This window comes from Adiantum capillus-veneris, chromosome 24 (genome assembly GCF_014529385.1).
Source record: "Adiantum capillus-veneris isolate H3 chromosome 24, ASM1452938v2, whole genome shotgun sequence".
Lineage (NCBI taxonomy): Eukaryota > Viridiplantae > Streptophyta > Polypodiopsida > Polypodiales > Pteridaceae > Adiantum > Adiantum capillus-veneris.
The window spans coordinates 125,824,258-125,896,346 of record NC_140954.1 but is presented as its reverse complement, the minus strand read 5'-3'; the positions used below and the strand labels follow the sequence as shown (position 1 = coordinate 125,896,346).

Sequence of the window (72,089 nt, the reverse complement as noted above, 5' to 3'; positions counted from 1 at the left end):
GCGCACATGCTTGTCAAAAAACTCTTTTTGTCTCCTCTTTTTAGCATAAATTAAAGCTACAGCTCTCAAGCGGAGTTCATCTAGATTTTCAAGATCATCTATTCTTGAAGAGAGCTCATGCCCTGTCCATTCTAAGTGTTTCGCTACTCGTAGAGTTGGAATTAAAAACTCTATGGGTAGTATAGCATTTAGGCCAAACACCATGTTGTACAGAGTTGTTCCTATCGATGTTTTGTAAGCTACTTGTATGCCCATAATGTTGAGTGTAGATGCTGACCTTAATCTGTTCTTGACTCTGACACAATTTTAGTGAGAACCGTGCATAGTGTTTTATTGGTGGCCTCGGCTTGTCCATTTGCCTGTGGATGGTATGGACCAGATTTCCTATGTATGACCATGAATTCCTCTAGCAGATATTCAATGACTTGATTAAGAAAATGTGTTCCACGATCACTGACAATTTCTATTGGTAAATCGTATCGTACAAACACATTCTCATACAAAAATTGTGCGGTGGTCCATGCATCTGCTTTTTGCGTTGCCTTGGCTTCCGCCCATTTTGTGAGATAGTCCGTAGCCACAATAATATATTGGGTATGGGTGAGATATGCAGGGGGTGAGATAGGTCCCACAAAATCAATGCCCTATTTTGCAAATGCTCTTGCTCCCATCATTGGCCGTAGTGGCATCTCATCTCTCTTTATCGGCACCTTGGTGCGTTGACATGCGTCACAACGCTTTACAAACTCTTCAGCATTCATATGCAATGTAGGCCACCATATTCCTGCGGTTAAGATAATTTTTGTCGTCTTATCGCCCGAAAAATGGCCTCCACTTATTCGGCTATGTGCATGTTCCAGAATCAACAGGTATTCGCTTTCACTTGCACAGATTCTAAGTTGATTGTCCTTTCCTCGCTTATAGAGTTGGTTCCCAATTAACTGAAAGTCGCGAGCTTCCAGCTCTATAGCTTTTTTTCGTGCTCTTGTGATGTTCTCAAGAAACATCCTGGTGCAATGATATATTGACTCCATGCAGGTGCAATGTTTACCTGAAACAATGTCGCGTGATCCACTGGTCGTTTGGCACTACATATAGTACAATTGGTAACATAAGAATGTGTGTCCGCATACATAGTTAGCGAATAAACCCCTAACTATTTCAGTCTTTGGTGTGTTTTCACTGTTGAACAATGAAATGCACAATCCTGGACATGTGCTTCTTCAAGGTAGCACTCGAATTCTTCCGGATTTATACATAATCGTAGGATTTGGTCCAATCCTAGATGATACAGCCGTCCTGCTATCAACTGGAAGTTTTGTCGAATTGTTTGTTGCTTGGATCTGTATTCCGTATTATCAAACCTACTTCCAAAGGAAAGAATGCTAACAATTTTCTGAGACCATTTGGGTATCATTTCAATATTGAAAAGATAAGCATCTAGTATGTCATCATCTACTCCTTCAGGAGCTTCCCCGTTGTGTATCCTTGAAAGATGGTCCGCTCGTAGATGGGTTTTACCCTTTTTGACCACCACTGTGAAATCAAATTCTTGCAATATAATAAACCAGCGTACAATTCTCCCTGTATTGCATGGTTTATTTACTAGATACAAAAGAGCTTGATGATCTGTAAAGAACACAAATTTGTTTGCGAGCAAATAATGCCAAAATTTCTTTAGAGCATAAATCATTCCTAATCCTTCTCGTTCGGTGGTTGTGTAGTTCTTTGCCGCACTGTTTAACTGTCTGCTTGCATAACAAACTAGAAAATTCATTGTTTTGTCTCCAGGTTGAGCCAGAATACTCCCGATTGCATATGCAGAAGCATCAATGTGAACATGGAATATCTTTTCCTAATCTGGTGCTTTAAGTACAGGTGCTGATATAAGGTTTTCCTTCAGCTTTTGGAATGAAGTTTCACATTCCTCGGTCCAATCGAAATTGACTAGCAAACGATACAGAGGTTGTGCAATGACTGCATACATGTATATGAATCTTCGATAATATCCGCAGTGTCCCATGAAGAATTGCACTTGTTTAGCATTAGTAGGCCTGAGTAGGTCTACTATGACTTTGACTTTGTCTAGGTCAGTGGTTATGCTATTTCTTGAGACAATGTGTCCTAACATGCGGCCTTGCTTAACCATAAAGATACACTTTTCCGGGTTAAGAGAGATTCGATAGGTCCTGCATTTTTCAAATACCTTTTGCAAATGGTCAATATGTTCCTCTCGTAGAAGAGAGTTTACACAAAGATCATCCATGTATATTTCTAAGAATATTCTCAGGTATTCTTTGAACGCGTGCGTCATTAACCTTTGGAAGGTAGCTAGGGCATTAAATAGGCCAAACGGCATAACTCGATACGCATAAATTCCCCATTCTGTGGCAAACGCTATTTTGTGTTGATCCTCCCTTGCAATTGCCAGTTGGTTGTATCCTAAAAACCCATCCAGAAAGGAATAAGCCCGTTTCCCGGCCACCCGCTCAAGTACATGTTCTGTGATTGGCAAGGGATAATTATCCCTTATGGTGGCTGCATTTACCTTTTTGAGGTTTACACACACTCGTAATTTTCCGTTCTTTTTGGGAACTACCACAATGGGTGACACCCAATCTGTATGTTCAATTTCATAGATGAATTCAGCTTCCATCAGCTTGTCAATCTCCTCTTTGATTCGTTTAGCAAATGTGTCATTATATGTATAAGGACGTTGTTTGCTAGGTTTTGCATCCGATTTCAAAGGAATTGTATGTTGGCATATCGATGGATCAACTCCTTTGAGGTCTTTATAGGACCATGCAAACATATCTTTATATTTCTTGAGAAGTCGTGTTAGCCGTTCTTCTTCTTCAGGCTCTAAATCGTTTGTTATATAGACCGGCTGAGGCTTTTCACCCGATTCCGCGAGGTCTATCCTTTTTGCATTTTCAGGCTCATCGTAAGATCTTGGTTGGTTCTTTCCCTAACTGGTGGAGTCATGATTATTTTTCTATCCTGGATGGTAAATTTCCGATAGTGTGATGGTACATTCATGTTTCCCTTCTCTGACTCCCCTTTACCATCACTATCTTCTTCCGTAGTCCATATCTCACGTAAAGACCATTTCAGTTCTTGGTATTTCTGTTTACGCTCCACTTTGGTCCACTCTTGGTCTTTTGTTGTTTCTTTTTTTTATTTTTGAGATTTTTATTATTTTGTTTCTGTTTTAGCTTTTCATACGTGTTTTATTTCCTCTCGCGTTCTTTCCCTTCGATCTTTTGAGAATCTTCCTGATATTTGATCTTTTACGCAATCCTCTGCTTTTACAAGCATCAAATAGTGAGTTTTACCTTTTATCCTGGGCATCAGGTTCTCTCTCACTTTGTTTTCTGCTCGTTTCCTCCTATAGCGTTACTGGCGTCTAGGGTGCTGATTAGCAAAATCATAAAACCTGGTATTCTTGGTTTCCCTTCCACGCTCACTTGAGGTGTCTGAACACTCATTATCTGCATCATCATTTACTTCCAGATATTCAGAGGAGTTATAAAACTCTTCTTGTTCTGGTGGTTCTATCGTCTCATCTTCTCCTGGTATAATGCTTACCATGTAGTAGGGTAGCACATCATAGTCATCCTTATCGCAAAATGTTGTTGTTGGACTATCTGTAATGGTACAGACATCCAATGTTGCTAGTATGTGTTCCCATTCTAGAGGTTCCAAGGCATCTTAAGGGAAAGGTTCCGGAATATACTCCTTGTCCTCAATCGCCCTTTCTAAGACGCATTCCTCCCTTCTTAAGCTTCCACAATGTGAAGCTCCACACATCCATAGCTCTTTTTGTTGCCCTAACCATGCTGGGAGTTCCAATCCTGTTACTGTACCTGAATCAAACTCTTCCACAGGTGTTTGGTTCACATCTTTGTAACTATGGTCTTTCATGTGTATTTTAGTTTTTGTCTCACCATGTCTGAGGTCTATGTGGTCGTAACCCCAATCTTGGGCATCTTCAATTGTCGCATGAATGATCTTCCCAAGATGATCTCATAATTGTTCTTTTTGTCGAAATCGACTATTGCAAATATATGCTCATACTCGATTCCACACGAAGTGACAATCACTTTTTCTAAGAGTCCTAGAGGCTTCTCCATGAATCCATCTGCCAATTGCAATTTCATTCTGGTAGCTCTTAAAGCTGGTTTTTCCCATTTTTTCTAGATTTCCTTGGTGGCATTAGCAACTCCCGCTCCACTGTCATGAATAGCTTTGGAAACTACTCCTTGGAATTTTACTAGTAGCGTGGTGTTTCCATCTTCTCCCTCGCAATACTCTCCAACCTTGTTTAATGGTACTGGCCTAGTGTTTAGTTGAGGCATGTCCAACTCTCTTATCCCTTCCTGTAGCCTCAAGGTGGGGTCTTTCACTCCAAATTTTTCTAGGCATTTACGTACTGTGGTCCACATGTTTGGTTGTAACCTTAGGAGTTCGGCTAATGTGATTGTGCATGCCACCGGGGTGGACAATAACTCAATCAATCCTTGTGAATCCATCACTTTGTTAGAAGAAAGTCTTTGAGATGGGATTGCCCTCACTTCAGACTTGGCTTCATACTTTCCTAGGTAAGACGGTAAAGTTTTCAGCGAGTCTGGTTGGCTGTGCCCCGAACTAATTGATCCCTGGTCTCCCCCTTGTGAATGTATCTCAAAGTTCATTTGTGACCTTGCCTCAAATTCTTCAATAGGAGGTAAGATCACATTCTTCTCTTTTCTCGTGCTATTCATGCGGTTACTCATCATGTTAGTCTCGTTGGCCTCACAAATTTGCTTCCACAGATCGTCTAGACCGTTACAGTCTTTAACCATTTCTGTCAATGTTTTAGGCTGCAACCCGTCACTTGCCTCATCTGTTGTATTTGGCACCATGATAGGTTCTCCTCTGGACTCATAGGCATTAGTGAGTATTTCTTTTGTTTCTACTTGTTCCTCTAAAGTTGGTTGGATAGGGGTTGGAGCTGGTGCTTCATGCCAATTTGCAGGTTTACCCAGCAGGTCTTCCATCAATGATTGAGTTGTTTCAATCATCTTTTTATACATTTCCAACCTTTGTTTTTCTATTTCAGCATGTGGATAAGTCATCCACCTTTGCTCCTGGGTTTGGTTCTTTTTGAGTCTGGATTCCTAAGCTTTTAGAAGCGCATCCAACTGCTCATTCACCTTGTCTGCCACTACAGATCCTCCTGATCCTGCACTTTTGGGCTCTGCTATTTCCTTGGGTGCTATGGTTGCCGTGGTGTGTGAACTTAAGCTAGATAGATCCTCTAACCGCTCTAATCTATCCTTTGTATGTTTTAACTCCTCGGATAGAGTTGTTTGCTCTCGTTCTTTCCTGGCTTTCACACGCGCCTTTCTAGCTTTCCAAGTGCTTCTCTGATTTTTCATTTCTGAACTTTGGGCATCGGTTTTTGGCTCTTCCATTATGGGTTCGTTCGTCATTCTTTGAGCTTGGGCTCGTGTCACCGCCTGAATAGGTATGATTGTTTCATTTTCTGACCCTCCACTGGAAGGTACTGTTTCTAGCATGTTCAAGGTGGTTTTTGCTCCTTTGCTCGGGTTTTTAGGGTAATCGGGAATTAGATGAGTAACTCCACACTTGGTGCAATATGCGTTGACTCTAATGATTTCATCATGAGGACAGTCTCTTAGCCAATGGTCTCCACTACACTTGTAGCAGGGTCCCTTGGGTTATTGAGGTGCTCCTTGAGCTCCCCTTTGCTGGCATGCATGTCTCTGTCCGCCCATGCCTCCGTTGGCTATGAACAACAATGTTCGTTCATCTAAGCTATATCTTCCTTCTCCTGCTGCATGTACAGCTATTGGTGGCCCTGTACTTCCTATCATGCTCCATGCTTCTGGTGTCGAGGTTTCTTCCGGTGGATAATAGGCAGAGTTTGCCGCATATCCATTGGGATCTTCATAATATGCATGCAAAGGCACCAAAGCCTTATCCTCTGATTTGGTTACGGTTGGTGTGTATCTTATACCGACTGGTCGTAATCCTGGTAGGGGTGGTTGTTGCCCCAACACAGGTTGTGGTCTTTCTACACCTACAAGTCCTGGTAGGTTGCCTGCTTGATACCTAGGCATGGGTGGAACTTGAGGAGAAGCTACCTGAGCTTGGGGAGCGTAAGGTCTCTCTCTCACATATCCTTTGTCATAATAACATTCCTCTGTCCCATGGTTTGTCCATTTTTGTTCAATAGCACACCACTTGGGCTGTTTAGCCTGGTGTTTTGGCGTAGAATTTAATCTTTTTTAGCACTTCATCTACAAGCAACTCTTGGTTTACAGCTACTTCTCCTTTTGGTGCTGACTTAGAAAACTTGCTTCCACTTTGTTGTGAAGATGAATCATCATCAAGGTCCTTGAACTCCCCCTCTTTGTAGACCGCACAATTGTCCACAAGGTAAAGAGCCTCCTTGGTCAATTCATTCAACATCTTGATCCTCTTCATATGTAAGTCTTTCTGGAGATCCACATTCCTTAGTCCTTGGATGAATATAAGCATAAGTCTGGACTGAGTTGGTAATTCTTCCACAGACATAACTTAACATATCTTTTTAGTCTTAGGGCTGCCTTTCGTATAGATTCCCCATCATTCTATTTGAATTTATGGATTTGTGAGACGGTATTATGAGCTATCCCCCTTTGTGAGAATTCCTCGATAAACTCGTCAAACACTTCCTCCATAGACTCAAAGTCTCTAAGCTCTACAGAGTCAAACCAAGTAGCAACATCATCCTCTAGGGTTAGTCCAAACCCTGCAAATTGGGTAGGGAAGTCTAACACCTCTTCAGCTCTAATTACACGCACAAAGGCTGCTACATGATCTCTTGGGTCTCTGTTTCCTGTGTATTTCTTGTTTACCCATTTTTGCACTTGAGAAGGTCTAATTCTACGATGGTCTACAAACCTCATCATTGGATCTCCACGTCCTAATCGATATACCTCCTCAGGTCTTCTGTAGTAGGTTGGTTCCTCTCCCAATGGTGCTCCTAAGCCATAATTTCTAAGAGTTCTCGCCAGAGATGGTTCATCTCTTTGAACTCGTTCTATGGGTGGTCCTCCAGGCTCTGTTGACCCTTGAGTCTTTCGCTTACTCTCTCCTTGATACCTTGAATAGAGTGGTGGTTCTTGCAAATCCCTTAGCCCTCGTGCGGCTTGATAACCATCTCGGTTTCGGTCTTGTTCCAATGTTGCACTCTGTCGAAGCCATGCCCGCAATGATGGCTGAGTTGCTGGTTGGTTTTGATTGTTGAACGTCTGCGGTCTGGTAGAATGTGAGGTGGCGTCATAATCTTCTGAAAAGGGATTCGTCAACTTGCTAGGGGTGTAGGTTGCTCTTGGCACTTCGTTTGGGGCGTACGTTGATGCTCCTGGAACTGTCGCCTTTTCTACCTCCTCTGGGAGAATACGTTGGTATTCTTGCCCGTATCTATCAACAAAAACTATACCCTTCCCCATAGCAGTTTCATAAGAGAAAAAGTAAAGAACCTTGTCTTTGCTCAATTCGTTTACGTATGGTTCTTTGCTACGAAAGTAAGCGACTATACCCTCACTCTCATGCTTGTAGATTCCCACGTTCTCATTATAAGTTGGAACCCTGGTTGTTTTCTTATCATACATAAAATTTTCTCCAAGCCGATCAATGTTTGGTGGCGGTTCTTGAGCTTCTGAAACCATTTTCCCTTTCGCCACGTTATTTCCATATATGTTGTAATCTTCAGGGTTTTGACAGCCTGTTGCTGATCTTGATCAGTCTAATCAACTCCAATTAGGACCAAAATTGACTAGGAGGCTCGCCTCAGGCTATACAACATCTTGCTATGCCTACTGTCAGTATCTGGCTTCAATTTCTTGCTTTAGACATACTACGCGTAGGATGTCTATTTCATCAGAATGGCTTCAAATTCAAAACACAGGCTCCCCTTGAGTTTCTGATCACTTTGGTATACTCAAATCTGGATTTGGAGTGTAAAATCACACAGAAGACATCCTACGCGTAGGATGTCTTTTTGGCATGTTTGACCCCAGACTTGACCCACAGCTTCCCCTTGATGTCAGCAACCCAGTGGTATGCTTGGATTTTGGTTTGGATTTCAAAAGTCCCCAATTTTAGCTGTTCTTGCCTTTTTCAATCAAAAGTGTTGAAGTCTGCTTTGAACTCAATTTTCTCACCCAAATAAGGTGAAACCCCTCTCAGTCGCTCAATATATCATGCAAATCATGCTCATGCAGCCATCATATGGTTCTGGTCTTAAAATAATACTTTGGCACAATTTGGATAGGATGTCTGGCAATTTCAGTCTATCTGACCTTATCCTGTCAAGATATGGTCAAATTTCCACTTTCCATTTGAAAATAGGGTAAACCCCACCTTCTGGACACACTGGTCAACTCAAAATCCCAAAATTCCCACCAGATTAGCCTGTAGACATCCTACGCGTAGGATGTCTCCTGGCTTGAAATTAATTTTTTTCCCGACAGAAATGCTCCTGATGCTTTGCAGCTCTATCAGAAACACTCACAGTAACTTTTGGACTTCACTTCAGCTTTCAAACACACTTTTGCGTCTTTTAAAAACTTGTGATGAATTTACCAAGCAAGTATACATTCATGAAGTGCTCTAGATCCTGAATCATGATGTCCTACTTTCTCTACTTCCACTCAGCATATGAAATGGTGATAATGGTGTTTTGGTTGCTTTCTGGCCTCTCCAGACTCTCAAGCTCTCCTCTCACCGCTTCTACCACTCCAACTCCTACTGAAGAACTCAACTAATACCTAAAACTATCTTAGTCTACCTAAGTCGAAGGATCTAGGCTAGACACTCGCTTCCTAGACTCCCTCTAAGACCTAGAGAGTCCTCCACCCTCTGATCCTATCTAAATGCAAAACGAGACACTTGGCAAGCCAAAATCCCTATCCTCAAGGACTAGTCTCGGTCACCTACCTAAGGTTTTCGTCCCCGGCAGCGGCGCCAATGTTGGACGGATACGCCGCGACGGACGTCAGCACAGCGAGAACTCACCTAACAAGATTTGTCAGCTAAGGACGAAGCTCGATCCGCAGGCGCGTGGAAGCAAGTATAAGGTATCAACCTACACTCGACCGACTCCTAACTAATTCCTACAGAGGTCTCTACCCAATGTCTAAGTCACAGCCTTCAAGAGTGCATAAGAGGAAACTTCCTACAACGCTTTCTAGACTCGAACACCCATCAAACAATCTCGAAACACCACAGAACTTGAAGGAGACCCTACTATCACCAATAGGTCGCTCTCCCTAAGGTCTTTGAACCAAAACTCCCGGTACAAAATCACGTAGGATGTCTGGCAAAATTTGCAGGTCTCTGTTTCCGAAATCTAAAGTGCCTAGTGTGTATCTCTACTCAATGTGAACGCGTGGATATGCTGCAATGCAAAATCAGACAATGTATGCTCACCAAATCACCAGATGAAGCTCGTAGAAGGAGCTCGCAAAACCGGACCGTACACGTGCAATGTAGGTATCGGCGCGTAGCTCTCGTCGGGGGCAACACGGTGCACTTCTCCGCACTCAATTCTGACCACCAGTGCACACGTAGCATCAAGATGAAGCTCACACTCTCTCTCATACACAGTACGCTCACTCACAGACTTCAAAACTCTCTTTTTAAAAATGACAAAAGGTTTTTTCATTGAGGTCAAGAAGTGGTATATATACCTTACAATTCTCAAACCCTAAAGTTCCAAATTAACCAACTACTCGATCTAACTATCAAAACTGGGATACAATCTAGAAACTTCTGTAAGCCCCAATATTTACAAGGTGAAATGTCGAGTTTTCTCAATAAATGAATAATTACAAAAAAATGATAATCTGCCAAGAAGTCTGTTTCCGTAGGGTGTGTCCAGCTTCTAACAGCTCCCATGACAAGAAAATGAGCAAAGGAATGTTGATCAAGAGTATTTGAATCCTGCATGGTTATATCAGCAGTTATAATGGCTTGCTAACAAGCCAATAAAAAGTTGAAAGTGTGTCAGATGCGGCTCTAAGGGTCAGAAGATGTCTTGGTAATGCTAAACAGTGAGTATTCTTGAAGTGGTCATAGCTGGGATTTTATTAATCCAAGTTGAAGTACTCAAAAAGCTCTACTTGCTTGTCTTTAAGGCTCATCAATCGGAGCTACGGGTAAGAAGTTATGACAGTTTTAAGTTGATTCAATAGCAGATCTGTACCGGATTGAGCACCTATTGATAAAAGGTCAAAGGTGATAGGAATGCATGAGTCCGAAGTGCTCACTTTCAGGAGCATGTCAGTCTTTTCAGTTTGTCAATCGGGGTTTCAGTTGGCAAGATATGGCCAATTTAAGTATCACCGGGGGCCGGGTTCAAACCGCCCTGGTCGACTCGGTCGAAGTGCTATCTGGGAATTTTTGACATTGACTAAGTTTCGGGACGTCATGCGGCGATGGTTTGGTTGATATGTTGCGCCTGACAAGGATATTCTTTACTCGAGTTTGCTTTTAACAGGAAATTTCCAACGCAACTATGGCTTAAGCAGATACGAAGTCAAGGGTTTTTGTCAAAAGTAATCACCTATACGGCAAGGTCTGCAACACTAAAATGAGCAATAAAATTCACGATGATATTGTCATTAAAAACCAGATGTCGTGCTAGGCACTGCTTTGGCCGGGGGAGAAATGTTGTGCTTGACAATGCCTTTGCTGATATGTATGCCAAATGCGGTGCCCTACAAGGGCATAAAACCCTCCACCCAAAGCAAGGCCGGCCGTCCAAGGCCATAAGCCAAGGAGAAGCCAAGGGCCGCCCGTTTATAAAAAAAAGGAAGGTTTTTTTTTACTTAGTGTGAAGCCATGTAAAGAAAAAAGAGCCATGGCGTTCAACAGGGCGCAGAAGGCGCAGGAAGAAGGAAAAATCATCGCACTGGCCGTCGTGGCGCTCGGATGAAGACGCTGCAGAAGCAAAAGTTGATCACAACGCCAGCGCGAGCAATTTTGGCACCACTCCCGCGCGATTCCATGCTGGTCATCCGCCTGTCTGCCACGTCATCAAGCAGCCATTCCCATTAGCGATGTCGCTAATGGGATGGCTAAAAATAGAAATATCATGCGCACAAAAGGGAACGACCCTGGGGACTTAAGGATCATCTTCTCTGGCCATGAGTACTCTCTCAAGAAGGGTAAGCCAAGGCTCATAAGCGGGCAAGCTCCTTAAGCTCTAGGGGCCTTCTCCTCATCATAGGCAAATCTCGGAAGCTCTTATCATCATCGGCTTAACCTCACAAGTAAGCTCTCTCTATCTCTCTCCGGGAGAGGGAACCTAAGCTCTTATTATCATAAGCTCGATGCTAAACCTCTCTAATCCCCTTAAGTAATCCTAATCTAAAGCTCTCAACGCTAAGCTCTCTAATCGAAAGCTTAAGCAATTGAAGCCATCCTTATCTAAAGCTCTCGAATTTAAGCTCGCTAATCAAAGTTTTCTCAAGCTCTCACCTCAAGCCACAAGCCATCATAATCCTAATCTCGCTATCATAAGCCATCAAAACCTTAACCGGATAATCTTAAGATCTCTAGGCCATAAGCTTTGGATATCATTAAGCCTTGATTAGCCATTCGAACCAAACCAAACTTAAGGCGGATCACGATAAACCCATTCAAATCAGAGATTTAAGCCATAAACCTTAAGCCAAATCAGACGGGCAGTGGAAGACGAAAGTTCCGGAGCCTTATTGGGAAGAATCAGAAGGTGATACAAAGCAGGTCATTGATAATTTCTTGTTAGCACTTGATCTAAGCCAGGTTTTATCTTGTAAGGAGCATTAAGCCTCCATTAACGATTGATAAATGATGACTACTGTGGATTAACTGGAATTAATAGTACCTTTTGTTTTGAGCTTTGTCTTGTTAATTGTGCCTGCTACATCTCTTTTCCCTACACCTCTCACAACCAGGGGCCCGGTGCCTTCCCAGCTCACCTTTCACACAATTATCCCCCGACAGCGGCTTCAGGGGGTATAGCACTTATGATCCAGAGGGGAAGCTAGTATGCAAGAGAGCGTTCAAATTGGATGCTCATAGTAACAATGAGGCTGAATATAATACTTTGGAAGTCGGATTACACATTTGTTTGAAGCATGGGATTAGGAGGTTGAGTATAAAAGGTGATGCCTTGTTAATTATGAAGCAAGTGTTGGGTGTGTGGAAGAGCAAGAACACCTCATTGAAGGAAATGTGTTTCAAAATTAAAGGCCTATTAAAAAAGTTCGAAGCATGGAGCATCACAAACATTGAACCTGCTCTAAATGGAGAGGCACATGAAGTAGCTCAAAGCATGATTGGGGAGCTATTTGTGTTGAGGACCAATTTACCTCTTGATCATGGCCGGGAAAGTTTGGCTCAAGAAGAGGAGTTTTTGCTGACAGGAATCGTTCCGAAGGACATTCAGAAGTCTAAGAAGTATGGTTTTGTGCATAGAGCATCCAAGTACAAATTGATTGGTGATGTCTTATACATGAAAGGGACTGATCTTGTGTTGAGATGTGGACCTTGGCTGGAGGAGATTTATAGAGTGTCGGAAGAGAATCATGAAGGTGCATGTGGCAGACATTTTGCTCTAAAGATCACCTTGCATAAGAACTTGCAAGAGTGTTATGTATGGCCTAGTTTGCACAAGGATGTTAACCATTGGTGTAGGTCTTGCAATAGGTGTCAAGCATTTGGGAAGAGAGTGTTGAAGCCAGAGCTACGAAAAACCATTATGGCGTTTGATGTGTTTGAAAAGTGGGGGATTGATGCAAGAGGCCCGTTACCTATCACAAGCAGAGGTAAAAACTGTATTTTGACTGCAATGGACTATCTCTCTAGATGGGCAAAGGCTATAGGAGTAAAACAAATCATTGCAAAGGATGTGGCAAAGTTTGTGTATGATGAAATATGTTGCAAGTTTGGGATGCCACTAGAGCTACTTACGGACAAGGGGCCAGGATTTAGAGCTAAACTATTAGACTTTTTATGCGCGAAGATGAAGATTAGACACCAGCATACCACTCCTTATTACCCACAACGTAATGGCTTAAATGAAAGATTCAATGGTGAGTTGGTACAAATTCTTTCAAAAGTGACAGAGCACCAAGGAAAGAATTGGGATTTGGAATTGCCTAGTGCATTATGGGCTTACCATACTTCGGTACAGACAAGTACAGGGTTTACTCCATTTCATTTGGTATATGGGAAGGAAGCACTATTGCCTATGGAAGTAGAGTTGCCTGCGGTCAAGATGTTAGAAAAGTTGCTTGGGTAGTCCAGTGATGCATTCAAAGAGAGGCTCTTACAATTACAAGAGTGCATTGGAACATTATAGGCAGATGCAAGATAAGGCTTTAGAAAAGATAAATGAAAAGTTCAAAAGTAAGGGTGTCAAGAAACATGACTTGGTTTTGTGCTACAACAGTAAGCTGGACAAGACATTCCAAAAGAAGTTTCAAATTAAGTGGGAAGGCCCTTTCAAGGTAGTTGAGTGTTTTCCGAATGGTACATATCAGCTGGCTAACCTGGATGGGATTCTACATCAGTCAAGGGCAAATGGATTGCGTCATAAATTATATCATGTTAGATTAATGATGGTGGAGCAAGATGAGTTGTCTCCAGAACAAGTAATGTATGTGAGGGATGAGGAGACTTGTGATGTAGCGAGTCTCATATCTCTTTTTGCTGCTGCTGATCATGAATGATCTAGCAGGCTAGGGGATGGGCAAATTATGTTAGGAGTTTTTTGGAAGCAGTGATTGCACATATGTACATACACATGCATGGTGCATCAAATAAAGAATGCCCATTTTCCAGAGCTAGGTGGTTATGTGGGGCCCACATGTGTACAGGCAGGACAACGTGTACATAGTACATCGATTTTCAACGTCACCAATATCAGTGTGTTTTTCTATAATAATGAGGAGTTGGTAGAGTGTAAAACTTCTCACGAAATCTATCAACGGGCCGACGCCATAAGATAAGGAGGTGCGTCAAGTGGCATCCAGTGGCGTCAGGAGGTCCAATGGGGTCAATACTTACACGTGGTAAGCGAGGACACAATGGGGGTGTTTTCTTGCGATGAATTATGCAAAAATTTCATCATGAGAACTATATTTTGGGTCCACTTCACATGATTCCGGGATGCATTATTGGAAAAATTTGAGTGCCAGGTGTGCCGATAGATATAGAAGGGTAACAAAAACACATTGCGTGCCATTTTTTGGCCTGTTCGGGGTCCGTTTGAGGTCAATCAAAAGGCCAAAGGTGCCCAAGGGATAAAGAAAAGTGTGGACACTGAAAATCTTGAGAAAAGACCAGAAAAAAAACGTGGAGAGAAGAGGTGGAACAGCCGCAACTCAGTTTTTGTTGTTTTGGAGCCTGTTTTGGCCATAAACTGCTCATCCGAGGTCGGATTTGAGCACTTTGATATTGTAGACTGGGGTTTTGGGCCGTTCCGGATGCAATGGCACTGCCTATTTTTCCAAATTCCTCACTATTTTTTTGCTATTTTGGTTGTGTAAGTTTCTCCTGTGAGAGCGAAGCCTCTGCTCAAATTTGTAATTGTATCTAGCATATTTCATCCATATTGTGTGAGCTATTTGCCCCATTGGTGGTGGCCCAAGCTGAATTTTATCTGGCATATTTCACCCATATTGTGTGAGCTATTTGCCCCATTGGTGGTGGCCCAAGCTGAATTGTATCTAAACATCAAAAATCTTCCTCTTTTGAGCTGAGTTTTTTGGTGTGTGTGTGTGTGCGTGTGTTGAGTGGGCAAATGGATAGTCCCTCTCCTCTTACTCCATCGGTGTGTTCCCTATCTTGACGAGGTGGGTTGTGTAAGCCAAGTGGTTCCCCATAGAGCGTGTGTGTGTGTTGTGTCTCAAGTGATTATAGAGGCGTTGTGTGTGTTTCCATCCAGCTCACATCGACATTGACCTTCTTGAGATCCACGCACACTATGAGTTTCCCATTATTTTTTGGCACAATAACTATTGAAGACACTCATTCTGAATGCTCAATAGGGTATTTGAATCCGCATTTGACAAGCTTTTCAATATCTTCTCGAACAATTTTTGCATACTTAGGATTCATTGGGAGGGTCGTTGCTGAACTGGTTTAGCCTTCTATTCATGGGGATTGTGTGTTGCACCACCAAAGGTGGAACACCTTTCATATCATGATATGTCCAAGTAAATATATACTTGAATTCCTTGAGAAGATCCTTAAGTACATATTCCTCAGTCTCTGTCAGATCTTGGGCAATGAAAACAAGCTTGGACTCCTCACATGGGTCTGCTAACTCTATTTTCTTAACTATTGATGGACCACCATAGACTCCATTACTTCTATCGATAGGTGTTCTCTGGGCCTTTGTATACACAACCTTAGGCTACTCCATGGTGTAGGATTTGAAATGATCAGGTGCAGGGTGTGTCTATGGGGTCTTGTTGCTCTGTGGACTGTGATATCTCTTCTACTTCCTTTTGTTGTTGACCTAACTCTCGATTTTGTCGTCTCCTTACAATACAATTCAACTTTGACTTTTTTGTAGCCTCTGGCTGTGCGATGTCAATGGGTTGTGGACTACACCACATGACGCTTTGAAGGTATTTACCCCAATTATTTGAAGGTATTTACCCCAATGGGTTGTGGACTACACCACATGACGCTTTGAAGGTATTTACCCCAATTATCTACCAACTTCCAATGAGCATCACATGCCCCTATAAAATTAAGCCAGTCTCTGCGGTAGATTTCTTTTCATATATTCTACAACGTTGCACATTTGCTGGATATCGTCACCTCTTATATCTCTTACTCTTCTTGTCTAATTTTTTATTATGAGCTTCCTCCAGTGAAGAGTTACTAGATGAATCACTACTCGTGTCTTCTCCTCTCCCAGATAGATAGTCATCTAAGGTACCACTAGGATTTGCAATAGGGTATCAAGATTTAACTCAGATTCTTCGTCCTTAGAGTCAATTTCAATTGATGATTCTGACTCCGAATTGTGTGGGCTATAGTCTTTTGAGATGCTACTGGTTCCAATGTCAATCAAGCCTTCATCTGGTAGGTCATCAGAAGCTATATGCATTGCTCCTATATGCATTACGAGTGGTGGCATTGCGTCCCCCTTCAGGTGTTACCCAGGTCATCCCCCTATTTCCCCAAGTGTCTATGGTTGTTCCTAGGTGGACTTAATCCACATTGTCTAACTCAATAATCCCAGGTAGAACATCCATATAAGGGGAATCTTTCCCAACATTAGTGTCCATTTTACACATGTAACAATACTGCAATGGGGCCAAGTGAATTGTGGTGAGCTCTATGATCAATTATAAATATGTTTTCTGGAGTATATGCTCGACCGGTTACAAGATCAACTCGAATGGCAGAGTCTTGGAACTGCAAGTAGACCTGGTTTTTAGACCAGTCATGCACCATTTTTGCTTCCCTTGTGAAGTGTTCCTCCTCTATTGGCACCTCCCTAGCTCCATCTATATGTGCAATTGTGGTAGCCTGACTTTAAATCCTCCATTGAGGAAAGCTCAAAGAGCTAAGAATAGCTCGGGGTCTCCATATAGTTTGGACATGATGGTGGTTCTAACTTCTGAAGCCATGAAATCCATCAATTTGGCAATATTTAACGCCACTTTTTGGGCTTCAGCCCCTTGATGTGGGGAAGATGGGATCTCCATTTCTTTGATAGGGTCAAGTAATCCCTTTGTAAACATTCTCTCCAACAGGAAGGGAGTACACCCACTATCCCATGACTTAAAGTCACTTTTTTCTTGGATGACATTCGGTATGGCGAATGGTGTATGGTCTTTGTGAGGTTGATTTTGCATAGCGAACACTGTGTCTGTAATCAGGATCTACCTAGGTGCTGGCTCTAGATCCCTTTGGATCTCTTCTACCAAACCCATCAATTGCTTGACTCTTTCGATCTCCTATGTAGGGTTTGGGTAAGTTCCTATCTTCTTCTTGGGTCCTGGCCATTGTGACTCATGATGATCTTCCTTGTTTGTTTTAATTGTTGTTTTAATCTCCATGGTTTCACCTGAATCCAAATCCTCTTCAGCATTGTTCATATATACGGGGTCGTCACTAGTCCCTATGTTGGTCTTTGAACTGGGGTTTGACTTAGCTGGTTTTTGTGATCTCTTCGTTCGTGTTTTCTTCTTCTTCTAAGATTGGGCATGATGATGTGTCTCTTTCTTCAAGAATATAATTTTGGTTTTGGAGCATCGATTGTGTGAGTACATGTACTGGTACCACAGGTGTACTTTGTGATGGCTCCTCGGTAACCTCAATAAAACTCAATGGCGTGATTTTTGGCGCATTTGGATTATTAGGACATTGGGCAATCAAATGATCTATGCCACATCAATTACACATGAGTATTGGCATTGTAGATGTGCTCGCTTGATTGGTTTGCATTAGTGTGGCATTTTTGTAGCCTAATGGGACACTCGGCTACACGATGTGGACCCCCACACTCATAGCATTAAAGAGGTGGTCTCTTGGCAGTGAAGTTGATATTTTGGCCTCTTGCCACAAGAGCTACTTGATAGACAGGTTTGACTTGTCCCCAATAGTCCTTCATGTAGTATTGTGGACTTTCTCCAAGTGCATCAATCCCATAGGCAATATTAGGGTATATATCTTCCTCATAGCCTTCCAAACAAGTAGTAGATGACTCATAACCCACTTGATTCACAGAAGTGATTCTCGGTTGTGGTGGTTACGGTCCTAGCACTGGAGGTGGTAAGGGTGTTGTTTAAACAACATTTTGGGCCCTAGGGACCATGTGTTGTGACGGTTGTTCAAGAGGTAGGGACGGCATCAATGCAAGCATTCGAGGTGTGTCCGTCCATGCTAAGGTTGGTCTATTGGCCATCACGCGTTTAAATATTATGCAAACCTTAGCTTGATGACCATATCTCCCACATGCATTGCAATTCCCATTAAATTCTACTCTAAACAAAGGGCATTCACTGGTACTAAGTGGACCATAGCAAACTGAGCACCATTGCTGCTACCTTCTTGGATACATATGATTGTTCTGTGGAGCACGATTATCTCTAAGACTTTCTTGAATTGCCTTGGTGAGATCTGCTAAAGTCATCTCAGATATCTTTGGCTCTTTAGCAATAGGATTTATGGTCACTAGCTCATGCCTTGATGCTTGCGAGCTAGTAGATTTAGGCTCAACAGACACTCTTTCCCCTTGAATCATTAAATTATCCTCCTATTGGATCGCATTGGTGGTGACTGCTTCCCAAGTGGTGATACCTCTAATGACTAGGCCATTGTAGATACTCTCATTCATCATAATCCCCTAATGAATCTTTCAAGAAATTGGTTATTATTGAAGCGATCATTTGGATTACAATGAGAATTTAAATGCTTCAAGTGACTAATATAGTCTCTCACGGACTGTCCTTCCTCTCCTTGGGCTTTTTGGAGCTGAGATGCTACACCCCAAAGTACTCCCTTTCGTATGTACTCTTTTAAGAATAGTCTCCTAAGAGTAGGGTAAATCGTTTTTTCTTCCACCCTTACAGTTCTATACCAATCCCCAGCCTTTCCACTCAAGGTCATGCTTAAAGCATTACTCTTATGCAGGTCATTGTGTTCTCCTAGGGAATCGCATATTTGTTCAAATACTTTGATATGCTTTCTCACATCCCCGTCTCCCACTAAATTTTTGTGTGAGCTTGGCTATCTTCTAGGCTCTCTATCAAGCGTGTTGCGCATATTTTCAGCAATAAATCGGTCGATAGCTTGAGCAAATGTGGCCAAGTCACGCAAGTGAGCAGGTATAGTGGGGACATGCACTCTTGGGATTGCATGTGGAATGGGGGTTGGCATTGGGTTTGGCCTATATGCAGCCCTTGGGTTCCAAATTGGGTACGATGTTGTGCCATGTGGTGGCCCAAAGTTCATATGTGTGGCCCTGGGCATAGCAAACATGGGATGTGACATGCTAATGCTACCTGGTATGATCCCATTGAAATAAGATCTTGGATGTTGTGGTTGTGGAGCATAAGTTGTTGCAACAATGGGAGGGGTAGGAACTATATGAGTACGAGGACCTATAGGTGCATATGATTGATACACACTTCTGGTATTGTTGCAGGCATTGAGCCACCATGTAGCGGTGCCTTACTAATAAATGAGGTCCATGGCGTGTTTTATGTCATGCCCATCTCTGGGGTAGGCATGGTAGCCGTGGTGTCATCAAGATAAAGATGAGCTAAAGTTGGAAAGGTAAAGCTATCACTTGTGGGCTCAGATTGTACTGAGACCCCTGGCGAAACAACATATGGCGGATCCATCGGACTTGCAGAGGGAGTCTCCATTTGTGATAAAGCTTCAATTCCATTATCTTCCATAGACTGCTCATAAAGATTGCAAAATTTTGAAATATCTCGGCCTTCAAACCGCTGCAACTTATCTGTAATAGTTTGCCGAGCTTTACGAATCCTCTCTTGCAGATTATGTTGTTGTTGGGCAGCCTGTTGCTGCTGCATGTACACTACAAACTGCTACATCATTTGCTACACGATGGCTGCCTCTTGCGGTGTAGACATCTGCTTCAACTATTTTTCCACCCCGGATCGGTTTCGTGTCGGGTGCACCACATTGTCAGGGGATATGGGTTCAAAACGTGAGCCAGGTCAGCGCGGGCTGTTGGCTGTGGAAAAATTGAGAGCCAAGAATTGCCGCACTACACAATATGGTAGTTAAAATTTACTTAGTAATGCTAACGACGCAAAAAAACCGCTAGAAAATTGATAACACGGATGAAACTGATGCACAATTATTGAGGCAGTTGCGTTAACGACATCTATTACTTAATCAAATGATGGTTTAGGAGTTTAAACTCCCCTTACAGCTCTCGAAAAGTCGTTAACGGCTCCGTGATTCTCCAAAACGGCTTAATTAAATCTAAGTTGATGTTGATGATCAAGAGTTCTCCTATGTTGGGCTTCCAGATTCAGCCCGCTTCACTTCGTCCGATCTTCAGTAGCCTTGGCTTATCAAGCTCCCTTCAATTTGCTTCTTCACTGAGTGCCCTTCCAATTGCTTCTTTAACTCTCCTTGCTTAGATCCGAAAGCGAGATCGAGAGATAGAGTTTCTTGCTTGTATCCAAGATCAAGAGAGATAGATGTTCTTTGGTCCTCTTTGTCTTGCCGTTCCTCTCCTTTCTTGCTCAAAGCACGAGAGAGAGAGAGTTCCCTTCCTCCCTTGCGTCTTCTCCTCCTCAATCTCTTGCCGTTCCCCCCCTCCTTGCTCAAGCACGAGAGAGATAATCTCTTTCTTTCCTCCCTTGCTCGCCCGAGAACGAGAGAGAGAGCGTGGCTTCCTTCCTTGTTCAAGCACGAGGGCGAGAGACTAAGAGTGGCTTCCCCTCTTGCTCATGCAACACAAGTGATTGCCTCTTCTTCTTCCTCAAAAATCCCACAATACCCTTCGCCTCTTCCCCACGTTCATTGCCCTATATATAATCCCCCCTATTATTAGCTTTCTCCCCTCCCTTAGCAACGACGGCACTGTTGTTTCTAGGGAGCATAAGAACCAACCCTTGTTGATGTGGCAGTGGGTAACGCGAGTAGCATGAAACCAACCGGGACAGAGTCCAAAAGGGGGCACAATGGTGAGCTGGAGATTTCCCGTTTCTTGCTCAGTGTCAATCGACGCCTCCCCAAGCCTGTGCAAGCGATATTCTCTCTCTCTCTCTCTCTCTCTCTCTCTCTCTCTCTCTCTCTCTCTCTCTCTCTCTCTCTCTCTCTCTCTCTCTCTCTCTCTCTCTCTCTCTCTCTCTCTCTCTCTCTCTCCCCTGTGCCCATCGTTGCTTGCAAGCCATGGCTTTCCTTTTTTCTTCCCTTTGTCCACACCCCCTTTTAGTTTGGTGGCCATTGAGCCAATCACCTTGGGCGGCCTTATTTTCTTTTGGGCGGGCGGCCCTCAAAGGGCACCACATTTGGCATGCATTTCCACCAAGGCATGGCATCGCAAATGAAGGCATCACATTTGGCATAAACATGGCATCGGAAATGAAGGCATTGTGTCAAGCTCCAAAAAACACCATATGGCACACTAATCGAGGCGATCGACATGGCATAGAACTGGCCCCGGGGAATTTTAATCTGGCGATATCTTGGTAACCATAACTCTGATTGCTAATTTGAAAAGACCGACGTGCTCCACAAAGTGAGCACTTCAAGCCCATGCATGCACTTCATCTATGATCCTTCAGCTGCACTTGCCCAATCCCGTACAGATTTGCATCAACTTAAATTTCAGACTGCCACAACTTTCTCACTGTAGCTCAAATTGACGAGTCATAAAGACAAGCCAGTAGAGCACTTTAAGCATTGCATTTCAAGATCATAAAATCCCATCTATGCTTACGTCAAGCATACTCTTTTTAGCATCATTAAGGCATCTATTGGCCCGTTTAAGCCGCATCTGGCATACATTTCTCATAAAGATAGCTTCTTACCAAGCCTTGAACACTGATCATTCATCAAGTAAGCTTCAAATAAGCTCGGCGTGCATCTTTCTAGTATCTGAGTGGAGGTGCACAACAGTGTAGGCTCTCAATTTTCTTTTCTCTAGGTGCAAGGATATATCGCTTAACCTCTTGTAGTCGGCAAGGCTTCTACCATCAGGTAATATAACCTTGGAGGGGAATAGCTCTGAAGAGTCAGGCGGTGCAGTGAATGGAGTATTCACATGCACACTCTCGAGGAGCATAAAGTCTACATTGGTCATGAATGGTGAATTTACTTCCCCACCCTCTTCATTTACATCGCTAGCTCCATGTTCGAAGCGAGTGGCTCTACTCAAAGTTTCTTTCAAGCGGCTAAACACGCTCGGCTTGGACCGTGGGCCCATGGCATGCGTGTCTTGGCTTGAACTATCAAGATTGGGCATCGGCTAACTTTCCATGATGTCGTAGTCAAAGGAAGAGTCACTAGATGCAATATGTGGGTCCTGAGTGGTACTACCTTGGGTTCCCGCTGAGGGCCTAGAGCCTAATGTGGAGGAATAATGGGTGCCCCCATGAATGGAGATACTCTCTATGTGATCGTCCTCTAGCACATGACCAGAGCATAGGTGCATGTGACCTCAACGCTCTAGAAGTGTTGATGAGTGCACGTGAAGGCCGATCACCTAGTTTTTTGGGTGTTTGCAATCCAAGTTTACTCTCAAAAAAAAAATTTATGGTCCTTTTTTCTAACCAAGCCACGGAATATGGTGTGTGATAGCTCAAAACAAGAGTCTTGGTTAGAGGGACGTGCCGTGATTTATAGCCCCCAATTCGGTTACTTAAAGCCCTCGGAATCCTAACAACAGTCTTTTCCTAGTCGAGAAGAAGGCTAAAATCAGTAAGTCCAAAGGGTAAGTGTGAAGGAAATGGTGGAGAACTTGAAGGACTTGTCCTAAAATGCCCCTGGTGGGACTGCCTTGGAATGAGCCTCCCAACCTCCCTTTAAATAGCCCCATGGGCCTCATTCCCTATCCATTTCCTTGACCATTGGGCTTTGCCCTTGGCATGACATTACTCCCCCCTTGGAGAAGCGTTTTCGTCCTCAAAAAGAACACTGATGTTTTCCTTATTGGTATCCCTTACGCGTGCCACTGATGCTAGTATCTCGTAAGAACACTGATGTTTTCCTTATTGGTATCCCTTACGCGGGCCAATTGTCCTGATGCCTGATACTTGGTGCAGTGAGGAGGTTCAATGAAACAAAGAGCAACATCTTGATTTTCAACATTGTTAACCTTTTGCAACCACTTGTATCTAAATGGTAACTCAATTTATAACTCACCTTACTTTAAAGGAGTAACCACCACTAAAAGGTGTCAAAAGAAATAATTAGTTTTTAGATTTTTTGAAGATACTGAAAAATGCAAGAAAACCTTGGCGCAACTTGCCATGAAGTTGTGAGCCGGATTTTGAATTCACGTGAGTATCTTAAAAAGCTCATAGCTACTGAGGGACAGAATAGGGAATTTCCTCATGTCAGACTCTAAACATTTTGGAACACACAGAACTACCTGTTCACCCCTAATGAAGGCGACATGGTGCCAACATGCCTTGACAACATGCCTACTAAGTCCTTGACTTATGAAACTATTGAATCAGTATCCAACCCCACCACAATAGGTGTTCAAAGTTGAAAATCAAAGCAAAGTATAGAATAGGGAGAGAATCGTCCATTCAGAATGTGTTGTGCTAACGTATTCTCTTAGCAGATCCTTTAGCAAAAAATACTTGTAAGCTGCCCATCCAACACGGGATGAATAGCAGCAGTAAGAGTGAGGTGCTTTCCCCCAACCACTTACAGACAATCTTTCACGACTAACGATAAACAATGACTCAACCATTATCCAGCCATATAATTGATATGGAGTGGAGACAACCAACTAGGTTGAAAGCGGGTTGAACTGGAGTAAGCTCATAGAGTTTAGACCATCCAACCACAGATACCCATCATGAGCCAGTACCTTGTATGGTAGGGTGTAAACTCATAATAAATGTGCAGTAGAGATTGCACTTGCAGTGAAAAAAGGTGCAAAAATAATAAAGTATATGAATTTACATGCCGCTCCAATAAATTAGTGTTAAACACTAGGGCCCATAACACCGAGTGTGCATGCATTTAACACAAACTTATCCAAACCGCAATTCCATGATGAGACTTTCCAATAAATCAATGTTAAACACTAGGGCCCATAACACCGAGTGTGCATGCATTTAACACAAACTTATCCAAACCGCAATTCCATGACGAGACTTTCCACGGTACATACGAGAAAGCCTGGCAACAAAAGTTGGACCATAACAGAATGTGACAACCCAGTCACACCTAGGTACCAACCACGAGACATTCTCATGAACGTAGCATACTTGGCTATATGTAGAAACGACCCTCCGTTAAGGTGTTTCATAGCACTTGTAATCGGAACAAGTCTATACTTAGTACCCGACAATTTTTGGCCCCACTGAAATTGTTCCTGATACGGTGTGCTCCAAATGGTCTAATAAACGGATGCGACCAGCACGTAGGGACTTCATCGTGACACATCATTAGGAATTAGGTGCCAGTGTCAGTCCCAGAGACTCATATTCACCACATGTGGAATATGTCTCCAATAAGGATGGCAGAGAAAGCGACATTCATCAAGCACAAATTGTACTTGTGTGTGGAGGGAACTATGAACACTCCGCGATGTGAGTGAGAGGGACCCTCATTATCATTGCTACACACTGGCTAACCCAAAGTCCTTGAGTTCCTAGACCATGTTGTATCCCATGTGACAACATGTGCCAAATAAAACCCTACACGTGGATTCGTAACATCATAATGCAGAAAAATATTTGGGACACGACGGCCCAAAATGCTTTGTTTCAACATGCCCTTGGCATGTCTCTGAAACATTCAAGCGTACTTATACGACTTGAAAAACCCAAGCAAAACATACTAAAAAATGGAATAACACCAAATCACTAGATGCATACCTAGACAATTGAACTTAATGTTCACTTACCTGTATTCAAATGCAAAGGAGCACGTCGCCCACTTGTGAAAAAACCAAGAAATATTGCACTGGAAACCTTGGGTGTTGCCTTCACAATCCAAACCTGTTGGTTATAATTGTAGTCAAACCCCTTGGTAAGACCCTTTGTAGAAATTGCTCAACTAGCAGGTAATGATAACCAACATAGTCAACCATTACAGAATGAGAGAAATCAATCTTGAAAAGTTAAATTTTTCTGCTACCGCATGGTAGATTACAAAATTCTTTCCTTGAAAGTATAACGGTAATAGATCAAACTGTTAACCTCAATGCCTGTGGGATGATTGAGTAAACACCCGCTGGGTCTTACCTCTAAAATTGTGCTTCCATAGACACTCGGAGTGCTATAGAGAGAGCAGGATATCAACACATGAAATGCCTAGCTTTTATGGAGACGCCATGCTGTCACAACAGTTTGTTGCATCTAGACTCCGTGGGAGAGATCAACTGATGTGAGTTTATGGTGATTAAAAACTCAACAGGAGCATCGCTTTGAAAACATGTAGTGCAAAACTGACACCCTAAACATCCGTAATGAAAAGACTCTTGCTTGTCCATTAACATCGATGTATACTCCACTGGGTAGATCTATTCGATCTTAAGAACAATCACCCAAGGAATGCTAACAGTTGGGGTCTTACCCGAGATCTTACAATGACTCTTAGCCAGCATGTGTGGTTCATAGCCCTCATGGCAAGTAGTGGTCCATCGACGAACCGATGAAGACTAATTTCTAGCTGAGAGCTAGAGCACCTTGGCTCAGGCTGACTCACAATCAAAACATGTATCAAAAGATTCTTAAGAAGTTTTCTTTATTATTTGAGAGAAATAAGAAAGAGAGAAAGAGAGAGAGAGAGAGAGAATGCTGGCCTGAGGAACTTTCCTTAAGTGATTACTTTTTATATGTTGTACCCATGCTCGTGTGCATCTTATGCGTAGCGTACAGCTATATAAGCGTGCCACAGTTTTTTGCTATGACTCTCTCATCAAGAGAGATAACAAAAAAATACAAACAAGTCATAGACTAACCCACCTAATAAGAAAGAGAGAGAGAGAGAATGCTAGTCTGAGGAACTTTCCTTAAGTGATTACTTTGTATACATTGTACCCATGCTCGTGTGCATCTTATGTGTAGCGTGCAGCTTATCATATAAGCGTGCCATAGTTTTCTGCTATGACTCTCTCATCAAGAGAGGTAACAGAAAAACACAAACAAGTCATAGACTGACCCACCTACCGTGTATGTGGTTGTGATGACACTAGTATGACTTAATGAGAGTACTTTGCCTTTGAATTAGTCCTTGATTTAGGTTCTTTTTAGTGTTGTTGTGCGTTGATAGCAACCAAAATTATGTGAAACAATCCAGAACTTATCTTGTCCTTGACAAAGTGTCTGGTGTTATAGCAAAAACGTATGCAATGATGGAGTGTCATACGTCCAGTGGACTAGTACGCCATGCATACATAGCAAAAAAAATAAATAGTAAGCCCTTGGCTTCAATGACGGTCTCACCCATGTGAGCCGCTGGTATACGTGCCTTGCACGATTACAGTGGCATGGATACATCACAGTGCGCCATTGCGGAAAGTATGAGATTATATCCACATAGTGCCAAACATGTGTGCCCGTATCATTGATTTGAAGTCAATGGATAATACCTTGGCACATAAGAGAAGTAGTGCTTCACATGAAGACGGGAAAAGCGCTTTGCTTGATGCAGTGGCTTCTTATGGAGTCTGCCCAAGCACTTTGCTTTGCATAGTAAAGAGATCTTATGTAATGGAAACGAGATTGTTTGGAAATTTATGCAAAGTTGGCTCATAGCCATATGTATTGATCAAGTGAGTTAGCATACATAGGATATACACCCTTGGGGAATGTAAAAACCTGCAAACATCTTGGTAAGTTTTCCCAAGTTCGTATGCGAAGAGCATATGCCAAACTGTGGAAATCACCATGCAAAATACCAAAGGGAAGCCTTGCTTCACCTAAGTACTCATGGAGTTGTGGTGCACATAGCTGAGAGACACTTTTTCCAATTAACAATGGCATAGCAAAAGAAGGTTGACCGTGTCGAGAAGTCACAGATAATTAACCTTGTCGAATTGTGCAATCTGTTGAAAAACAAAAAAATACTTGCAAGAGATGGTCCTCGTACCTGCTTGGTTTGCTTATTGTGAAGCATTTTGTAGACGGAACCGTGCTCCCGTGATAGCGTAGAAAACTTGTCGGATCACGCTTGTTGAGAATGGGTAGATCCTGTTGTTGCCTCAATGCAATAATGACAAACAACTGGCCTAGGAGCCATGTCCTAGCAAACGTGGTTTACAACTTCTTGAAAGTGTAAACAGTGGTTGGTCTTGCCGAATATTGGCACCTTAAATGCCACAGGCCTTGCCTGTACCAACATGGCATAGGCCTTGCCTAAACCCGAGGAGCAAACATTACACCGAGGATCAAAAATTTTCAAGCCAAAACTTGGAATTTGACAGCTATAACGGTAGACCCTTGATAGCATAATTTATTCGGTCAACGACTATGCTCGTAGCCATTTAAGACATCACATGCCATGCATGAAAAATGTTAAAGACTTACCGAACATGCTAAAATTGCTCCATGCTTTGCTTGTTGTGCGTATAATGCAGAGAATCTGCAAGCTTCAAAGAAGTTATAATTGAAAGCATTAAAGTCGACTTGCTTACCGACTCTTAGAAGTCCACTTCAAACGGCGGAACATGTCTTCGTAGCCACAAAAAACATGCCTTCGTAACCACAATGCAACATCTTGCATGTGGTCCATCCATACCAAGTTTCTTGTAAATGCAAGAGGGCTCGCAACCTTGGCGATTCGCCCTATTGATTCTCAAAGCATGCTCGAGTGTCTAAGATCTGTCATAGCCATCCCACCATTTTCAAATAATATGAATTTTTTGTCGTACTTGGAACGACCTAAAACCCATGCCGGCTTCGTGTACTACCATCAGCTTGCTCAGGTCGGCACAAAAGTGAGGGTTTATGCGCGTCTAAGTATCTGGCGGGGTGGAAAGCTGTGGGCACCTGCCCTAATTTTAAGAGTGTCTTGCCCTAAGGCCAAAGGCCTTTGGGCGCCTATGTATGAAAAATAGGGAGTTCCAAGTCGGCAATGGCACACACAGCAACGTGAGAGAGAAAGAGGCCGCCCCCGGCTTGTGTGGTGCTCGGCTTGTAGCGCGCCAGGTTCGAGAAGTGCTCCCCACGTCCGCGTGACTTTTTGCACTCCTCTGCGCCCGCTATGGCGAGGGTCGAGACGTCCTCCCCTCCTCGGCTCAAGGGCGCCTGCACACGGGTTCGCCTTCGTCGTCTTCGACCACCTTCCCTGCTAAGCGGCCATGCCCGCCTCCAAGCTCCTTGGTCCCCTAGTTTGGATGCATGCAAGAGCAAAAGTGGGTGGCTCCATGACCTCATGCCCAAAATAGCCATTGCTTTGATACTAGTGAAATGCCCCTAGTGAGACTGCCTTGGAATGAGCCTCCCAACCTCTCTTTAAATAGCCCCCTGGGCCTCATTCCCTATCCACACTCACAGCCGGCCCCTTGGGCCCGGTCCTTGACCACCAGGCTTTTCCCTTGGCATGATATGTCCCACATGCCCTCCCCTCACTTCAGGTTCTAGTCTTTATATATATAGTAGTGTCTATACTATATCATAAGACTGAGGACTGAAGCCTGTGCCTGGGCTCGGGCTCCCAATCCCACCCCTTCCTTTTAAAATAAGATTTTTTAAATTTTCTTGTTGGTCTCAAATTTTTTGAGCGTTTTTTTAATGTATATATTTTTTAAATAATTTTTTTTTGAAAAAAAAGTTTTCTATGGATAATGTTGTGCGTGGGCGTCGAGCTCATGTGCGCACACAACTACCCCTGGCAGCTCTATCTAACCTGCCTACAACTACCAGAGCTAATTAACACTAATTATCTCTGCACACACACTTCCTAACACAACAAACTACACATTGTCTACTACACATTGTCTACACTTCCTAACACAACAAACTACAACACTAACTAGCAGACCTGCTAACGCCTGCTCATTATAGAACTTAGCAGATCTAACAAAAACCTGCACATTGCAACACTAACGGATTCTAAAAAAACGTGCACATTACAGCCACTCCCAGATTCAACATAAACTCAGGAAAAACCAAAAATGATAGAAGTGAATAGCTTCATGAGGTAGCACTGAGTGCTCCTCAAGCTTAGTGCAAGGTAGTCTTCAGCAACGACGACAAAAATGTGCGCTTTACCGCACGTGTCAGAAGCTCAAAACTTGCATGTACACTGTGTGCGAGCCACAAATGGCTACAAGCACACAACTAGACGGTCCTAGCAAGCTCAAAGGGGCAATGGTGTGTCACTCACCGCTCAATTCTTTCCGTCGTAAAGGATCTTGTGCCACGAAGAAGAAGGACCCCCTCGCCGCTGCCGATGCCACCGCAATGCTCGATCACACACTCTCTCTCTCTCTCTCTCTCAAGCATACACACACACACACACACACACACACACACACACACACTCGTGAGCACACGAAGGAGAAGAAGATAGAGGTAGAGCAAGATCACTTCTTAGTCTGCACCTCAAAGAATGAGGATTTTAGGTCAAAATGGACCTTGACCCATTCACACATGGGCACCCACAGTGGCCAGTCATAGTAAAAATCATGTAAAAATGGGATAAGTGGTGCGCCTCTCATAGGCAATCACACACACACCTACTGGACCGAAAAGCCGGTCCATGACTCACCTTTTAGGCCAAAATGGACCTTTATAAGAGTTTGACCCATTCACACATGGGCGCCCACAATGGCCGGTCATAGTAAAAATCATGTAAAAATGGGATAAGTGGTGCGCCTCTCATCGGCAATCACACACACACACACCTATTGGACCAACAAGCCCGGTCCATGACTCAAATAAATGATAAGACGCCATCGAAGGTGACATGGTGTCCGTGAGGGTTAATAGAAGTATAACCCACATATTTTGAGGATGCTGTCAAGGATGAGAAATGGTGTCAAGCTATGGATGAAGAGATGGCTGCACTTAATGCAAATGGAACATGGGAATTACCAAAGGAAAAGAAGGCAATTGGATGTGAGTGGGTTTACAATAAAGCATAATGTTGATGGCAGTGTGAGTAGATATAAAGCTAGACTTGAAGCTAAAGGTTATGCACAGACTTATGGGATTGATTATAAGGAGACGTTCAGCCCCGTAGCTAAGATGGCTATCGTTCGTGTGTTTATTGTAGTGGTTGCTGCATAAAATGGGTGTTGAAACAAATGGATGTAAAGAGTGCATTTTTGAATGGAGACTTTGAGGAAATTGTTTATATGGAGCAGCCACAAGGTTATGCAAATATGAGGCTACTTGACCTTTTATGAAGGTTAAAGAAAGCATTGTATGGACTTAAGCAAGCACCTAGAACTTGGTATGAGAGGTTTGTAGCATTACTCATTTCATTGGGCTTTGAGATGTCTCATGCAGACCATTCATTGTATGTGCAAAAGAATGAGGTAGGAATTGTGGTAATATGCATCTATGTGGATGATTTGGTTGTTGGAGGTGATAATGTGACTGAAAGTCGAAGGCATGCAAGCTCTACTTTTGTAAGAGTTTGACATGAAAGGCTTGGGAGACTTGCGGTATTTCTTGGGCATTGAAATTATTTGCACAAAAGAAGGTGTATGGTTGTCACAAAGGCAATATGCTTTGGATATGTTGAAAAAGTATGGTATGGCTGATTGTAAGCCAATTGCAATGCCCTTAGATCAGAATTTGAAGTTGGGGAATGATGCATGCCAAGTGCTTGATAATGCTACCATGTACAAGAAGATTGTGGGTAGCTTGATCTACTTGACTATCTCATGTCCATACTTGAGCTACACAGCTGGATTAGTGAGTCAATTTATGAAGGCCCCCAGGAAACCACAAATGCAGTGAGGCACACTTTGCGCTATGTGAGTGCTACTTTGGATCGTGCACTCTTTTATAGGGCTGATGTGGAGTTGCAGCTCTATGGCTACACAAATACGAATTGGGTTGGTAGTACATACGATCGCAGGTCTACCAGCGGATTCATGTTCTCATTTGGAAGTGCTACTATCACATGGAGTAGCAAGAAGCAACCTACGGTTGCTCTTTTGAGTAAAGAGGCAGAGTACATGGGTGCTGCAGTGGCGGCATGTGAGGTAGCATTGCTAGGATTGCTACTTCAAACACTGCGAGCTGTTGAGCTTTGTGGCAAATAACTAGGTGCAATTGAAGTTGATCTCCAAAGTAAATGGTGATCTTTCATGTTGTTGTGCTAATGTGAGTAGGAGGAGTTGTCAATCCACTTATTGGTATCGAGCTCTGTAGTGCCCATGATGTTTTCAAGATACACTATAGATGACCCACATGTGAAGATGGAGGTCAATATTGCTGACGATGCTTTGGTGCAATATAGCATGATATTTTAAGTCGATGGTAGGGTAGGGGTGTACACACCTAGCATCCAAGATCTATGGGACGTAACTCCCAACACTAGATTTCAAACATGTCAAGCACAATGCTAGTTGTATTGACAATGGTTTTTGATCTTGCAACATTAGTAGTTGCTATTGGCGTCCATTGTATAAGGTGGAAGGTGTGCTTTAAACTATCGCTTGCCACATGGGCAACATTGATCTAAGGTTGTGAGGAGTCTGGAGGACAATGCGTCAAGAGGGCAATGTGTCACACAACTCGGAGATGCACATGATGGGGAGTCTTAGGTAAAGCGGCATAAGAGAATGTTTCAATTAGAAGCACCGAAAGGACAAGTGGGTCTCAATTCTTCACTGCAATAGCATCGAAGCAATTTTAGTGAAAATCAATTGAATGTGGACATTTGACTCGTGCACATTTGCATGTGCGGACTGTCGGCTTAAGGCATTTAAGCATAGTTAACCCTACCTTTGCTCTATGTAAAGAGGAAGAATCAAAGAAAAAGAGTAGAGTTATTTATGGCTTGAACTCTTTCCCATCATGGACTAGATAACCACTCTCACTCTAAACCACTCAACCACTCCAGTATGCTAATTTGTAACGTTTTGGTTATGCTTATTTAATATACTCGCCAATTGCGAGTTCTGCAAAAGAAAAAAAAGTAGAGTATAGTCATGTAATTATATTGTTCTTTTTATTTCTTTTGTAGTTGTATGCTATTGGAGGCAGTGATTTTGTCACTTGTTTGTCTTATAAATTAACTACAATTCAAATGTTTTGTAAAGGTAATTCGAATTCTAATGAATTTATCAATGTACATATTGTTTTTTTTCTCTCTCTCTCTCTCTCTCTCTCTCTCTCTCTCTCTATCACCCAAGTGTAGTACATTGGTTATGCGATTTTCCTCTTGAATAACAAGTCTTGAGTTCAACTCTCCTAGTCGGATAGATTTTTAAGGTCTCTTGGCATAGTTTCCTAAGACGTTAAAATTCTCGTCTTCTTCTCGGAGTCCTTAATTATATATTTTCTCATTTGTATTGGAGGCGGCTTGGCAGATTCAAAATGAGATCGAGGAAGTTTCGTTGATGGGGTGAAATGCGCGGGAAGGATGCCGCAGACTACTGCGTCCTCTCTTCTGCAACCTGCGAGGCTGCGCCCCTTCCAGCAATTTCCCGGCGAGTCCTCCTCTCCTCTTCCGCTTCTGAAGTTGCCAGGCAGGGAGACCAGCGCAGGCCGCGCCTTGTTCGCTCTCTTCAACGGTTATGACCTTGCCAGGAAGAGAGGCAATCTCTATTCGGAGCACAATGCCGTTCGCATCCGCAGTCGCCCTCCCACCTGGCATCCTCCTGGTAATGTCCCCATTACAAACTCTGCTTACATACTCGCTTGTAATGAGGTCTTTATCATATAAATTGGAATTTGTAGAATGAGAAGTAAGCTGGAATATGTAGCACTAGCCAATTCGAAGTTTTCATGTTACCCGGATCTGCCTCAAACGAGGTTAGACAGACAACTCAGCAATGGGGGATAGATGGGCTTTACCTTTGTAAGTTGTCGAGATTGATTGAGGTGTCCTGCACTTTCGTACAGGTTGGGGATAGTGGCAGGTTTGGCACCGTGGCTGAGATGTGGGTCAAGTCCCTTGCTATGTATGCACACTTGTATTCACGTGGTCTTAAGTACTGGCTCAAAGTCAAGAGGCTTCAGTGCTATATTGAGTGCTTGAAAGGAAGTATTTGATCAATTATTAATGTAAACAGCTGTTTAACAGTTACAACAAGAGCTGTGTACATTAATTATTAATGTAAAGAGCTGTTTCACAGTTACAACAAGAGCTCGAATTTTGTCAAACGGAATAATTTGGAAAAGTTTAAGAACCAGGATGTTTATTTAAAAAACCTTCTTTTGGTTTTGTATTCTTCAGAATTGAAGACTCCCCCAAAGCCACCTCCTCAGGTTTGCAGTCTTTGAAGATCAAGATATTACTGAGCTCACTTGAACTTATAGGAGATAGACCTGATGCATTATCTCGAATTTTGATAGAAAAAGACCGTGAGGCTGCCAAGATTCCGACGACGTCCAATTGTTGACCCTTCACACTGTCAAAGGCAACAAGCAGTAGGAAGAAGAAAGGCATCGGAAATCTTGAAGCAGCTGCAAATTGATCTTGAATGCAAAGAGTTGCCACCATACCCTACTAGTGAGTACAATATTTGTTAGAGCAGAATGCACATTAGAAGCGCGTTGCACACTCACCTTTCTAGGTCCCAAGGTGATATCCTGTTAGTGCTGTTTTCTGAGGGTAGACTAATCAATGAATTGCAATTTGCAAATGTTAATGGCAAGCAGAGCCACTTTTGGACGATAAAGAGAAGGCAAGACTTGCAATGCTGTTTGAATGGAGCGGGCGGTTGGACAAGGTATGGTCGTTCAAGAATGCACATTGGAGAAATCGCATGGTCTTTTAAGAAAAAATCAGATTTAAGGAATCTGTTAAACTTAATTTCTCATGGCTGGGTATTAAAAGTTGATTCCTCACAGCTGGATTTCAAGCATTTAAAATCAGAAAGTAAAATTTTGTTACTTTCTTGACGGCTTTATGGTAAGACCAAACTGGGTGGTATTTTGAATCAGGATCAACTGATGGCTGAAATGACAGTTCTAACTAGACAGCCACCAAAATTAAAATGCCGGGTGCGGATGCAAAAGATACCGCAAGGCTCGGTGGAAGAAATGGAGAAGATGGTAGAACAAAGTAAGCTTTGTTTCACAAAGAGGATATTGATCAAGTATAATTGGAATTTGTATTGGGGCTACTGGCATCCTCACTGCCTTATCGAGAACAGAGAGATGTTTTTTCAGTTTTTTAAAGTTTAGTTTCTTATGAAGTTCACGAAAACAAAAAGAAAGTGAAAGTTAAAGCTTGTGCCTTCAATCGTGCATGCTGCTAAGTTTAATAGGTTATGTGAAAGCAGTTGCCAAAGAGATTCAAGAAAGAGAAGAGTTTATAAGAGAAATGGATAAGCTTGGGCAGGCGCAGAAGTATAAGAGCCAAGTACACTCTGAGATTCAAAAGGTGACAAAGATCTCTTCAATCCTTTGTTTTGATAGGAGCCATAACTGCTAGAGAGTGGATACTGATAGATGTCTGTACACAAGAAAGTACTAGTCTTCTTCTACCCACTTCATCACTCATTTAAATGCGATGAATGCTACCATATCTGATTCATAAAATGGGCATGTCCTAAATTGACTTGATTTCAACGTGACCGCAGAGAGTAAAGGAAATGGAGAAGCTTGACATGCTCATTACAGCTGAAGGCAGATAACTGGCTGCTATGTCTGCCTAGAGTACAACATGATGCAGAGAGGCTGGAACTTACACAATCAGTGGTGGCTTTCTTCAAGTAATAGAACTTGTTGATGGTATTACTTCTGTTGAAAGCACAGCTACCTGCCGTCAATCAAACTGCCTGGTTCATTTAGGCAGCATCTAATTAATGGTTCAACTGCTTGTAGTATTGTGAACCTGCTGGAATTTTGTTATACATTGTAGCAATATATGAAAATGTAGCTGCTCTTGTAAGTCTGTTCTGCCATAAAGTTTTTTTGAACTCGATCTAAGAGTATAGATAAACTTATTGTGGGCGAGACAGTCTTAATTTTCAGGTTGAAGCTGGTAGGCAGCTAGAGAGAGAGAGAAAGAAAGAAAGATCTTTTTACATCTAGTACAGACCAAAGACGGCTTGTGAGACTGTGTGTCCTCCATCTACCGGCAAAGAATTAAAATACAAAGTAACAAAATGTGGTTTTGTACTAAGGGGAGGGGATGATCCATGGGAGGCTAGTGTTAGTATACCTGCAATGCCCACTTGTTAGTTTTGCCCACATGTTGCATAGTTTGTAAGGCCCCTGTATAAGGAGAAGCCATTAATGTACAAATATTTGGTGGATTCTAGCTTCCACGTCGATGAGGTCTTTATTTGTGAATGTGGATGGTACGGAGCTAATTCGAAGCCCCACCTTGGGATCCGTAGCCCCCAAAGCAAGGATTCGGGGGCAACGTCTTCGAGGCAAATTTTGAAGGAATGTTCTTAGAATATTCCTTGGGATATTAGGCCATATGTACATGCCGTTAGTACTAAGGCCAGTGGCCACGAGCGGTGGGTTGACATAGTCAATATCGCATATGCAATACATACACTGTGGAAATTCAAAATTTTTGCAATTTTAGGTTCGTATGAATTAGTTGATACAATGCTGGAGCGAAATGGTGTTGATCTACAGCCTGTTGCAACAATTGATCTTGAAAATCCAAGTCGTGTAATTCCTCCAAATGCTACTCTTTTACATGAATGGAAAAGAAGGAACGCAAATGTGTTGTGCATCATTGTCATGTGTGTAAGTGATTCTGTTCTCACTTTGATTCAACATACCACTAAAGCAATATCAGACTCTTTGGGTTTCCAAAGCCACACGATGCACCCAACACAATAAACATCACACCCGCCAAAACAAGTCTCTTGAATAAAGAGCATTAACGAAGAAACAAAAGTGAAGTCACATATTGCACACGACCAAAAGGACAACCAAAGAAACTTCAAACAAGAATAGAGGCATCTTGAGAGGAGGTCCAGTTGTGCTGGTGATCACAAGGCAGTTTAGCTCTGATATTTGGCAAGGGAGTAAGGGCTAGTGGCAGCACCTCTCTACAAAATTTGGACTGTTGGAAATGCTGGGAGGCTATTGCTAGGCTTTATGGAGGTAGTAGCTCCACATTGGATATACCCTCCTCCCCTGGTATGACCTCCACAAAGCCTTGATGCCATTTGCAAGAGCATCACCCTTGATGCAATTCAAAACCGACTAAGATGTACACAGTTTGCCAGCATACTAACTTTGTAGATCTCTTGATATGGGAAATGATAGAGAAGCAATTCCCACTTCCATTGGATGTGGCTTGTGACTGCAAGTGCTTGGGTACGTTGTTGGTGATTAATTGGTTGAGTAGTAGGAGCATCAAAGGCCACGGTGTCTTTAATGAAGAGCCTGTCATGGGATCTACGACCACCAACTGCAAGATGTGAGGTAAACTCAGCCGGTTGATTTTAAAGGGGCGTGTCCGAGTTTACTTTTTGTGGCCTTGTTTACTTTTGCTTGCAGAGGTTCACTTTATAGGTTTTTGTTTTGGCATTTGGGACACCAAAAGGCACGTGCTTGCGTGGTTAGGCCATTGCGTTGCCACAACCCAGGTGTTGAGTTTGAATCTAGGGGGTCACGGACACGTGCGCATTTTGCTTGACATCCATTCACCTCGAGATTTGCGCATGCAGTTGGCCATGCGGACAAGCTATTGCTATAGGTTAGCATCAGTCTTCGACTTTATAGCTTAGGATTTAACTTGGTCCTTTGTGGGGCCTGTAGAAGGCCATGTATGATCATGCAGGTTAATACTTACATAATCTCACTTCACATTACAATCACTAATGCATATAGGCATATGAATAGTCTCTAAGGTAACTTAGCATTTAAATTAATAATAAGTGATCCATTTTGCGTGGAGTCGTGGGATTCTTCCTACTTCTCGACCTCACCCCTTTTTGCTATATATGCGAGCCTAGGGCTCTTCATTAGACATCAGAACCCAAGTACCCGCAAGGGGCAACCAGTTGTTAGAGTTCAGTCTCCTGTCCGGTGGTGGCACCAATATCTCCCAAGAGTAGATTAGAGAGTGAGGATTGTTTTGTGGTTGTGCTTGTTGGCTGTATCCAAGGTAGACATACTTGTTCTCGACGATGCACTCCACGGTGTTGCTCACCCAGTAGGTTGGCATGAGGCGGGATCCTCGTTCCTTGGGTTTTCGGGGTCAAAGTTTTGAGTGCTTTGCAGTTCTGCTACTAAATATGCGTGTCAGGTCATTTTTAGTGAGTTTACATAGTTATTAGCATTTTTAGCCATTTATAAGGATCGTGGGGTTTTATAGTATGTAGGGAAATTCTAGGAATTGCCTATATATGCAACCCACTCCCTTGTACTTTTGGCATGTGTTGTGATCATTGCGGAGCTTCAGCGTTTGGGCACACTCTCTCTCTCTCTAGCGTTTCTATTGCTAGTGTTTCCTATGTGTGCAGCTTCACCCTCTTTCTAGCGTTTTTTGTTCACCAACGATCTCTCTTTGGCGTTTCCACTTGCGATCTCTCTCTCCCTTGCTAGCGCTACCTCTCCCTTGCCGTGTGCACACCCTCTTGGTGTGGCATTGCTTGCGGTGAGTTACCTTGTCTGTTCGGTGGGCGGGTACGCGCTAGGAGCTTGAGTATGAGGAGATCCATTGCGATAGATCCGAGATCTATTGGTTGCCCGGTCCGAAGAGGAGGCTTGCTCGCGGTTGCAGACAAGTTCATCACCCGATTCACCTTGTTCCGTTGCACCTTTGACACTAGTGCCCTAGTATCCAGCACCATACATCCGCCCTAGCATTTTGGGGACCTAGCGTTTTGGTAGTACCAACATCAACGTTTCCAAATCAACCTCTGCATCAGATCAGCCGTAGCGTTTTTGCAGAAAACTCATCCCTAGCGTTTTTCTTAGCATACAACGTAGCATTCAGCATTTCAGCATTGTGCAATCTCTTACGTGACATACATATACGTAAAACATTGCTTAGTTAATGCCCCTCTTACAAGAAACATGGAAGAAAAAAGGTTTGGTTTTCCATGGGGCACTAATTGACAACTTAACCCAACGGTGCACAATTGCTCTCAAGAATTCCATGGTTTACTCAAGCCTTATGTAGGCCAAAAATAGCAATTCTTAAAAATTCATAGATGACGATAGGTGTCATTCTTTTCAACATCATGAACTTATTGATCAAAGGAAAAAAAGCATCACAACGTTTCAAATTCAAGGTCTTCAATGGCAGGCCGGTTTGTGTGGACTCATGGACATGCTTTTAGTATCAATTATTGACTTAAATGTGAGTATTGATAAACATAGGTTTTTGAATGATGAGAAGGTTTCTTGTTCACTCACTTTTATTGATGGGATCTTTTTCGAGTAAAGATCAATATAATAGTAGAAGCATTCAATCACTTTTATCGATGAAATCTTTCTAGTATAGATCAAAAGTGACCAGTACATACTGGAAGCAATGGGCAAACTATGTATCAAAATGCTTGCACCAATATTATTTATTCTGTCAAATATTACATTTGGAGTGTAAAGTCCCTAATCAAAGGCAATAAGAAAATATGGATCCCAAAACTTACTTTTACAAAATTAATTCTTCAAAAGCTTACAAGATAGTAGAGTGGCTTATGAACTGGAACCTTTAGAAGTTTTGGTTGGATTGGCATAGTATTTCAATCTCATGAAAGGTGTTTCACTTAAAACGCTAGAAGCCATGAGATTATCTCAAGATTAAAAGTTACAAAGGAAGGAAAAATCACAAGCATATTGCAATAGTTGTCTCATTCTTCCTTAACTTGGAAGCAATTATGGTAACCAAACGCATGGACCTTTATCTTGACAAACATGTGGTGGTTTGTGCAAATTTTGGTTGCTTTGTTCAATTTTGTAGATTGATTAGTTTCACATTATCTTGCTACTTCAACGTATCGATCAGACCTGAACAACCACACGAACTATGAAACAATCTTGAAAGATTGCTACTTTTGAGTGATATTGAAATGGACCAGTTTTTTTTGGGAACCTTTCAAACTTTTCGGTGTAACTTGCATTAAACTGTAGCTAGAGATCATGAGAAGGGATAATTTTACATGCACTTTGAGTTGTGAAGCCTTGCTACTTCAACATCTTGATTAGACCTAGACAACCACACGAACTATGAAACAATCATGAAAAATTGCTATTTTTGAGTGACATTGAAATGGACAAGTTTTTTTTGGGAACCTTTCAAACTTTTCGGTGTAACTTGCATTAACTGTACCTAGAGGTCATGAGAAGGGATAATTTTTACATGCACTTTGAGCTGAAATAATGATGAACAATCAGTTTTGGAAATTTCCCTTGCCGTTGGACCGTTTTTGGCTAGAGAAAGACCATTTTAGGGTGAAAAACAAAAGTCACGGAGGAAGCAAAGATGATTTGGTAACTTGTCAACATGGTTCCTAAACTATAAAGGTATTGAAAGCCACTTGTGAAACTACATGAAAACGAGCCCAAGCTTGGATCGGTGGCAATTTTGCCTTTCAAAGAGTTGTTGAATGCATGTCCACCAATAGTGGAGTATGCCATAAAGGACAAGGCATGGGCCAAACCTACATCAATGGAGGAGCTCAAGGTTTTGTATCACTTAGTCCTAATCTTGTTGAGTGTGGTAGAATCCGTCTAGCTAGCCTTACAGAAGCTATAGTTTAAGATTATGGGAGAGGAAGCTATTAGAGGGTTGTTGCGGATGATGTAGCTATCACAAATGTAAATAAGGAGTTGACTACATTTGTACTAGGTGAATCAACAATTGTGTCTGCAATGGCTAAGAATTGTTAATTATTTTAGTAATTGCATGCAAACCCAAGGTACTGCACTAGCTTAACTAAAAGCAAAAGCTGACAAAATAGTGAATCGACAAGCTCGGGATTGGCACAATTACTTGAAACACAAGTGTTCTACCATAAACACATGCAATCAAATCATCCTTTTGGTAACATACCAAAAGTGCAATATTTGGGTTGTGAGTTCCGAAAACAAAGGTTCCATGATACCAACAAAGCAGACAGAGATTGATTATCTTAGCAATACCATTCTCTTGAGCGGATATGGAGGTATAAAAGTACCATTCTTTCCATGTCTTGAAATTAGGCCAAAACATTGGTCGGGTAGAAGCATATAGGCATAAAATAACCCAAGAAATAGAACATTTGGTTTTACACAGTAAATTTAAGCTATACAAAAATAATACCTCAAACGTTGAGATAATTTTTCGATTATTTACAAAGAATATTATATGTAGCTAAAAAAGAATGATGGTGTATTGCCATGACTTCCTTAGTGAGCATGGGTATATGCTCAAAACCTTCCCCACCTAATCTGGCACATCCTCTTGTTCTTTAAATCTTGTGGTGTCGCTTGTTAGTTGACATGTTGAGAGGGGTGCAACATCTATAGTTCTTTCATCAGCTTCCATATTCCACACAATGTCTCAGTGTGTTTGGAGGTCTTTGTTGATAGGAGAGAAATCATGGGCTTTTCGCACAAAAAGCCCGGTCTAGAAGGCTTTTTCAAAGGTAACCATGAAGTGAGCAGTTTGTTACATACTCTTGAATATAAGTGGTATGCACTATGTTTTGTTTCCTTCGTATCGATCTTAAAATTTTCTCATGTTCTTCGCTTCCACACCGAGCATGTTTGTCCTAAAGTGTGAGCTTTGTCCTAAAGTGTGAGTCAAGGAGAAGAGAGTGGATTTATCCCACATGCTGTGGAGCAAGGCTGTAGAGCTACTTAAAGCTCATTTCATGAATAAATAAACAGAAACTCCATTTTGCACTACATGCTTGTCTACGGTGAGCTTGTGCTAAGCTAAGTCAATACTTAAGATTGTGTTTATGAGTCCAAGCTAATTCTATCTTGGAACCTACTTCACTTGAGTGATAACCTTGCTTACACACACTCACACATTGACGCTATGTTTCTCTTTCATCCACCCTAGCTAGCACCATCCAATTCCTAACATTTGGTATCAGAGCCATGGTCTACTAGCTAGGATTGTCATTATGCATTAGTGTGTGTTAATTATTAACATCTCCATTAGATCGATTAGCATTTCATAATTGTTGTCATGGCCCATTAACATTTTCATAGTTAAGTTGGATATCTCACTAATTAAGCACTAATCTAGTTATGTGTGGGCATGTCCTTGGCACACCCAAGAGGCCACTACCCTAGGGAGAAGATTAGTATCCAATTTTTGCATACTCTAGTCACTTTTGTGTCCTAGTTTGCACCTCCAATTAATCTCTCCACCTTTGCAATCACCTAACAACATTGACCTCATCCTGAAGTGCTCATTTCAAGATTTCCATAGAGCCTTGAAGCTCTGCAATCCGAGCCCGAGGACTCCATTAAACCTACCCTCAAAGTTGCCTATATTTAGGTGTGTGTGTGTGTGGAAGCCTGCTAGCTCGAATTTAACAATCCATTTTTAGGAGCTCCACCACAAGCAATCACGTGGGCTTTGTTGGCTAGTGCACCACAAATGGAGCGCTGACTCGTGGGGTCCGAGGTTCAAATTGGCTAATCTAAATTGGGCAAGTTGGGCGGATCCGAAAGTTGCATAAAAAACGCTTTCTTTTGATTGGCGGGTCCGCTGGGATAGATTCCCACAGCCGATATCTTTACAGCACCCGCTCCACAAGAAGGTAGTCCCGCACGCCTTGCCCAAAGGCTTTGCCCGGTGTGCCCTGGAGCTGCCCGCGCCTGCCCGGCAAGCTGCCTTGTTTCCCGGACTGCCCTCGCCTTGCCCTTTTCTGCCCGGACTGCCCAAAGGGCTGCCTTCTTGCCCGGCTTACCCGACCTCTAATTCGGCCCTTGATCCCGCAAGCACACGTTGCCTCCAAGGTCCAAGGCATTCAAAGGCGGACCTCAAGATCTCATCGAGCTTCAAAGGGCATTTCCAAGCAATTTAAGGAAGGGTGAAAATTCAAAACATTATCGGGCACTCCAAGGCCTACCAAGCTTACGGCAAGAAGCTTATTACCAAGCTTCAAGGAGTTCTTTCGAGCATCAAAAGCAAAAACGAAGAGTTATTTTCCCTATCTGTGAAGAGGGGCTTCACCGACGGTGAAGAGGAGCTTCACATTGAAGGGAAATTCCAAAGTACACATTGACCTTGCAACCAAGCACAACAAATTTTGTTGCAATGTATGTAATTGTATTTGTCTACATGGATGACATTATGTGCTTTTGTAATGGGATAGACATTGGCATTGAAGAGTCTCCAATTGCTAAAATCTCTCTATGTGTGAAGATTTTGTGACAAAGTGTATGAGAAACACCGCATGCTTGGGCTCTCGAAGTATGACCAAGATGGAAGAGAAAGCATTAATTTTTTGCTTAAACCTTTTTATAGGATATATTAGCATTTTGTTGCATGTCATTATGACGCATGGAATAAAGCCTGATTGCACAACAAAAAGGGGGACAGAAGCACTCGTTCGAGGGGAGGATACGAAGTCAGACCATGAAGCAGTTGAAAGCAACAGTAGAAGCAACGAAGGCAAGAGACCTGACAGAGGATCAACTCACATAGTAGAAGACAAAAAGGATGAAGACGAAAGTAACGTTGTCTTTTATGAAGACCCATTTTGAAGATGCAGACTCTCTACTTGTAGGGGAGGACTTTTTCCTGTGTAGACTTCATCATCCTGTGTGGATATCACCATCCTTTGTGGATTTTGTGGATTTTATTATCCTGTGTGGATATCACCATCCTATGTGGATTTTGTTAGCCTTTGTGGATTTTACCATCCTATGTGGATACTAGCTTATCATCCTGTGTGGATCACGCATCTTCAGTATCTTGTCATAGTCCAAACCTCAAGGGGAGGATTGTAAGGTGTGAGCTTTGTCCTAAAGTGTGAGTCAAGGAGAAGAGAGTGGATTTATCCCACATGCTGTGGAGCAAGGCTGTAGAGCTACTTAAAGCTCATTTCATGAATGAATAAACAACAACTCCATTTTGCACTACATGCTTGTCTACGGTGAGCTTGTGCTAAGCTAAGTCAATACTCAAGATTGTGTTTATGAGTTCAAGCTAATTCTATCTTGGAACCTAATTCACTTGAGTGATAACGTTGTTTACACACACTCACACATTGACGCTATGTTTCTCTTTCATCCACCCTAGCTAGCACCATCCAATTCCTAACATTTGGTATCAGAGCCATGGTGTGCTAGCTAGGATTGTCATTATGCATTAGTGTGTGTTAATTATTAGCATCTCCATTAGATCGATTAGCATTTCATAATTGTTGTCATGGCCCATTATCATTTTCATAGTTTAGTTGCATATCTCACTAATTAAGCACTAATCTAGTTATGTGTGGGCATGTCCTTGGCACACCCAAGAGGCCACTACCCTCCATGGCTAGATAGGCTTGGTTAGGGAGAAGATTAGTATCCAATTTTTGCATACTCTAGTCATTTTTGTGTCCTAGTTTGCACCTCCAATTAATCTCTCCACCTTTGCAATCACCTAACAACATTGACCTCATCGCGAAGTGCTCATTTCAAGCTTTCCATAGAGCCTTGAAGCTCTACAATCCGAGCCCGAGAACTCCATTAAACCTACCCTCAAAGTTGCCTATATTTAGGTGTGTGTGTGTGTGTGGAGGCCTGCTAGCTCGAATTTAACAATCCATTTTTAGGAGCTCCACCACAAGCAATCACGTGGGCTTTGTTGGCTAGTGCACCACAAATGGAGCGCTGACTCGTGGGGTCCGAGGTTCAAATTGGCTAATCTAAATTGGGCAAGTTGGGCGAATCCGAAAGTTGCATAAAAAACACTATCTTTTGACTGGCGGTTCCGCTGGGATAGATTCCCACAGCCGATATCTTGACGGCACCCACTCCACAAGAAGGTAGTCCCGCACGCCTTGCCCAAAGGCTTTGCCCGGTGTGCCTCCGAGCTGCCTGCGCCTGCCTTGCCCGGCAAGCTGCCTTGTTGCCCGGACTGCCCCCGCCTTGCCCTTTTCTACCCGGACTTCCCAAAGAGCGGCCCGCTTGCCCGGCTTACCCGACCTCTAATTCGGCCCTTGATCTAGCAAGCACACCTTGCCTCCAAGGTCCAAGGCATTCAAAGGTGGACCTCAAGATCTCATCGAGCTTCAAAGGGCATTTCCAAGCAATTTAAGGGAGGGTGAAAATTCAAACCATTATCGAACACTCCAAGGCCTACCAAGCTTACGGCAAGAAGCTTATTACCAAGATTCAAGGAGTTCTTTTGAGCATCAAAAGAAAAAACAAAGAGTTATTTTCCCTATCTGTGAAGAGGGGCTTCACCGACGGTGAAGAGGAGCTTCACATTGAAGGGAAATTCCAAAGTACACATTGACCTTGCAACCAAGCACAACAAATTTCTTGCAATGTATGTAATTGTATTTGTCTACATGGATGACATTATGTGCTTTTGTAATGGGATAGACATTGGCATTGAAGAGTCTCCAAATTGCTAAAATCTCTCTATGTGTGAAGATTTTGTGACAAAGTGTATGAGAAACACTACATGCTTGGGCTCTCGGAGTATGACCAAGATGGAAGAGAAAGCATTAATTTTTTGCATTAACCTTTTTATAGTATATTTTAGCATTTTGTTGCATGTCATTATGACGCATGGAATAAAGCATGATTGCACAACAAAAAGGGCGACAGAAGCACTCGTTGGAGGGGAGGATACGAAGTCAGACCATGAAGCAATTGAAAGCAACAGTAGAAGCAACGAAGGCAAGAGACCTGACAGAGGATCAACTCACATAGTAGAAGACAAAAAGGATGAAGACTAGAGCAACGTTGTCTTTTATGAAGACCCATTTTGAAGATGCAGACTCTCTACTTGTAGGGGAGGACTTTTTCTTGTGTGGACTTCATCATCCTGTGTGGATATCACCATACTATGTGGAATTTGTTAGCCTGTGTGGATTTTACCATCTTGTGTGGATACCAGCTTATCATCTTGTGTGGATCACACATCTTCAGTATCTTGTCATAGTCCAAACCTCAAGGGGAGGATTGTAAAGTGTGAGCTTTGTCCTAAAGTGTGAGTCAAGGAGAAGAGAGTGGATTTATCCCACATGCTGTGGAGCAAGGCTATAGAGCTACTTAAAGCTCATTTCATGAATGAATAAACAACAACTCCATTTTGCACTACATGCTTGTCTATGGTGAGTTTGTGCTAAGCTAAGTCAATACTCAAGATTGTGTTTATGAGTCCAAGCTAATTCTATCTTGGAACCTAATTCACCTGAGTGATAACCTTGCTTACACACACTCACACATTGACGCTATGTTTCTCTTTCATCCACTCTAGCTAGCACGATCCAATTCCTAACAGTGGATACCCCTTCTAGTCAAAATTTCCTTGGAAAGCCACGTTTGTAATATCAAATTGCAAAAGCTCAACTTCTGATTTGTAATCACTTGTGAATTTTTTTCTCATTTATAACAAGTTGTAAACCATGGAAATTGGGAGGTATAAAGGTCAAAATGTAAGTGAGAAAGCTGATCTTTTTGGAAAAAAACGCTATACGGATGAGCTGACACTACTTTGTGCAAACTTATAATCATCATTACTCCCTTTGTGGTAATCAAAATCAAGTTTCAACTATTGCATTGTTTTTTTCTCCTTTGGCTCTTTCATTTGAGTGCACACGTTGTCACTTTGGTTCAAATCTTTGACTATGCTCAATGAACATAAATTTGATGCTTTAATGGTATATTTAAAGTGAACAAGATGTCCACTTTTTTGAGACAACTACCCAATAGATTTGCACAACCTTGGACACTAGCACTTCCACATGCCTCGCGGATGAAGTTCCTATTAGAAAAAATTTGCAAAAAGAACTTAAACTAGAGCATTTCGGATCATTCAATTGTCAAGCTAAAAAGAGTACCATGTTGCAGTGAACTTCCTTTTGCAAGTCCCACCACTAGGGACGAGTGTTTCAATAGCAGTAAGGGCCCACTTTGTTTTTGACTACCCAATGGTGTCTTTTTATGTGTAATATTATATTATTGTAGCTTTGTAATTGCTGCATATTTCTCTTCAACCTTTGCCGCTACTAGTGTATACCAATGGTTTCAGAGAAATGCGATGATTTTGGGAGATTAATGATGTAGTTTAGCGGTTCCGTTTCCCAACTTTATGCAAAGGATAGCAGAGTAAGAGCAGGTGATTAGTGATCAAAATGAGATTTGAAGAGACATGTAAACTTTTATTTTTCTAAACAAAAAATAAGTAGAATTGGAAAATAGAGGTAAAAGAGTGACTATTTGATATAGATATATGTACAAGACACTTTTTAGAGGAAAATAAGTGTTTTTTTTTTCAAAATTGTAAAAATGACTATTTTTTGCCACTTCTCACCCATGTTTTTGTTTATGTGGCAAGTGGTGAATCTTTTTTTGGGGGAATCCAAAGTGAGTGTTTTTTGAAAAAAGAGCAATGATTGGTTGGAGAATAGAAGCAAAAAATGAGTTTTATTTTTATATATATTGCAAATAAGAACCACCACTTGAGGTCCACTTTTTGATTTTCTTTTAATTTATAAAAAGTAGATTATCACTCCCAAGATGGCAAGCATTTGCATTAACCACTAAGAAGCCAAGGCAGAGGAAAAAAAAAAGCGTTGTGTCAACCAACTTTGAGTAGCTTGATAGAGAGGAATACTTAACTCTGGATGGGCCCCTCAAGGGCTCTTATAGAGAGCTTGGCAAGTGCTATGCACACGAAAACTTTTGTGGGCTTAGGAGAACAAGGTACAAAATATTTTTGATGTGAAAATTGGCACGGTAATTGAATCCCAAATCAAGCATACATATATTCAAATTGAAAGCATGCAACAAGTCTCCTACGAGAGTAGTTTGGGCCAGCAATGGCAAGGGAGAATAATGAATTTTTTGATGTGAAACCAAAAATAAACCACAAATGCATCCATCTTACCATCATACTTATTGAAAGTCAGTTTTTCAATGATTGGATTTTTGGAGTTGTCGTCTCTACCTGGTCTACGTGATGACTTTCCAATTTCCTTGGGTGGATCGCTCTTCGAAGAGAGCACATGAAGGACCAAGTCTTGTAGGAGTTGGTCATGCAATGCCTCACACTCTAGCTCCATTGCTCTCTTTTCTTTAGCTACTATGCATTGAGCTTCGTGTGCCTGATATAACTTGTGCATCATTGTATGGAATGTGCACTTTGCATTGTCGCATTTGATGGGCACAAACGTCCAGTTCTTGGCTTCTCTTGCTTGTTGCATAGTGGGTTGCACAAAGGGCATGTATTGCTTGTTTACTAGATATGGGCTTTGTTCGCTCCACTCCACTTGCTAAGATTTGAATCCTCTTTTGTACCACAACCGTGTGCATCTACTCTATTTGCTTTGATGAAGTAGTTATCATGGCCATGTTTGGATTGCCATGGTGTCAGCTTGCTACTCAATTATAGACTTGGTGTTTTTCTACTAATGTATGGTGAACAGTTGCAAATCCAAATCCCCATCCTAATCTAGAGGATTGGCTTCTCTATGTACCCATTGATTTCTTGCTCACATATTCAACTTCAAGAATCTCCTAGGAGCCATGACACAGTTCCAATCTAGTTGTTCCTCAAACAAATCATGACATTATCATAGCGACCTAATGAACAACCTAATCTTGGGATGGTGTTTATATGTCTGGTCCTTGGCCATTATCCCCACATGAGGCATTGAAACACATCCAGTCATGTCATGCCGAGTCGAGTCCAAAGTCTAAAAAAGACGTCCATATTTTTTCCTCAAGAGGGGAGGTGTGGTGTGTGACTAGATAGGCCAAGGTGTGAACACTCTTATATATACCAAGATTGCATTAGTTGTTTGCAGCTCGTCGATATAACGAGGTGTGCTCTTGTGTGCTAGAGACACTTGTTTTGGTCTATTTCTCCCTCTCCCACTTATGTAGTTCATGTTAAGTATGGAACCTAATTTACCCCTTGCAATTTTTTGTATTAAAAATGCATATTTGTAAGGCCCCCATAGGAGAAGCCATCCTGCCTGAAGAAGAATCACTCGCCAGAAACCAAATGTTTCATGATTCTGAAATATTCCTTTTTGTCGGAATATTATGGCCGGACGACGGTCGGATAACGGCCGATCGTTTGATTGGTAGTCAATGGCCGGTGGTCGGAAGTCAATGGCCGGTGGCCGATTTCAAAGGCGGACTTGTCTTCTCAAGGGCGGCCACACATGGACGGATTGGAGGGTCCATTTGGACTTGTATACACAAGGGCCGCTACACACGGCTGTCTCTCATGAGAGAGGGCAGTCCTTTTAGCCTATAAAAAGAAGCCATTTTTACACATTTTGGAGTATGATGTTGATGCAACAAGGTGGGTGTGTGATTGTAAGAGTGAAGCAAGGTGAGAGCTCTATTAAGGGTATAATCCCTTTGTAACCTACTTTTTATTTGAAGTACTAAAGCCATTGAGGAGCTGCTTTTCCGTGGATATAGCTCACATTGGGTGAACCACGTATATCGTGCGTTCTCTCTCTCTCTCTCTCTCTCTCTCTCTCTCTCTCTCTCTCTCCTGTATAATTTCGTGTGTGATAATTTGTCTCTCTCCATTAAGTAAAATACTCATTTATCTACTTAGCTACGTCCTATTTCATAACAGTTTACACTCGTCTCTCTTGAAAATTAACTTGCAAGTTTAGCATACAAATTTTTTTAAATGAAATATTAGTGGTACAAAAGAAAAATAACAACCTTTATTTTCTCATCAATGCAAAATGGGTTAATGAGCTATGAAAATTTCAAATATATATATGTATTATCACAAACCATGGAGTAGAATAAGTGCTAAAGAAAAGAAGCTTAGCTTTGTAGACGCCTTCTCCAACTACAACATCGTCCATAGCACCTAGTGATTGGCCTACAGTCAGAATTTTTACATGATGTGTGACGTTTTCTATGCTATTGTGTGCAAGCTCTACTAATGGCTAGTATTTCTCCCATTGCAAACACTAGTATTCTTCATATATATGCTAAATAGATATCTACAATGGATTCATTCAAGGATAGCACCCACAAGATAAATTTGATCAATTATCAACATTCACAAATAGTCCTTTGCATGATAGATAAGTGTCACAATCTAAGCCTAAAAATGGGCAACCTATGATACTAGAAACTTCTAAATACATAGAGGGTTGCTAAATGGTGATCCTTAACACCAGGTATAAAATGGGATTCCATTCTAAGCCAACCGCATTTGTCAAGATATTAGTGGTTTATAAATTTATTTTTGTAGCCAATAAATAAACACAATGGATTTTGGCTATGCGTGGAGTATCTTGTGTTGCTTTTTTGATCATCTTGAGATGACATTTGACCTTACAACATATCAATAATAAGAAAAAAACCTTAATCACCCATTTTTATAAATAAATGGATATGAATGTCCATATTTGACATATTCAAATATGTCAAAGTAGACAATGCCATCACATTGTATCAAGTTGCTAATCAAATTTTTTGATTCTTCAATTGTCTAATTCATAGAAAAGATTCTCTACTTTCCTTACTACAAGATCCTAATTGCTTTTGTTGTTATGCACATATCTTTTGGTATATGTAGATATTTGCCCTTGATACCATTTCTACTGAAGTAATAAGACCCTTGCTTGTCGAAGCAACTTTAAATTGTAGAGTCAATAATCTATTCTTAATTATGCTTTACACAACATGAACCACCCTTTTTTGACACCAATAAGGCAAAGGAGATGAGCTAAGTAGTATCGTTAGCAATAGCTAGGAAGCCATCTTAGTTTGTTTCAATTGGTTTCTCTTTTGAGTACCTCAATGGAGAACTAGAACTTCGTGGAGTTCTCGAAATTTCTTGAGCTGAGCATTCAAGTGTCTTCCTTTTTATAAATCTTGTGTTGTTTTTTCATATTGTGGTGTGTGTCCGAACAGGCTTAGTGTGAACATCCACTATAACCACTTGATTATATAAGGAGATGCCTAGCCATGGTGCTCATTTTGGTCTCAATCTCTCTGAGCACTAGGCACATCACAATACATTGCATAGATTGTAATACATGACAAGTTTTGGTATACTTTATATGCTTAGTCGTTATTCATTTTTGTTGCTTTTTTAAATTTATTCTGTGGTACTAAAAAAAGCTATTGGGCAGGTTATGCCTCTAATGCTTGGTGCTCTTGCTATACAACTCATGGGCAACAACAGAAGAATCATATTAACTATATCTTTTAAATTCTCGTTTGCGTTAGTGGCCTAATCTCAAAGAGCACCTTTGATGCTCAATACAAGAGATAAAAAAGGGTTCAAACTTTAGTTATTCAAAACAATTAGGAGATGTAATCAACTTGATACAACCGGCAAGCGTATACCTATACTGTGCATCCTTTTGTAGTCTTCCATGACCAAATATGCATACAATTGTGTGTTAAAACAAATGACAAAAATTACATCACATAGGCTCGACAACACTTGAGAATCCTTTGGCAATCACTACATAGCTCGTTATATAAGGGCTAGTTGGCTCCACCCATTGACATTAGTTGATACTCACATTGCTTGAATAGAAAAAGAACTGGCAGAAAATAATGTCCAAAATACATATTGAGACGAGTGTCTTCTAGTTTTGTTGCAGAGAAAATTGCGGTTCACAAAAGGATATAGTGATGCCAATAGTACAAACAAAGGCTCTCAAGAAACAATTAAAGCCTTAAGCAACACAGTTCATTAGGACCTCACTACAAACGATTAGCAACAAATTAAAGAAACAAAGTTGTGCCGACTTACGCAATCAAAGTGCATCCACATAGGGATATGCTGCACATATGCCAGTAAACACTCAGAATTTTTAAATAGTCAATCACAGCTGACCATCCATTCTGAAGGAATCAGCAAACGAACCCATGGAATATAAAGTCACCGTAACTATTGACAAAATACTGCATTCCATGATAGCATTAATAGAGTGTGAGAACAACTTACTTTAAACACTAGCAAAAATTGTCACATGAACAATTTCATTCTAGATACTAAACCAAAGTTATGATCGAGAAAACTTACATATAAATCGAATGAATACTTCTCATTTGATGTGATCTTGTTTTCCCAAATCAAAGTGTTGTCATGCAAATCAGGATGCTCAAAAAGCAAACCCACTCTATCAATGCATATATAACTTCCAAGTCGAGGGTTGCGTCCACGCACTCCGAGAAACTCCACCCAATCTTGGATCATAAATGCTAGAAAGTAAATGCACTCGATTCACGTCACATATCTTTAGGGAGAATGAAGGAAGATTGTTTAACCCACTTTCCTTTTGCCCAATATATAGCTCCATGGTAGCCTAATTGAACCAAGTAAACTCCCACTACAAGAAGAGAGATCCTCATTGTTGCCTCAATTAAACTTTGATTATTATGAACCGTCATTGGGCTTACTTCCACAATGAGGTATTAACAAATGTCTCTTGCTCTTGTGTTGCTATTTTTGAAACGGTTACTCTTGGAAAAGTAGTCCAATGTTCTGTTTGAGGAAAGTTTGGCCAAGCCAGGAAGCCGTAAATTACCAACAATGAAAAATTAGTCTTGGCACTCAAATAATTTGGCCACATCTTTAATGTGTATCACATGGTAATATGGCTCTGCTTGCTTCTTTGTAGATGAGGTCAATATGCAAAAGAGGGACCATATTCTTCCGCGTGTATGTTTTGAAGTCATGGAACCCTCCATCTCAAGCTAAGGTCAAGTCCCCTATATAAAATAGCATATAGGCTCGCAGATGTTCTAATCGTTCATGATACATACCTCCCTTGAAGCACTAGAGAATAGCCTCCTCTCTATGCTAAGATCCCAACTATACGAGATATGTAGCGAGATGGATGAATCGATAGAGGCATTCGATGCCTTTACTCTCATGATTACTTTAAAGAGAGAGTAGAAAACACCATATGAGCTAAGAGATACAGGGCTTGAATCCTAACCCCCTTCGACGAACCATGAGCTATGGTGTTAGTTCTCCTTGAGGAGGGTGGAGCCAACAGGGACATCAAAGCTTCTTGGTTCATGAGGGGGCGATTCAGGGGTTTTTGGGACAACAATGGTAAGCAAGCCATCTTGACAAGCAGCAGACATGGTCTCAAGATTGATGTGGTTAGGCAAGTTGAACCTGCGCATGAAACGACCGGTGGGCCGCTCCACGCGAACATACTTCACCTCTGAAGTCTCCTTGTTGTCTATTTCACGCTTTCGTTCCCCATAGATCTTCAAAATGCTGTCCTTCTCAATTTGCACCTACAAGTAGTGATGACAAGAAGGCATTGCAGAGAGGAGCTCGATACAATGATGGATGGCTATTGGATCCGGCTGATCAAGAGCTCCATACAGCTTAAGACGATACGGCCCCAAGACATGGGCAACACATGATGTTATATAGACGTCATGCACTCACACACAGTAGGCTCTTTTTCTCTACATAACAACCCATGCATCATTCATGGTAGTACACTCACACACATAGGGGCACACACACATGCACAAGAGACATCTGTTTACAAGTTGCAATCACCTTCACGTCAGTGTTGCGCAAGCCCGGCACATCGACAACGAAGATGAAGGAGCCATGCAGCTCCTTGACGTCTACAGGGGTGCTCACCGCCATGCCCGCCGTTACTAAGTTCCCTGCACACAGCCTGTGGTCTATAAGCTGAAAGCGCCCCTTCGCAAGCGGCTGACTCACCCTGCCAGTTCTAAAGCGTCAGCAGAGCTTCCTCCATGGGCATCGGCGAATGGGCGTGCCTTCTTGGGGGTTTTACACACAATGCGCCTTGGGCAGTAGGGACGTACAACCTTACAACCTTCACTGCCCAAATTTGGTCCGTCTATAATTCACAAGAAGTTTTTGACAAATTCTCCTTATTATTTCGACATTGTAGACTAAAACATCATCATGAGCTGTTGCGAGAGAGGGAGCACATGCCTAGCTATGTGCGGTTGGAGGCAAGGGAATCATCATCTGTTGTGAGCAAGGGAGTGCATGCCTAGCTAGGTACAGTTGGGGGCAAGGGAATCATGATCTGTTGTGAGCAAGGGAGTGCATGCCTAGCTAGGTGCGGTTGGGGGCTGACACTCCCTTGTCCCCAACCGCACCTAGCTAGGCATGCACTCCCTTCCTCCCAACAACTCATGCTTTTGAACCGTGTAGTGGAAAAGAGGTCCTTTCTCACATTGGAAAATGTCAAAACTAGTTGTTTCAGTGACACGGGCAATTCATTAAGGATCAACGGTAGGGGTGCGATCTCCAAACACGATGAGATCAAAAACATTGAATCATCGTGCCAAGGAGGGCAGGACGTCTATAATTCTGATGGCGAAGTGCTTAATGTCTTCATGCCATCGAAACACTAGTTACCAGCAAGCTCATCCTCACCTCTGCTCTTCCCTCTTCTCCTCACTCTTCCTAAGCTATGGCAAGCTAACATGATATCAGAGGTGCCAAGCCTCCACTTGAAGCTCTTGTGGAAGAAACCCCTTGATTGAACATATCAAACATTTACCGCTTGATCTCGGCTTCATCTACAAGCTTTTGCACAAAGTTATGTAGTTATCAAACATCTCGATTTACAAACTTCCATACATGACAGGCAAAGCTCAAGTTTCATCTTATGATGGGTAACTTCTGGGGTCTCATAAACCATGACGACACATTGCACATCCACTTATGAAGGATAACGTATGGGATCTCATAAACCATGACGACACAATGCACATTGTCATAATACCTAATATCTAATTCTCCTAAATGATTTTCTCATGTTCAACTGATCATTTAATATGGGGAAGTACGTGGGGAGAAAAAGTTAGAATATTGGTTAAGCTGGCAGATTGGCCACATTAGGGATCCAAAGGGGGGGCCATCTGCAAAAGAGCAATGCGCAACAATGGGCTTTAAAGACCCTAAGGTTCAGCCCATTAAGGCTTCCAAAATGCTAAGGTTCCAAAATTCAAAGGTTGTGTCCAAGGGTCAAGCTTAGTTAAATTGGATGCTTAGTGAGTGTGCCAAAAAGTCTTCATGACTCCTAAAGAGGAGGGGGCGAGCCCTAAAGGTAGGAGAAGAGAGAGAAGCTTGTGAGAGAACACACACACACACACACACACACACACACACTCAAAGGCTTCCCTTTACACAAAGGGCGTAATGGACACATGTCAGCTCGTTAGGCCAATTTCCCGCAAGGTGCACTCAAATCCTATTGGATGGCCATAGAGGTGGACCAATGAGAATTAGGCTAGAGTAAATTTAGTTTAATTCATTTAAAAACACTCAATAAAAGAACTAATAAGAATTAAGCTCTCTAGAAGACTATTGGACAGTCTCCCAAGGGGTCCAATGAGCATTCAGCCTCCCAATGGCTTGCCTGCTTCCTATTGGCCAGAAGACAAGGGGGTCCAACGAGAGTTTAGTTGCATTATTTAATTACCTGAAGCTCTCACAAAAGGGGAAAGGGGGACACATGTCATAAGGTTGTCACCTATGCTTCTCAATTTTCATTGGCTAAGCTTGGAGAGGTCCAATGGGGTGCCAGCAAGAGGATTTAGCAAGAGGGGTCGACCAAGAGAGAGAGGGGGCTGATTTTTCAAAGGCATTATTCCACACACACTCACACTAACTCATGTGTGAAGCAAGAAGACTCTCTCTCTCCTTCTCAAGCTTTAATGGAAAGCTCATCATCTACTCCAAGCTTGTGAGAAGGGAGGCCTACACCAACAACTCTTGGCTTTGTGATGCACATCCAACCAAGAGCCAAGCTTCAATGCATGCTCATCTCCTCTACCATGCTAATTTCTAAGCTATGCTAAGCTTTTATGAGTGATTATGTGAGGAGATATACTTCTTTGTCGTAAGACTAGTCCTTTCTCTCAATCTACTCTCATACCCCGCTAGCTCTCACCATCTTCGAAGGTGTGTGAGGTCTTGGGTCTGAGACCGTGAGGGAATTGATGCTGTGTTTTATAAGTGTTTGCTTAGTGCTTGAAGCTTCCATGTTCATTGCACTAGCTAGTTATTGAAGGAACACAAAGAATTGTATGTAAAATGTCTCCCTTGATGGGGGAAACCTATAATACAAAGCCTTTTGGAGGGGGGACCGGCTCCATGTAAATCCGGTCCTCAAGTGTTGTCAATAGCTTAATTTCTCTCTCTTTTGAAGTATTGTTCATGCCTATCTAACTAGGTGTTATGCTTTTTGTTGCTCTCTCCACCCAAGCACTCTCGTTATGCTCTTTACGAATCTATTCTAATGAAATGCTCACTACGTTCATGCTATTTTCCGCTACACACAAGTTACTAGGCCATGAAATGTTACACATCCACTTGAGAAGTTGAATTACATTGCTTCAAGCGCGATGAGAAGGCAGTCCCGATTACTGCACTTTCTTTATAAGATGATTTTATTTATGATATTGTTGGTATGACTACTCCTATTCTTGTATGGAAAGAACTTGACAAACTTTTTAGAGCTCAAATGCAAATAGCGAAGGTTATTCTGAAGGCTCATCTTTTCTCCCTTATCATGAAGAAAAGTACTATGCTCAACAATAATGTGCGGATTCTCATGCTCCAACTTGCTAGAATTAATGCTAAAGGAGAAGAAGACGTTGCTATTGTTGTCATCTTTACAACTGTAAAAGATCAACTGTATAGGAAACTTGTAACCTATGTTGCAAAGCAATTTTTATCTCATATTTTTTGGAGTGGAAACCATCAAAGCAAAATTGGATAGCGCTTGATGTTTTTTTCCATCAAGCACCATCCATTCTCAATAAAATAACTCTCTTTCCCCCCCCACTCACCAATTGGTGAGTTGGAAGTAAATTAAAAGCCAAAAAAAATACAAGATCATTTCATGCACATAATGTGCCATGAGAGCCCAATATACCACATCATACCTCCAGACATCATAGACAACATCAAATACAATAGCTAGGCAAGCCCACATCCCATGTTTGCCATGTTTCCTTGATAAAATATCTCTCTTAACTATACATTGATTTAAGTGGTTTAGAACACTTATCCATCTCCCTCAACTATGGCAAGCTAACATGATATCACAACTTTGTTTCTTCTCAAGTGAGGGCCCATACCCTCAACTTGAAGTCATCATGGGAGTAATTCCTTCATGTTGGAATTAGGGTTGCACGGATCTACACATAGCTTGGAGAAGATGAAGAATCTCAAGGCACAAAATAGAGAGATAAGTTAGCCCTAGAATGATGGATGTATTTACAATGTATGGGGGGGGGGAACCTCCTAGTGAGGGGAAAAGTGCTGTGAGGGTCCTAAGTGTGTTAACATACATCAATACCACATATATGGTAAAAAATCTTCCCTAGGAGGAATGCAATGAATGAGAGCTGGCACATAGTGTATAGGGAAGTGCCATGTCCTAAAGGACATGATCTATCAACAAAGGGGAACAAGCCCATAGCTTTGCAAAAAGCTTCAAAATTTTTAGAGGTAATGCCTTTGTGAAAATATATGCAAGGTTTTCTTGTGTGGGCACATAAGCCAAGCTAATATCTCCTGCTAAGAGTCTCTCCTTGACATAGTGATAATGCACCTCAATACGCTTTGAGCGAATATGAAAAATTGGTGGGTCTCACAACTGCCAATGCGCTCTGACTGCTGTTAGTCTAGATGATGTTGATAGTGTCATGTCCAATACCCAAATCAACCATAAGGTGTCTGAGCCATACACACTTAACCAAATATGTGAAGACTACCCTATACTCAGCTTCAAAACTGCAAGTGGCCACATTAGTTTACTTCTTTCTCAATCATGATATGTATGAAATTTTTAGCATGAAACAACACCAATTGTGACACTCATGTGTCATAACAACCAGCCCAATCCGAGTCTGCTGAAAAGGTATGCAAATCTGGAGACAACAATCCCCCTTCGAATAAAACAACCCAAGATGTAAAGTTCCACGCAAGTAGAGAAAGATTCTTTTAATAGCCTGTAAATTCTTAGACACTGGGTTATGCATAAATCTGATAACCTATGAGACCGCAAACCGAATATCTGGCCTTGTATTGAATATATATATAAGGCATCCAACAACAATTAAATAAACAGTGACATTTGCAAGATCTCCAACATCATGAAGATTCGATCTCAAACCTATTTCCATTGGAGTAGCAATAGGTTTGCATTCCTCAAGTCCAGACTTACACATTAATTTGTCTCTATGTATCTTGCTTGACACAAAGAAATACCTCTATCACACTGCTTATACTATATGCCCAAGCAATGATGCAAAAGCCCCAAGTCTTTCATCTTGAAAATAACATTCAATTTGGCCTTGAATTTAACAATGTGTGTCTCATTTGGACCATTAGTCAACAAATCATTCACATAAAAAATGACAGTGAGATATACATCACCCTCATGTTTGACATACAAAGTGCTTTCAATTGAACTGTTACAAAAGCCTTGTTGAACCAAATGAGTGTGAGCATTCTCATGCCAAACATGAGAAGACTGCTTCAACACATATAAAGCTTTCTTGTATTTGCACACTTTCTTTTCTTGTCCTTTCTTGACAAAACTTCAAGGTTGTGTTACATGTACTTTCTCAAATATATCACCATTCAAGAAAGCAATAACAACGTCTAATTGATGTATATTCCATCCAAAATAAGATGTTGATTCACATAGAAAATGATAGTAGTCATATAACAAGTGGGAGGAAAAGTCTCTTTATAGTCAATGCCTTTTTACTATGCATAACCTTTTGCAACAACAAGCCTAGCCTTGTAATGATCAATCTCGCCATATGGCCTACGTTTAAACTTGTAAACCCACTTTACACCAATGGAATTTTTGCAAGGAGGTAAATCGCATAAAGTCCATGTTTCATTTTCTATAAGTGCATCATCTTCTGATTACATTGTAGCCATCCAATTTTTTGAATTGTGTGCTTCATCAAAAGAAGAAGGTTCCTCTTTATCACATAAACTAGAAACAACCAAAGTGTAGCAATTTGATGCGTATGATGCACGACAATAACTTGAACGAGTACAACTAGACATAGGTGTATCCAATTTATAGTCACACAAAGTATGCACTAGCCATTTTGGCATACAGCCTCTAGCCTCTTCATTCTCAGCCCTCTCCACATCAAGTACATCATGTACATTTGCATTAGTAATAGGCTAATATGTAACATTTTTGGAAATCTCCATAGGTTGTACATTTGCCTCATTGGAACTTACATTCAATTTTTGACTATTAAAAAGAGGCAACAAAGTGTCATAAATGTCCTGTGAGCCTGCATTACTGTCTCTAATACATGATAACAAAGGCTATATAGAATCTTCCATAAATACGACATCTTGTAAAACCAAGATAGGTTTTGTTTATGGATGGTATATCTTGTAATCTTTTCTTTTAAGATCGTAACCAACAAAATGAATTTGACAGCCTTATCATCCAATTTCTTGTGCTGCTTTTGTTGAACCAAAGCATAAGCTAAACAACCAAAAATGTGTATGTGATCAATACATGGCTTCGTATCATGTTATGCTTCATAAGGAGTCATAGAATACAAGTCTTTGATAGGAAAAATGGTACGTACATAAGTAGCACACATGACAACCTCAAGCTAAAAATAATGCGATAAAGCTTGACTCTCGACCATACATCGTGCCATCTCCATAAGCGTCCTATTTTTTCTTTTAGCAACACCATTTTGCTCAGGTGTATATGACACTATACATTAGTGTTATATCCCATGACTAGACATAAATGCATTAAATTCATGAGAAATATACTCCCCCCATGGATGTGAACGGAGGGTGTCCATAGTACATTTAGAGACATTTTCAACCATAAATAGAAATTTCTTCAAATACATGAACACTAGGACTTATATTTAATCAAATACATCCATGCATGCCTAGAGTAATCATCAATTAAAGTTATGTTATATAGATAATTACCCAAGGACAGAGTTTGCATAGACCCACAAGCATCACTATGCACAAGTTGTAACTTGCATGCAATCCTTACTGAACCATCCTTTGGAAACTTTGAGCGTTACATTTTACGCAAAATAAAACCTTCATAAAAATGATTAGAAGGTGCTTCAAGAGGCAACAGAGAAGTGATCATATTTTTTTGCAAACATAGTAAACTAGCAAAATTATGACACCTAGGATGTGCATGCCAAAATTTGGTGTTTGAAGTAGCCTTTGGATCCACAAATGCATTTGCAAAATTTTGCCCATATTTTTCATACAAGTTAGCTTTTATAGCCTACACCACAAATACCAGATGCAACAATTTTATCCCCAAAATTGAGATCATGAACTGCACATCTATCATCCAAAAATTTGAAAAGGACTAAGTCTTGCAAGTGCGAATATAGAAAAAAGGTTCTTTTTTATCCCCGATACATAAAGTGCAGCAACACGTGTGAGAGAATTTCCATTGTAGTAGTCAGCACAATTTTTCCAAATCCTTTGATAAAAAAGAAGGCATTGTTGGCACAAGTGATTGTATTTTTGTTTGGGACAGACTTGAGAGTGGTAAACAAGTCACGATGATGTGAAGTAATGTGCTTTGTAGCACCACTATCAAAGTACCAAACGTGTGATAGCTCAAAACGAGCGTCTCGGTCAAAGGGACGTGCCCTGCTTTACAGCCCTCTATTTGGTCACTTTATGCCATTGGAATCCCTAAAACCGTCAATTTCTAGTAGGGAACTAGGCCCAAATTAGAAAGTCTAAGGGTGCAAGTGGGAAGAGAAGGGAGGAGAGTGGAAGACTTGCCCCACATGCTCTCATTCCCTCTTGAGGGGGTAGGGTATATATATAAGAGTGAGTCTAGTATATATCATAGGATTGAGGCCTGGGCCTGGGCCTGGGCTTGGGCTTGGGGAAATGATCCCGATCCCGATCCAAATTTTAGTGTAGCCCCCTAGTCACTCACGCTTAAATTTTTTGGTTTTTTTTTAAATAATTTTTTTAAAAACTAATCTACTAACTAATCTGTTAACCACTCTGCTAACTGCTTACTGACAGTGGGCTAACTGTCCACCTACTTCCTCTCTCACTACCTTACTGTGCAAAGACTGTGTGCAGGCAAACCTTGACAGAAAACTGTGTACAGATTGTGTGCAAACAGAAATTGCTAACTGCCTTCCTACTTTTTCATTCACTGCGAACAAGCTAACGACTACTAACCGTGCAAAGACTGTGTGCAAACAGAAAACACAACATTATGCAGAAATCACAGAACTTGTAGACAATACAAAAATTAACAACTTGCAGAAAAATAACTCATTCCTCTTCCTCTTCCTCTTCTTTCCTACTACAAAAAACTCATAGGAGAAGCACAAAGTGCCTCTTGGGCTTAGTGCAGGGCGATTCCCCGGCAACGGCGCCAAAAATGTACGCTCCTTGCCGCACTGTCGAAGCAAGGGACTTGCCGATACACCGTGTGCGAGCCACAAATGGCTCCAAGCACACAACAAGCCTAAACTAGCAAGCTCAAGAGAGCAAAGGGTGTGTCACTCACCGCTCTACGCTCGCCTTCGTGGTGGATTCCTCGCCGTGATGAAGAAGAAGCTGCAGTCGTGCCATGCTCAACCGCTTCGCCGCCGTCGTGCCTTCTTAATGCTCGATCGCACACACACTCTCCCTCTCTCTCTCTCTCACACACATACACACACACACACAAGGAGGTGAAGAAGAAGAAGATGGCGATGGAGATGGAGCAAGAGCACTCTTCTATTGCACAAATGAGAGAATCCGTGAATTTTAGGTTTAGTTGGCTTTTATATGAGCTCACCCCATTCACACTTGGGCGCCCATGCTTAGCCAACTAATTCCTTGAATGTCCCAGTTACAGTGCGCCTCTCATCGGCATCACTCTTACCCTTTTCCTATTGGTCCGACAAGCCCGATACCTGGACTCTACCAAATAGATAATACACGTCCGTCGTAGGTGATGGGGTGTCCGTGAGCCGTGAGGGTTAACAAATACTTTTGCAAGAGAGAGAGTAGTAGAGACCATGACAATAGTTGAGGACCGGATTTACTTGGAGCCGGTGGTCCCCCCTCCAAAAGGCGTTTATATTATAGAATCTCCCATCAAGAGAGACTTGTTACAATACAATCTTTGTGTTCCTTGTGACCTTGGTGATGCTATGAAGATGGAAAGCTTCATGCATCACGAGCTTAACATAATGTTAGCAGCAATCTAATGCGGACACCATTTTCGGAGTTCTCCTTGTAGAACAATTATTATTATGATAAATTGGGAATATTGTAACTCCCATTTTCTTGGTAAACTTTGTAATTAATGAGCCGGGGCTCCAAGCTTCCAGATTGTATCAGCCAGTCAATTCTCAACTTTGGTAGAACTCCATATTATTAGTTTTGACTACCCAAAAACCTTGGCTACGGTATAAAAGCCAATTTTTGTAAGTTTTTAATAAGTTTTTGGATAAGAAATACACAGCGTGAGCTAACGGCGCTCACTCCTCTCCTTCTTGCGCTTCCTACTCTCTCTTCGATTGTCACATTGCGAATGCGTTTGTTGCATTGCAATCGCAAGTAAGAGCTTTACGCATTGACGTAAGTCATTCACAGTATTTCGTAGCTTTTGGTGTCGCCAACCCGTGGCCTAATTTCATCATAAACTAGGAATTTATACTTTTAAATAAAAAACTAAGCATAGGCGCGATACTGGGGCATCATTGCTAAGCATTTAGATGCATTCTGGGTCGAAAACGACTAGGTCAAAAATCCACTACTGTTAATAATCGCGATTTTGAAACTTGACCTAAAGTGGGGTTTGAGGCCATAGACATGTGCGCTTAGATCTCTTAAACTTTTCCTAGAAGTTTCGTTACGTTTGGATGTCATTTGATGCTATAACGGATATGATTTGCTTGCCGATGAGCGATTGGCTTTTGGGTGATTTCAGTCACTTGAGTGTAGCTTGAGTTAGATGCGAGTTGTTAGTTTTTTTCCGAGAGATTGACAACCTCTTGTAGCCTCTATCACTAATAGAGTCAGCTTCGTCCCATGGTTTGACAAATTAATCGTGGTTCTCGCTAATACTGCAATAAGATAGGATGGTGAGGTTAGACATGCGTCCCACATTTGGCGTCGCTGCCAGGGATCGAAGAGACCTAAACTAAGGAAAAACACGAGCGTCTTGTGTAGTTGTCCTTTAACTTCCTTTAGGTTTGCCTAGAGTTCAAAACTTTCTTTTAGAGACCGCATAGCTTAAGATTTTCGTCTTTTGTTGTGTAGAGGTAGCTTGGAAGTAATCGTACTTGTTGAGTACCTTTAGAACTGTAGGATTGTAGATTTAGATTAGGATTTTGAGAATGATTGTTAGACAAAACAAATCTTAAGATCAAGACTCTAAAAAACATAAAAAACACAAGAAAACGTGTGTTTGTGGACACTTTCCACAACCCCATTGCACGAGAAACTAGGAGTAGGGTCAGTAGGATCCGAGGTGGATTTCAAAACATTGCTCTCTCTGAAAGAATCAAGTGTGAGTTGGTATTGGAAGTTGCAGAATTTCAGGTCTATGGCCAGAAATAGCTTGAAAAGACTCGAATCCACTCAATCTGACTGGAGAGTAAGCCTAAGAGTTGTCCGAACTAGTGGGTAAGCTCAAGGACACTTCGAGGTAAAAATTTCAAGAAGTTGATCAAAACTCAGATTATTTACTTTTTCTTGACATTTTAGGCCGAATTAAGTTTTGACTTGATTTACAGGCTTAAAATACATCATAAAAAAACTGTCTTTGAGAAAATTGCAAAAAAGTGTTCATTTCAAGCCTCAAGTTAATAATCGTGATTATTAACTTTCTGCTCTAAATTGGCCAAGGTTCATACCATTGACTCATTGCATGTATACACACAACTTTTGTAAAGGCCCAAAAGATTTGGATCACTAAACTGGCAAAAAACAAGGTAAAACTAAAGTTTGTACTGACTTTTTGAATCTTGAGTATAAATTTTGGAAAAATTTGTCCAAACTTGTTGAAATTTGATTCATAGACTTATATTGATGTGATAAACATGTGTACATGCTCATTTGACCAAAAATTTATAAAAAAATTGTCAAATGTAAATAATCGCGATTATTTACATCTGCCTTGTTTTTGAACTTTTTTGACCAAGTTGGCATACCACTAGCTTTACCATGTTGTAATAAGCCCATAAACCAAATTTGGTAAGATTCGAATCACTGGATTGAAAATTGTGACTAAAATTGCAAAGTTAGTATGCGGATAGACAATTGATGACCATTTGACAAAAAATTATCCAAACTTGATGAAAATTGACTAGTGACCTCAACTTAAGGTGCTTGACAGATCTGTGTCAAAGTTGGGGCAAAAACTTGTAAAATTATAGCTGGAGTAAATAATCGCGATTATTTACTTCTGCTTCAAAACTTGATGATTTTGCAAATTTGAGTATACCACAAGGTTAAGCACATCAAGTAGACCCCACAAATCAATTTTGGTGAAATTTGGACCACAAAAGTAAGACTTAAGCCAGATTTTCGAAGTCAGAGTCTTCGGACATGGAACAGTTGGTAATCTTGATCAAATTTTGTCCAAACTTTTTGAAACTTGTCCAAGGGCTTTAACAAGTTGTATACTTGCCAAACCAATCTAAAAAGTGCAAAAATTTGACAAAAGTAAATAATCGTGATTATTTAGTTATGCTATCCAAAGACTTCAATTTTGACTTTTGGGCTTATACAATGCTAGACCAACATAATAGAAAGCCACATGACAATTTTGGGTTCAATCAGATCAAAATTGGTACAAATACATTCAGTTTATAGGTTGCAGATTAGACCTTTGATTTTGCTATAGTCGAATATGAAAGTCAAATTCTGACTTCCATAGCACGATTTGAAGTGATAAACATAGACCAATCACAGGAGTTAGCAAAAACTCTACTGTCTTTATAGAAGAATAGCTAACTTGATTAATTTTGTACAGGAATCAGGTTGCAGACGAGGAATCAGTGGCTTGACAGGAAGTTACAATTGAATCAAGTGGAAATTGACGACAAGTCAATCCAAAGGTGAATACTCTATCCAGGGCTTCATAAGTCTATATGAACCTTAGATCTTGTCGTGTACTAGGAAATCAGGGCATACTCGGAGAAACCTCCAATAGAGTATCTACCGAAGAAAGCGTGAATCAAGGCAATTCCTTGCACACAATTCCTGAAGAAGTCTCAGACACTTTTTCAGATTCAACATCCGAAATGTCTTCTTACTCGACTAACTCGGAAACCGGAACGACAGTGCGCTATAAGCATATACTATCTTTTTACAAGACTAACCGTCATGGAGCCCAAGTTTACTTGGACCCTAACGAGGAGTATGCTATTCGCATTGATGACCATGGTATTGAGTCCGAAGAAAAGGTTAGGACAAACAAACAAGGAAAAATGTACATGGATCGAAATGGAACTCAATATGTACAAGTCAAAAATCCTGATGTGGTAGACAAATGCGGGTTAGAAGTAAACACTATAATCCTAGATATGTCAGCAAAAGAAGGACCACCATCTTTGAAATTCGAGGGATAAGATCAAGTAGACTTGAAGCCTTTAAAACGACTTAGTACGGATAATCCTAGGATCGGAGTCTATTGTTGGGAAGAAAGAAACATAAAAGATCTTTTATGGACTTCTCATGCCAGACCAGAACAATTAACGGCCATGAAGATCATCTATATCTTCAAAATCAAAGATAAGGGATCTAGAGATCTACCAACTTACTTGTTTAGGGATTGTTATAACAACAACTTTGTTATGATGACTCATGAGGAGGTAGAACAAACCAAATACTAGGGGTATTCCATACGGGATTGGATCTTGGGTCAAGGACCAGAAACAATTCCAAGGGATGAACACCGTGAGAGAGTATCTGAGAGTAATGTGAAGAAACCAGAAACCACCTCATCACGTAGATAACCGGGTGACACTAAGGCCAGTCCAGGGCTACATGAGTCACTATTTCCAACAGACTGGTTTGAAGGACTCAGAACAGGACAAACTCCCAGAAGACCTGGAGTTGAACCAAATAAACTTGTCAGACCAGCTCATTTTCAAAAATGGGTCAGAAAATACAATGGATCAGGGGATCCATATGACCAATTAGCAAGCTTCAAGCAAGTGCTAAAAGTAGAGCGTATATTCGATTTCCATACTCAATTCGAGGGGTTTGGAATGACATTAGAAGGAAAAGCTTTGACATGGTTCCAAAACATTCCATCAAGGGCAATCATGGACTTGCATGGACTTGAACACATTAGCACGGGGATTAAACATAATATTGTAGCTCAAATCTACAGCTTTAAACAGAAACATGGTGAGTCTGTTAGGGATTGTGCAACTCGAATGAAGCAATACATTGCCAGATGCCCACAGATGGAGATACCTGCAGAAGAACGACTTGTATCCTTGTTTCTGGAGGGACTGCTAAACAAAAAACTTCATGCTATACTCTATAGTAAAAAGCATACCACCCTAGAAGCGTGGGTGTCTGATGCGATTGACCTAGGAGACAATTGCGAGATCTTCGATGAAGAAGATGTCCCTAAGGATAACCAAAGTGAGAAAACAACATCCACAAAACCACCACAAGTGGAAACTGTCATAAACGTAGTCCAAGTGATGCCTAGTAGCTCATTAGAGAGTCAACCGATTGTTCCAATCAAGGTAATCACTAGATCCCAGGCAAAGAAAAAGAAACACAACTCCTCTGATGATTCAAAGAACATGAAAGTTTGTTCTCAAAGAATAAAAAGGAGCATAAGCAAAAGCTATGAGATGAGAAAACAAAAACAACGGGTTGAAAACAAAGAGAAAGCAAAATTGCTAGCCTAGGACAAGTTGAAAGAAACTGGCAGTGAATTCAAGGAAACAACCGTGAAATCTGGAGGATCCATTCTGGTAGATAAAATTTTTGAGCGTATTAATGTTGCCTTGGAAGCCTACCAAGCAGGACTTAAAGCAGGCCAAAACATGGAAAACAAATGGAAAAACTATCCATCTTCAGACATGGAAGCAGTGAAGCTGGAGGCTTATCAAAACTTGGTAAGAATCACAAAAGAAATGCGGGATAAACAAAAACCCAAGCTTGAAGGTATTGCAAAACCTGAAGAGCTTGCGGTAGAAGAAACGAAAGAAAAATCCGACGTGGTGGCAGAACCCCACCTTGAAAAAAATGAACCAGAGCTTATAGTGCCGGACAACGAAGATGCCTTAGACGGAATTCCATTCGTAGAGGAAGACTGGCCAGGACACTTATGTGAAAAGGTAAGAGAGATCAATGATGGGAGCCTAACTTTAAAGTCAACTCCTATAGAGAAAGTCTGGTTGGATAACCTACCATCTGATATGAACGTGGATTTACAATCCTTGTACGGGGATTGCGGATCGGAAGCTTCAGGAATATCTAAACCATTGACATTAAAAACATTACCTTCTTACTTGGAAGATAACGAAGATGAATCCATTGTTTGAAAGACCACTCAAGTAAAAAGAGCCAAACAAACCCTAGAAGTAGACAACATTCATTCGATCATGTCTACACCCATCCAATGCACTCTTACTTTGGGAGAACTGTTGAAACTCAGACCATACTTGTGGAACGATTTACAGAAAACCTTAGAGAAGGTGGGGATAATGGGGTTAATCTCTAAGAATTTGGGAAAAATTGAAAAATGAAATGGAAAACAAAGAGATTCGATCAGTTCCTATGAACAAGGTTGGAGAATATTATGAAGGGGAAGAAGGAAACACCACCCTCCCAGTGAAATATAATGACATTGAAACCATGGCAATACTGGATAGTGGAGCTGGCATAGCCATAGCCACTAAAGCAATATGGGAATCCTAGGGACAACCAACCATTAGACAAACGTGAATGAAATTGCAGTTGGCTGACGAACACATTGAGAGACCACTAGGGCTACTTGAAAAAGTGATAGTCAATTCTTGTGGAATCGAATATCAACACACTTTTGCCATAGTAGACTTTGGAAAAAAACTCAACTATGAAATCATATTGGGAAGACCTTTTATGCGATAGGTACAACTTATCCAAGATTGGGGAAACAACTATCTGTTCTTGAAGCAGGTGGGATCTATAACAAGAGTCAATCTAAAAGATGACACTTATAGAAATGTCTTAAAAACACCCATCCAAGAGTTTGATTCACTCTCTTCGGCTGAAACTAAACTCCCATCCTAGTTAAACAAAGACACTCCTATTTGGATGTGCGGAGCTTCAGAAAATGAAAGCTTAAGACGAGAGGAATGTATCCTAGAAAGGGGTTGTGCAGACAAAGCCTACATACTTGAACCCTTTCTAGAGCATTTATTTCAACCATTCGAGTGGACTCAAATTTTAGCGATAATGGATGTATGTGTTAGTACGTCTATGCCTACTCAATTTTGCAATGAGGATGGCTACGACATAATCCCCATCCAAATGATGTTAGTCCTCAACATTGAAAACAAAGATGAGAAACCCAAGGACTTGATGAAAGCTCAACGAGTCTTTTTTGACCTCTATTATGATGCAACTGATGAGTTAGATGAACACTCAGCTACCTCAGAAGATTTGGGATCAGAAAAAGAGCATATGAGAGCTCAGTTACTCATAAGGGGAGGGGAGGAAAAGTTTTTTGACTTTCCAAACCAGAAATCAAGAAGACAAAAATGGTATAGACGAAAGAGAGACACCAATATCGTGAAAACACGACCTATGCCATCAGTCTCCAGTAAAAAAAATTCATGATGCAAATAGATGCTAATGATTGTGTCAAGGACAAAATAACTGGCAGATATCCTTCAAACATAAACTCAGAAATGTCTCAGACATCGAGAAAAGCAAGGAAGGATACTCAAGAAAAATCTCAGGATAAAAAACCACTCATGACCAGAGTCTAGTGGAAAAAGAAATATCAAGAGTTGAAAAAATCTCTAAAGGAGATATACACAACCGAAACGGAAACCACCGAAGAGGATGGTAAGGATGTAATGCATGTTCCATCCCATTACAAAAAGTATACTCTCCAAGATCGGAAAATCATAATTGAACAACCTCTTAGGGAACTACAGAAACAAGGCGAGTCTTATGAAGGACCTGAAAATGCTAAAAGGGTAGACTTGGCTGAACCAGGAGAAGATCCTGGACCTGCTTACATCGCAAATGACCTAACAGAAGAAGAAGAAAAGCTTTTGTTGAGCTTGTTAAAGGAATACCGGAGTATCTTCTCTTGGTCTTACAAGGATCTCAAGGGTGTTGATTCAGAAATCTGTCAACATACTATACCCATGAGAGATGATGCGAAACCAAGTAGACAGAGACCATACACTTATAATGAAACATTTATTAGGAAGATCAAAGAAGAGATTGCAAAACTAAAAAAAGATGAATTCATTTACGAAATTGAACAGACAGATTGGGTGTCTCCAATTGTGGTAGTACATAAGAAGAATGGAAAATTACGAGTGTATGTTAATCTCAAAAAGGTGAATGCAGCTATCATTAGAGACAACTTTCCTCTTTCGATAACTGAGCATGTTTTAGAACGAGTGGTAGGAAAAGAAGCTTACAGCTTCTTAAACGGCTTTTCGGGATACAATCAACTTTTGGTTGACCCAAAAGATTAGCATAAAACTGCTTTTGCAACAGAATGGGGTATATTTGCCTATCGGGTTATGCCGTTTGGGTTAACTAATGCTCCAGCCACGTTTCAGAGGTTGATGAGCCATGCTTTCAAAGAGTATCTTCGGAAATTCTTAGAAGTATACATGGATGATCTATGCGTACATTCGTCAATCCGAGCTGATCATTTTTGAACACCTCAAAAAGGTATTCGAAAAATGTAAACTTTATAGAGTTTGCTTAAATCTTGAAAAGTGCACATTCATGGGAAGACAAGGAAACATTCTTGGACATATAGTGTCTAAAAATGGCATAGCTACTGATATTGAAAAGATTCATGTCATTGCTGATTTGCCTATACAACAGTCAAGGGGGTACAAGCCTTCATGGTACATTGTGGATATTACCGACGGTTCATCTACATGTATGCTATAATTGCAAAACCCATGTATAGCTTGATTATGCACTTTGAATGGACCAAGGCATGTGAAGAATCCTTCATGAATCTTAAGCAAGCTCTCACCTCAGCTCCAATATTGAAAGCACCAGATTGGGATAAGGTATTCCATGTACATGTAGATGCTTCAAACTTTGCTATTGGTTATATACTAGCCCAACCAAGAGATGGAAAAGTTGACTTTCCTATTTCTTATGCTAGCCAACAATTGAACATGATAGAAAAGAATTACACCACCACCAAAAGAGAAGGACTAGGAATGATCTATGCCGTTAAAAAGTATAGACATTACCTATTAGCCAACAAGTTTGTGTTCTTTGTGGACCACCAAGCTTTGTTGTATCTGGTCAACAATCCATGAAGCACAGGGAGAATAGTGAGATGGTTCATCATTCTTCTCGAATTTGATTTCACTCTGGTTGTAAAAAAAGGCACTACGCATCAACGAGCAGATCATTTGTTAAGGATTTTTTAAGGGAATTACCTAAAGGGATAGACGATGATTTACCAGATGCCTATTTGTTCTCCGTGGAAATGATACCTAGATGGTCGGAAAACATTGTGTCATTGATGACAATAGCTCAAGTAGATTCACAAATACCATTTCCTATCACAATTGATTTAATTGAGCAATTGGCTATGTATCAATTACTAGCAGGAAGGCTATATAAAAGAAATCAGGACGGGATATTTCTTTTATGCATTAATCCTGAAGAAAAGGAACAATACCTAAGTCAAGCACATGTTACCATAGTAGGACTTCACTTTGCGAAGACCAAACTATGCAACGATTCTTGAGACTTGGAGTATTTTGGCTGACTATGAGGAGAGATGTTAGATATTTTGTAAAAGATTGTCCTCAATGTCAAAAACAACCACCCATTCCTCATGTAACATTGCTTCAAATGTCACCTGTTCCTAAGTGGAGTAATTATCTGGTTACTTACTTATCAAGCCAAACATTTCCTGAGGATATGATTAAATGCCGTCAAAGAGCAATTGAAACTGAAGCAAGGGACTATGCTCTTATTGGGAACCAATTGTATCGGAGAGGTAAAGATCAACGTTTGCGTCTTTGTGAAAATGAAAACGATTATATTCCGATTATATAACAAGCACATGCTGTATTAGCTGGAGGTCACTTTTCTAGTGAGACCACCGCAAGAGCAATCTTGATGGCAGGCATATGGTGACCAACACTTTTTGCATATGCCAAAGAATATGTTCGAAGGTGTGATGCTTGTCAACAAGCAAAAATGCCAACACGAGTAGACAGCATGCCCTTAAGACCAATGATGGGGGCTAGAGCCTTTGCAAAATGGGGTATAGATTTTGTTGGACCGATACAACCATCTGCTTATAGAATCCAAGCTCAATATATCATTGTAGCTACGGACTATTTGACCAAGGCTAAAGAAACTCAAAAGAATAATGCTAGAACCACTGCTGCATTCTTATATGAGTATGTATTCACGAGATATGGACTGCCAATAGAGATTGTCATTGATCGGGGAACTCATTTCCTCAATGAGGTAATATAGTATTCACTTGATGAGTTTATGGTCATCCATAACAAATCAGCTCCCTATCACCCACAAGCAAACGGACAAGCTGAGCATACGAATAAGATTCTTAGCTTGGTACTGACCAAAGTGGTTAGTTTAGGAAGGACAGACTGGGAACTGAATGTCCATGCTGCTCTATGGGCTTATCGAGTTTCATTCAAAACAGATCTAAATGCTACGCCCTTTAACCTTGTTTATGGTCTTGATGCCATACTGCCAATAGAATTTCTATTGCTGACATTAACGGTAGCACATAATCTTGAGTGGAATGGACATGAATTGTCAGAAAGACTTGAAGATTTGGAAAAACTAGACGAGCAAAGGCTAACTGCTGTAGCTCATATCTATGCACAAAAGCGGAAACAAAAACAGTTTTTTGATTCCCACTTAATCATCAAAAATTTCAAGAAAGGGGACTTAGTTCTAGTCTATTCCCTTAAGCAACACATTCCCAAGTTTAAGAAAAAGGAAAACGGACCGTTTATCATTGAAGATGTATCTCCAAGTGGAGCAGTAAAATTGTCCACCCTAGATGGTGAACCAATGGCTAATTGGATTAGTGGATGTCGTTTAAAGAGATACAATTTTTCACTAACCAATGAATTGCTAGAGAGAATGCATGCAGCTAAACAAAGAAAGATCAAGCAACAATAGGTTATTGATGAATCCCAAGAGGAAGCTAGACTTCGGGTACTCAAGTGTAAAGATGCTCTCAAGAATCAACATATACCGATTCCCATCAACGCTTTGGAACTAGATGATCGACAATGGGAATTACCTAAAGACACAGTTTCAACAGATGACGACTGGTTAGATGGAATGGATCTGCGCATCAAAGTACAGCTCAACAATCATAGCACCAATGCTTTGGTAGACACAGGAGCTAGAGTGAATGCAGTCAGTTATTCCACATACAAGAAGGCAACAAGTCAAGCATTGACAGTAGGAATAGTGACAATCAAAGGATGCAACAAGAATCCAACTCCAACGTTGGGAGTAGTCAACTTGAATGTGGTAGTACATGGATGTTCATGTCTGCATTAGTTTGTGTGTTTGCCAGATGAACACATGAATGAGATGATGATTCTTGGAATTCCCTGGATGCGTACATACAAAGCAATACCAAATTGGGATACGAATCGACTAATGCTATCACCTAAGGGTGGGAAACTCATTGTTGCAATTTCACCAAGCAAGGAGGAATGGAAAAGAAGCAATAAGCAGACCAATCCACAAAGCCAATCTTCTCCATCCCCTCAACAATCAAATGCTATAAGTAGCATGCAAGGAGTCAGGTAGATTTGGGTACCAAAAGCACAACTTAAGGATAAACCAATTCAGATCTGGGTGCCTAAAACTTCACCGAAGAAACAAAAGAAGGTTCCATGGATTCGAACACAGATCGAGTACTCCGA

The 72,089-nt window shown here is 41.3% G+C and overlaps 2 protein-coding genes across 2 annotated transcripts; one reads left to right on the top strand and one right to left on the bottom strand.

Moving 5' to 3' along the window:
• Positions 1-32,222: 32,222 nt before the first annotated feature.
• Positions 32,223-34,823, top strand: LOC147427097 (uncharacterized). Its single transcript, XM_086498567.1, has 7 exons — positions 32,223-32,524; positions 33,100-33,131; positions 33,219-33,375; positions 33,525-33,595; positions 33,810-33,930; positions 34,151-34,251; positions 34,451-34,823. Exons 1-7 carry the CDS (start codon positions 32,284-32,286, stop codon positions 34,502-34,504), a joined length of 777 nt encoding a protein of 258 aa, XP_086354693.1. The 5' UTR covers positions 32,223-32,283; the 3' UTR covers positions 34,505-34,823.
• Positions 34,824-51,796: 16,973 nt separating this feature from the next.
• Positions 51,797-52,705, bottom strand: LOC147427096 (17.3 kDa class II heat shock protein-like). Its single transcript, XM_086498574.1, has 2 exons — positions 52,486-52,705; positions 51,797-52,211 (listed from the first exon to the last, which is right to left on the bottom strand). Exons 1-2 carry the CDS (start codon positions 52,576-52,578, stop codon positions 51,930-51,932), a joined length of 375 nt encoding a protein of 124 aa, XP_086354700.1. The 5' UTR covers positions 52,579-52,705; the 3' UTR covers positions 51,797-51,929.
• Between the last annotated feature and the right edge of the window lie 19,384 nt (positions 52,706-72,089).

Bases quoted from the DNA above. Each gene is read 5' to 3' on its own strand.
- LOC147427097 (XM_086498567.1), top strand. From the start codon at position 32,284: ATGCCGCAGACTACTGCGTCCTCTCTTCTGCAACCTGCGAGGCTGCGC. The intron at 33,132-33,218 runs GTTTGCAGTCTT...GAATTTTGATAG, and splicing joins CCCCAAAGCCACCTCCTCAG to AAAAAGACCGTGAGGCTGCC. The intron at 33,596-33,809 runs GTATGGTCGTTC...ATTTTGAATCAG, and splicing joins GGAGCGGGCGGTTGGACAAG to GATCAACTGATGGCTGAAAT.
- LOC147427096 (XM_086498574.1), bottom strand. From the start codon at position 52,578: ATGGCGGTGAGCACCCCTGTAGACGTCAAGGAGCTGCATGGCTCCTTC. The intron at 52,212-52,485 runs GTGATTGCAACT...CACTACTTGTAG, and splicing joins TGCGCAACACTGACGTGAAG to GTGCAAATTGAGAAGGACAG.